This window comes from Ursus americanus, chromosome 15 (genome assembly GCF_024610735.1).
Source record: "Ursus americanus isolate L20-20 chromosome 15, mUrsAme1.1.p, whole genome shotgun sequence".
Classification (NCBI taxonomy): Eukaryota; Metazoa; Chordata; class Mammalia; order Carnivora; family Ursidae; genus Ursus; species Ursus americanus.
In genome coordinates, this window is record NC_142141.1 from 5,595,733 (window position 1) to 5,666,231 (window position 70,499).

Below are 70,499 nucleotides of genomic sequence, written 5' to 3' on the forward strand. Positions count from 1 at the left end.
GCACAGGAGAGTAAGGGACCAGTATCTGCTTTTCCTTCCCACACAGAAGTCTTTTCCAGGCTGGTTCCTTCCACAAATGTTTCTGAGCAAATACATGTTTCTCCCCTGAGGCTCTTGGGATGTTAGCCATCACTCTGATTTCTGTGGGACTTAAAGCACTAGCTCTGTGGGGCAGGTGCTGGCGGTTCAACAACCCCATTTGACAGATGGGGATACTCGTGGTGGCGGAGCGTCCTCTGTGCACACAGCTGGGGAATGGCAAGGGAGGGAATCAAACTGGGTCTCAGTGTCTAGTTGCCCGCAGAGCTTCTCAGGGAGACCACTGCGCTCACGCGGAAGGAGAAGACCCCAGGCGCCCGGCTCCATTCCCTGCGTGGGGCTTAGTGTAGACAGGGTCAGCCTGGCGATTTTTCAGGTTATGGCGCCCTCTAGTGGTCAGCCTGCAAAGGCAAGGCCTAGCGTTGAGAGGCTTGAATAGGAGCTAAGAGAAGGTGGTCCATATATACAATGGAATATTAGCCATCAGAAAGAACGATTACCCAACATTTGCATCAACATGGATGGGACTGGAGGAGATTATGCTAAGTGAAATAAGTCAAGCAGAGAAATACAATTGTCATATGGTTTCACTCATTTATGGAACATAAGAAATAGCAGGGAGATCGGTAGGAGAAGGAAGGAAAGAATGAAGGGGGGGTAAACAGAGGGGGAAATGAACCACGAGAGACTATGGACTCCGGGAAACAAACTGAGGGTTTTAGAGGGGAGGAGAGTGGGCTAGCCCGGTGATGGGTATTAAGGAGGGCACATATTGTATGGAGGACTGGGTGTTATATGCAAACAATGAATCATGGAACACTACTCAAAAACTAAGGATGCATTAACAAATCATAATTTAAAAAAGTAAAAAAATTAAAATTAAAAAAATAAAAAAATAAAGATATGGAAGGAGAAGGGGGTGGGGACGGAAGTGGGAATTTGTCTGAGTTTTAGGCAGTAGGCTCAGCAGGTGCAAAGGCCCTGAGGGGGGAGGAAGTCTGTGAGTGAGCTGGCGGCATCTGGGCTGAGTGGGGCAGATGGGAGGGGGATAATGATGGAAGAAAGGCTCTGGAGGGGGTCAGACCCAACCTCACAGGGCCTTCTGAGCCCCCATGGGAAGTTTGCTTGTCTCCTTGGTGCACCAGGATGGCGTTGTGGTTAAGGTGTGGGCTCTGGCCCCAGGCCATGTGGGTTAGAATCCTGTCTCTGTCTTACGCTGGCTGGGTGACCTCTGGCAAGTTGCTGAAGCTCTTTGTGTCTTGGTGTCTTCACTTGGGCAATTGGGATGTAAACAGAGCTCCCCTCATTGGGCTCCCGTGAGGAATGAGTCTGAAAACAGTGGGAGGCCCTTGGAAGCTCCCCGTGAGCGCTGGTGGTTATTATTGCTGTTGTTCTAGTTATTGGAGGGTTCTGGGTCGGGGCAACAGGATCCGAATCCCAGTGGCAGGAGGACTCTGGCCTCTGAGGAGGGTGGCTTGAAGGGGCATGGAAGCAGGGAGAGCAGGAAGGGGCCGCTGCAGAGCACCTGAGGGGAGATGATGGTCACAGGGGCCGGGTGCTGGTGGGGAGGAGAGGACACATTCCACGCGTAATGAAGGAAGATCAACGGGGCTTGGTTGATGGATTAGATATGGTGAGGTCGGGGGCGTGAGGGAGAGAGCAGGTCCGACATGACTCCCAAGACCCAGGACCACACAACTGGGTAGAACATAAGATGAGCACCGGGGGTTGTTATTGGATTGATTGGTATTAAGTAACTGACTGATGGGGCCAGGGCTGGCGTATGCAGGAAGTCCAGGGCTAGTGCGCAGCTGCGGGGTGGTGGCCTGGAGGGGGTGTCTGGCAGAGGACGGCTGCGAGGCACAGTGCTCCAGGTGAGAGAGGGATTCTGGGGCACCTGCGTCAAGGCCATTATTAAAGCCAAGGTCAAGGGTGCCACCATGACGGAGAGGATGCCGATGTGAAGGAGGCGAGGCCTGGTTCTGGGCACCAAGGAGAGCCCATCAGCAATGGCTGGTTAGGGAAGGGTGAGCTGGAAAAGACCCCTGGGGCTGGGGTTTCTGGACCTAGCAGCAGCTGGCCCAGGAAGGCACATTTCTGTCTGACGGGCCTGAGCCTTCTTCCTCAAAGGGCCTGTTCAGCTCGATTCACCATGTGCATTCTCCCTGTTTCTCTCTCTCTCTCTTTTAAAAGATGTTATTTATTTATTTATTTATTTATTTATTTATTTATTTATTTGAGAGAGAGCACAAGCAGGGGGAGTGGCAGAGGGGGAGGGAGAAGCAGACTCCCCACTGAGCGCAGAGCCCACCATGGGGCTGGATCCCAGGACCCTGAGATTATGACCTGAGCTGAAATCAAGAATCAGACTCGCTTAACAGCTTAACCGACTGGGCCACCCAGGTGCCCCTTCCCTGTTTCTTTTAAACGCCCCTCCCCACGCTGCCTAGCCTTCACCACGAGGTCATTCCTGTAATACTTTCTACTCCTTTGCTTCTCACTCTCCCTCCTCTGTGCGGCCCAATCAGCCCACATAGTAAAGATCTCAACAAATGCCCCACACCCTCAGCTCCTCTCTGTGCTTCCCATTTGTCTGCTTATAAGACTTCCTCTTTGTCTTTGGTTTTCAGTCATTTTTCTATAATGTTCCCTAGGTGAGTTTTTATTTGGGTTTGTTTTGCTTGGAGGTTCTTAGCATTTCTTATAACTGTGGCTTGAGGTCTTTCATAACCTTTGTAAAATTTTAGCCACTATCTCTTTGAATATTGCTTCCACTTTTCTCATCATTCTCTCCTTTGAGAACAGAGTTCATGTATGTGCTCTGGGCTGAATTGTGTCCTTTCCTCACAAATTCATACGATGAAGTCCTAACCCCCAGTACCTCAGAACGGGACTGTATTTGGAGAAAGAGCCTTTAGAGAGCAAACCAAGGTAGAATGAGGTCCGTAAATGGAGATTCTGCTCTCCTGGAGCCCCCAGGCTGGTTCCCAGGTAACTCCCGTGCAGAGGCAAGAACAAGGATGGCACACAGTAGGTGCTCAATAAATGGTTACTGGGCAAGAGGTGGGAGGCCTCAGAGGGAGCATGCAGGGGGGAGCGTGAACAATCACCTTGAAAGGTGAAGTTAGATCTGTACTTCAAGAGTTTAAGCAAAATAAATTCTAGATGACTCCATTACCTAAATGTTTGTTAAAACCATGTAAATGTCCTAGGAGATAATACAGGTGAATATTTATATCATCTTTGGGTTGAAAAGTTAACGATTCACCCCCAAGGCAAAAAGCAAAGGAAAAGATTGATAGCCTTCGCTACATGAATTACCATTTTTTCTCTTTACATATAAAACATCTAGGCAAAATTGAAAGTCAAACAAGAAACTAGGAGAAATACTTTCAACATATCTGGCCAACAAAGGGTTATTGTTTTTGCTAGCATTCTCACTCTTTGGCAATAACACTTTGCCAAAAAATCCGCAAAGAACAGGGAAAAGCAACTCACAAGAAGATAGGCAATACTCAAACAATAAGATGTAGTCGTTGCCAATAATAATAAACAGTGATTGCAACATCAAGGAGAGGCCATATATTTAAAGTGTCTCATTGATTGCGGATGAAAAATGAATCATACCCAGAGTTAGTGAGGTTCTAGGGAAGTAGGTTGTTTCACGTTGCTGGGAAGTTGTGAGTTGTTACAGTGTTTTTGGAGAGCGGTTTGGCAGTAGAGATCTAATTGATGTCTTAGATCTTTGCCTCATTTCTGACCTAACACTTCCTCTTTAAGGAATTCCTCCTATAGAAAGTCCTATAGAGGGGCGCCTGGGTGGCACAGTCGTTAAGCGTCTGCCTTCGGCTCAGGGCGTGATCCCGGCGTTCTGGGATCGAGTCCCACATCAGGCTCCTCCGCTATGAGCCTGCTTCTTCCTCTCCCACTCCCCCTGCTTGTGTTCCCTCTCTCGCTGGCTGTCTCTCTCTCTGTCAAATAAATAAATAAAATCTTAAAAAAAAAAAAAAGAAAGTCCTATAGAAATTTTCCTATGGAAATTGTGAGATGAGCAAAAAGAGCTTCAAGGACCTGGAAGATAGGGCTGAGAACAATCAGAAAATGTTGCATACGACTAAAATGTGTATTGAGAGGGGAACGATGAATACATTATGGATCATCCAATCAACGGCATCCTGTGCAATTCTTAGAATTACTGATGAAAAATATACGGTAGCAATTTGGAAATTGCCAATACATGGCGTGAACCCTGGGGAGCTGCCCTAGAAGCCAGCTCAGCTGAGGAAGCCTCAGGGCCACAGGAGTAGAGCAGGGTGAGAACCCACGTCCCTGGGAGACCCTCAGGGTGACCCCGCCATGCCTCCCAGCCCTCTGGGCCTTCTGCCTTCTTCCAGACTTTCACTCGGGCCTGTAGCCCCTATACAACCCCTCCGCTGGCCGGATCCTGTCCATCCCCCTCTTCTCTCTCCTTCCCTCCCTGCTCTCTCTCTCTTCCACAACACGCACTCCCGCATCCACTCACATCCACTCACACCCTCTCTTGCACATATCCACACTCACATGTACCCGCCCACATTCACACACTTAACCCTCCCAGAAACTCACACCCACCCACCCACACTCACACATATGCCCAGGAACACTCAGCCACCATATATTCAGATGCACTCACACACTAACATACACACTTTCACACCTGCACTCACACTCAACACATCCTTACACCACCCACACACTCACACACACAGCACTCCCACGCACATATTCGCACACTCACTCACCCACCTATTTGCGCATGCTCCCACGAACACACTGTCACATATGCTCCTGCACTCACACTTGACCCAGGCACTCCCAGGCACACTCGAGCACCTCCGGGTAGTCCTTTGTGCAAGTGGAGAGCCGTCTGGGGGTGCCTGCTAAGAGGTGGGCACTGCTCCGAGCACCGGAGATCCAAGAACGAACTAGATCTTATCCCTCCCCTTGAGGAGCCAATGGTTTACCAAGGAGACCGAGAAGTAAGCAAGTTAGTGCAGATGAACCCAGCCTGGTGGTGCAGGGGTGCAGGGAGGCGTCTGCCAGGGAAGGGTTTCTGGAGGAGGTCATGTGCAAACTGTGAGGTTTGAATGGAGAGCAGGTGAGTAGGAGTGACCTGGGCAACCTGTAGTGTATGTACTTGGAGTGGGGGCAGAGAGGGAAGCATGGGCACGACAGGTACGCATCTCAATCCATAAACCCGGACATGCATGAAATGAGCCTATTTTCCTCACAACTTCATTTCTACTTTGAGACCCCATGTCACTGGGGTTCCCTCCCTTTCCCCCACGGTCCAAGTCCCAGGGGCTCGTATCAGGCCAAGATGTTGATGGGGAGCAGCTGCAGAATTCAGGAGCTGATCCTCAATTCTACCCACACGCCGATCCAGCCTGGTCCTAGAACATCAGTACGTGCTGAGCCCTCGTGCCCTTTCTGCTTTCTGCCCTGAGGGGAAGAGACGTCCCACGTCAGGGAGGGAAGTGCCAGGGGTCAAGGAGACTCAGTTAATATTTAAAAACTAAGAGCCTTCCACTCTCATAAAGTTGCCTTACTCTGGCTAGGGCATAACAAAGTGCAGGGTCAGAGTGATGGGACGCGGGAACTCTAGGGAAGCAGGAAGCAAGAGAGGGGAAGGGTTGAGGTGGACCCCACACATCTTCACTCTTTTATCCACGAAGGAGGGGGTGGCCTGAACCTGACAGGGTCACTCTTCTTTCCAGCAGCAGTAGGTGGGCTCTTGAAGGCCATCTGGGGGTCTCACAATTTCACTCTTCCCCAATCCTGCAGTGAGAGGTTTTCTAGGTAGTTTGGGGCTATCGCCTACCTATTGTGTTACTATAGAAACCAAGGGTAACACACAAATGCCCATCACTTTCCTGGGGTCACGGAGCTGGCAGAGCCTACTTCTCAGCCCCCTCCCAGGGCACAATGCCCGTCTCCTTGCAAACAAATGGGGAATGATAAACAGCCCTTGGATACTCACTGTCCTAATTTAATCTGATTTAACTGCTTGCTTAGCATTACCTGGGCAACTTTTCAATTTATCAGGAAAACCACAGCTCTGGGCAGAGGCTTAAATGGTGAATCAGGGCATAAGTGTTTTCTATTTTACGGGAAGGAGGAAGGGAAAATAACAAAGGCTATTTACAAAGAAATATTCAAAAGCTATCTTCAAGGTGCAGTACACATCCTCTCCAAACCAGCTGCTTCTTATACTTTTGTTGTTGTTATTGTTACTGGCCTGATAAATCATCCAGGCTGGAGTGAAGCTGCCTTGGGACTTGTGCACCCACTGCTCCATCTCCCTAGAAAACCCTTCTTCCTCTTCTCCAGCTTGAGACCATCTGCTCCCCCTTCAAGATGCCCCTCGGGAGGCGCCTCCTCCCAGAAGTCTCCCTTGACCCTCTCAGGGTAGACCAGGGCTCTCATCCTCCTGGGTTTACCTTGGCCACTCTGCTGTGCCATCGGCATCCTTCTCTGTCCCGCCCCCTAGTGGTGAGTTTGGTGAGGCGAAGGTGTGCTGTTAGCTTAACCTGCTCCCTGGGCTGGGCTCCCCTTGGCCAACTCTCTCTAGATGGCGGCCTCACCTCGTCAGATCTCTTTTCCCACTGTCCAGACCTTTCTTGCGTTAAACAATGATAATGACATTTCCAGGATTCATATGCTGAAACCCTGATCCCTCAGAACGACTGCCTTTGGAGATGGGGCCTTTGGGGAGGTCAGAAGGGTTAAATGAGGTCATAAGGGTGGGCTTGTCCAGTAGGACTGGTGTCCTCATGAGGAGAGGAAGAGACGCCAGAGATCTCTTGCTCCACATGCGCACAGAGGAAAAGCCATGCCAGGGCCTGATGACAGGAAGAGTCATCAACACACCACCCTGCCAGCACCCTAACCTTGGACTTCCAGCCTCCAGAACTGTGAGAAAATTCTTTTCTGTGGTATTCTGGCAAATTGGGACACGAGTGTAGGGAAGCCCACACCCCCCCCCCCGCCCCCGCCATGGCCAGAGCGGCAATTTTAGCAGCACCGCCATCCCTCATCTATATTTGAGGATTTTTTTTTTCTTTCCAATTAAAAAAATTGTGGTGGGATGCCTGGGTGGCTCAGTTGGTCAAGTGGCTGCCTTTGGCTCAGGTCACCATCTCAGGGTCCTGGGATTCAGCCCCACAGTGGGCTCCCTGCTCAGCAGGAAGCCTGCTGCTCCCTCTCCCTCTGCCTGCTGCTCCCTCTGCTTCTGTGCGCATGTGCTCTCTCTCTCTTTCTCTTTCTCTGTCTCTCTGTCAAATAAATAAATAAAATCTTTTAAAAAATAAGTTAAAAATGTGGTAAAATACATATAACATAAAATTTACCATCTGAACCATTTTTAAAAAATATTTTATTTATTTGAGAGAGAGAGAGAGAGAGAGAGCAAGAGTGAGCAGGGGACGGACAGAGGGAGGGGGGAGAGAGAATCTCAAGCAGACTCGCTGCTGAGCATGGAGCCTGACTCAGTGCTCGATCCCACAACCCTGAGATCATGACCTGAGCAGAAATGAAGAGTCAGCCGCTCAACTGACTGAGCCCCCCAGGCGCCCCCATCTTAACCATTTGTAAGCATATGGTTCAGCGGCATTAAGGACATCTTCATTGTGCAGCCATCACTACCATCCATCTCCAGAACATTTTTCATCTTCCTGGACAGAAACTCTGTGCCCATTAAACACTAACTCCACACGCCCCTCCCCCCATCCCTGGTAGTCTCTCTTCTGCCTTCTGCCTCTATGAATTTGACTACGCTAGAGACTGCATGTAAATGGAATCATACAGTATTTGTCTCTTTGTGACTGGCTTATCTCACTCACCATGTCTTGAAGTTTTCTTTTTATTGCATTTCCTCCTGCTTCTTTAATTTTAATGTGTCTGACACAGGGTTGTATGTGTGGGTTAGACCGAGCCCGTCAGATCAGTGGCCTGAGGTGGGGACCAGAGTTAGGGGCCAGGTAGCATCCTCTTAGTATTGCAGGGTCTGGGCAAGGAAGCTGTCCTGGTCCCAGCCCCAGTCCTTCCCAACCAAAGCTTCAGCCCAGCCCCAGACTCTGATGTAACCTCAGCCCGGCCCCAGTGTCGCTCTAACTTGTCCTCCTCAAGCTTCCCTGGACCCACAAGGCCATTCGCAGGAGCCGGGATTCCGAGGTCATCTGGGGACATCTCGAGGATCTGCTAGGGGTGGGGTGGGGGCAGTAGATTCATCTGGCACCTGGACCCTAACGGCCTGCCCTGCAGTTTTTTTACTCAAGGCATCGCACACTCTCCCAAGACCAAGAGAGGGCGACCGTGCTCCATCTTTGGCAAAGAAACAGCCAGCTCCATCTAAGGAGGAGCCCAGAAAACCCTCTTCTCTGGACCTCAGGACTTCCAGGTTCACGGCCTGGAAGGTGAGAAAAAGGAAGAGCTCGTTGTTCCAAGGGGATGGGGCCCTCCCAAGGCCAAGCTGCTCCCTGACCCCTGCCCAGGCTACCCCATTGCCCTGTGCCCTATCTGGAGCCGTCCTGTCTGGAGCTTGGGAAGCCTGGTCTGTGGGAGGAAGCCTGCCTAGGAGCCAACTAACCAGCAGAGTGCTGGGATCTGCTTGGAGGAAGAGAGGCTGGTTGTAGCAGAAGGAAAATGTCTCCTGGGGACCTCTGTCCGGGCCCTGGTCTGCTCTTCCAGCAGGCTGCCCCGCGTCCTCTGTGCTTGGGTAGTTCCCTTCTGCGCAGTGTGCTTGGGCCTGTCTCTGCTGGCCGTCTGCTGTCCACCCTCCAAGGCCCAGCTCTTGTGTGACTTGCTCAGGGAAACCTCGCCCAATACCCAGGCCTCTGTTAAGAACAACTCCAGCTGAAACCCCCCTCCTCGCCCCTACACCACCCACCCCCCTCGCCTCCAAACCAGGGTGGAAAGACAGGAAGACTGGGTCAGGAGGGATGCCCCTGGTCAAATCTAGACAGTCCTAGAACTACCTGGAACTACCTCTCAGAGGGGGCAGAGGCTGAAGGGAGACTAGAATTGCTCAGAATAATGGAGAGGGTTCTGGTTTTTTTGAAGGTAGGGGTTGGTACCAGAAAAGGGAGAAGAGCATTAGCTAGCAAAGGAGACTAGATGACGAAGGCCAGAGACATCTCTCTGGGAAATTTCTTTCACTTCTGTCCTGTGGTGGCAATGGGTATCTTCTACCTCCCCGCTCCATCCCTCCATGGTGGGGCAGATCTCCCTGGGGGGCGTGGAGGTGGGCATGGCCAGTGCCGAGGCTGTGAGCATGGCCAGGCTGCAGGCAGCTCCCTGCTCAGTTGAGCTGGGGGAAGGCCTGGCCCTTCCCACGCCCCTCCTGGAATGTAGGCTGCTCCTGGGAGTTGAGCACAAGTGTGACTTTCCCTCTGGAGTCTGAGGTCAGTCAGCCTCCCAGGCCTGGTCCAGCATTCTTGATGGGGAGCCAAAGCAAGCAAGGGGCGAGGGGCCGGGGCAAACTCAGAGGCCTGGCAAGCCCCCGCCATCTGATTGCCCCCAGCTTTCATTCCTCATGGGAAGGAGGTGTGCTAATGCCAGAAATTCCACCCTGGGGGGAGCGGGACAGAAATACCAAGGTTCTACCATTTGGTAGACCCTGTGCCAGTCACCTGTAGTGCTGCTAACAGCGTCACTGGGCCAACTCCTGAGGCAGTTCAGGGCCTGTAGGAAGGCCCAGGGGACTGTGGAGGACAGAGGCCCAGCTGGGACAGGGAGATGGGGGCTAGTGGGACGAGGCAGGGAAGTGATATAGCACAGCCTATAACACTGGTAAAAAGAACAACTGCCGTTCCTGAGCACCTCCCAAATGCCAGCCACTTCCTGACTCGGTTCATCTTGACACAATCCACAAGGGGGCTGAGACCTCAAAGATCCAGAAACTGAGGCTTTAAGAGGGTCAGTAACTTGTCCAAGATCCCACAGCTGAGGCCGGCCTGGCCCTCAGGCTCATCTGTCTTCTCTGCTGTGCTCTCCTCACCCCCATCACCTCCGCCACCCCCTCCCTGCTAGGCACCAAAACGCTGGAAACAGCTACTCCAAGCTGAGAAGCCAGGATGCAGCCTCCTCTGGGCACAGGTCCCCAGGAGTCATTTTCTTTCTCCCACAATCAGCCTCCTCTCCTCCCACTTCGGGCTTGAGGGGATGGTTCAGCAGGCGCCACCTGGAGGCAGGGAAGTGAGGCATAGAGAAGGGGGCTTCCCATTGTGCGACTCCAGAGGCCATATCCATGCAAGCCTCCGGATGAACAGCACCCCTAGGGGCTCCTTGGGGACGCCAAGTACCCCTGCTTGTTGGGGCAGAGCGTGGACGTGAACTCAGGTCAGTTCTGCGGACTCCTAAGCAGGCCCTTTGGACCTCTGGAAGGATGGCTCAAGCCTTTCCCCGGGCAGCTGGGGAGAGGCAGGAGAGGGCATTCTGAGTTGCTCTACTCCGGGAGAAAGGTTACACCTGGGCAGGCCAGGCCAGAACGGGAGGGGGCTGAGGAAAGCTGACTGGCCGCCCCAGGCACTTTGTGTGGATGTAGCTGCCCCTGGGCTTCTGGAAGCTTCCCTTGGGTGCGTTTAACAGCCAAGGTCGGGGCTCTGTTCCCACTGTGGATGCCTGGAATATTCATGTTTTCCACATCCCTGTGTGGGAGCCAAAACCAGCTTCCAAGAGCCAAGAGAATTGAGCCTGAAGGGAGAGGGGAAGACTCTCCGGCCCTGGAATTGGACTGATGGCCGTTGTGTAAGTCAGGGACCCAGCTAGGCAGCTTTCTATCTTTGTCCTCCTAGACGAACAGTCTGATTCCCTCCCCACCTCTCCCCACCTTTCTTCTCTTTTCTCCTCCCCTCCTCTTGCTCCTTCCCCCCAGCTCACTTCTGACAATTTACCCACAGACAAGCTGTGATGCTGTGGAAAGAGCCAGACCTAGTTCAAGTTCCGGCTCCACAGCTCACAGCTGTGTGATTTGGGGCAGGTCATTGCCCTCTCTGAGCCTCTCTTCCCTTGTCTGTAGAATGGGACTATAATATCTATCTGACAGACTGTTGGTGGCATCAGTGAAATCACAAGTGCCTATGTTCCGGGACCATTGGCCCTTGAAAAACACTGGGTCTAGATCCTGGGAACTACTTTTGTCTTTGAGAGGCCATATGGAATGTATAAAGTTACTTAATCTGAGTCTTGGTTTTCCCTCGTATAAAATGGAAGTAATGATGGGACCTACTTCAAAGAACTAGAGTGAGGAGTCAGAGATGTCATGGACGTCCTTAGCACATAGTTAGTGTTCGTGAGATGATTTGTTATTATCTTTGCAGAGGATTGTTTGTCCTGCAGGGACCCAGGGAATAAGGGAAAGAGAAGTCTCCATATGGAACTCTTCTGAGGCTAGCTGTGCTTCAGGCAGCGGGGGTGGCGAGGGTTAGGGCACAGACTTCATCCACTGAAGCCTTAGAAGAGAAATATGATGTACAAGGAAGCATGACCCAGGCATTCGTGAAATCCTGAATAGCCAGGAGAAAGAAGGATGTTTAAATCATATCACTAAATGATCGATAGCCTTTATGCCTTGAATTCGACCAGTCCTAGCAACCTCAGGACCACACTGGTCTGAACACGTCTGTTTATGAGTCTGCCTTCCCCTCTAGATTGGTTGGTCCTTGAGGGCAAGGGCCATGTTATCCTTGGTTTTGTGTCAAGTGTGGGTATGTGACAGAAATTGATGTAGGGATTGGGCTTTTGATCCAAGAGGTCAAAAGATAGATGCCCTGGGACTTTTCCTGAAAGATTTCCAAAGGGTTACTAAGCTGGTATGGTATGAGTGAGGAGCCACTGGAGACCATGTTGGTTATCACAAAGGGAGAGCCTGCCTGAGAGTGCTGTCAACCCAGAGGAAAGCAGAACTGAGACAGAGACAGATACCTCATGACATCATGTGAACACCTGGATCCAGCCATTCCTGAAGCGAGGATTGACCAGTTTAGTTGTGTGAGTTGTTGCTTAAGTTGTTTTTCTTGAGTTGGGTTTCAGTCTCCTAAAACCCAAAGAGTCTATATTAGTATAGTCTTCACCTCTCTTTATTAAAAAAAAAAAATCTTGATTATCAGATGGTATCTATGAAAACATCCCCTGGCCTACTAGAAATGAGCGTTATCTTTCAGAGGCATGTTTTGCCTTAGCTCTGGAACAAACACATCTAGGGTCCAGTCCGTCTTCTACCTTGAAGGGACCCTGGTTCCCTCACCTGTAAAAGGAGACCAACATTGTTGTGAAGATTCATTGAGAGAAGTAGGAAAATCATGGTTTCTTCGGCTTTTGGCTTCATAAATGCAACTTCACTTCTTTTACCCCGTTGCTCCCCAAACTCAGTGCACCAAACCAGGCTATTTCAGCAAGCCAGGAAAAGCAGGGCTGAGCAGCTCCACCTTCTCCCTTCCCCTGCTACTCCTGATACCACTGCAGGGCTCCACCCCCAGAAATCTGGGCCCTACAGCCTGGCCTGGAGGAAGCCCAACCAAACTGGTCAGCCTGGCCTGGCCTCCACTGGAAGCTTGCAGGCCTTTATCTCCACTGTGACTAAATTTGGATCTCAAACTCAGACAATCAGCTTGGGAATTCCTGACGAATTCCAGCAAGGGCTAGCTGTTTTCATCGGTTTTTGCAGAGACGGGAGATACTATTTTCCAAATGACAAGTTTAAATTAAAAGTAATAATTTATCATTACAGAAAATTTAGAAAACACAGGGGGAAAAGTCCAATCATACCATTATCCCAACATAGCCCCCATGGAGATTTTTGCTTCCTTCCTGTTGGTCATTCCAACACAAGTCTGGTTTGGGGGGTGTTGTTCGTTCGTTTGCTCGCTTGCTTGCTTGTTTTTACACCCACGAGATCAGAGTGTATGTGCAGTTTTATATCTTGATTTTCCCACCATGTTTTGACATAAACATGTTCCCGTGTTATAAACTCTTTGCTGAGTGCCAGACGGTGCCAAGCACATCACCAGCATGATCTCAATAATGCTCGCATCCATCCTAAAATCAGCAAACTTTTCTATTCTTGCTTTGCAGATGAGCAAACGGAGGCACAAAGAGGTTAAGTGTCTCGTCCAATGTCGTGGTGAGGACCAGGCCGTCTGGCTTCACGGGTCATACTACTAACTAGGTATACATCTGTATCATGGTTCGTTCATCCTTTCTTGGAGAGATAGATGCCTGTTGCTCCTGCCTGCGCAGCACTAGTTCTTCGCTGAGACTGCGATTCCCTACTCTCAGTTCTAGGAGAGCAGCTATTGGGTGGAGTTGAGCGCCTATGCTGGGTCTGGCCAATCAGAGGTCTGTATCTCCCTGGCCTCTGTGATTGGCTCAGGAAGGGGCACGTGATCCAGGTGGGCCCACACAGGGCACAGGGAGGAGGCTGTAGGCTGTGCCTGCGCTGTGCTGTGGCCAGGTGTCTTGAGAAACTGCTCGGGAACTGGCCGCAGGGAAGGAGGGCAGAGCGAGAAGGGGGAGGGGGGGAACAAGTCCTGTTGCAGCATTTAAGATTCTGCATCCAGTTGCACCTGAAGTGGGTTCTTGGGTTCATGATACTGGACTTTGCAGTTAGCTGAGCTTTTCAGTCCCCTTAACCCAGTTTGGGTTTGGTTTCTGTCACTTGCAACCAAGAGTTCTGGCAAGGTCACCCTGATTGTTGGACGTCAGGGTGGCTTATACAGTTTTCTTTTACCATTATAAATAATGCTGCGATGAACATCTTTGCATATAGAGCTTATCCTTGATTAGAGTTATTTCTTGTGATATTTTTGCAAAAGTTACTTGGCAAAAGGATCAAACATTATCAGGACTCTGCGAACATTTTGCAAATTGTTCCCTCAAGGTTGGCAATGCTTTGTATTCCTCACCTTCACTCCCCAACAGTGTGTGCAACTGCGGTTTTTAAAATTGACTTCTGAAGAAGATTTCTTTTTTAACAAGCCAAAGTTGTATTTGTTTTTTAAACAGAAAAATTATGTTAATATAAAACAGATAAAAATAGACAAAAACCAAAACACACAACACACAAAAGCACAACACACAGAACCAGTGCAAACCCTTCCCAACCCACTCCCCCCAAGTTTTAAAACCTTTATTACAATCCCCAAAGATTAGATTGTGTTGGAGAAGTCACAGTATTGAATCAGAAAAATAAGAATAAGAGATATTTTTAAAAAGGTCTGTACACAGGTAGTGAAGGGATGGGATGAGAGACGTACACTTCATCACTCCTACATCAAAAACATAATGCAGAAGGGTTTCGGTGATTAGCACATATTTCTGGAATACTACCATGTATGCTAGTCCCCTGACCACTTGTTAAAGTTGCTTTTAAAAAGGATAAAAAGTGCACAGACACTTTGATAAGGCACAGACAGATTGTTGTACAAGTCATTTCATTAGGGGCTTGGGAAAGACAGTTAAATACCAAGAAATGCCAGGCGGCCACGTGTTCCTGAGCAGGCGTCCCTCTCCCAAAACCGGGGCAGAGATGGGATTGAGCAGGGGGGAGGTTACTGCCTCTCATTCTCCAAGATTTTGCACAAGCCCACTGCCAACTGGAACTGATGGGATTCTCTGGGACCTGGGGATGATTCCAGCGACCAGTGCCAAGCCTGAAAGTAGCAGGTAGCCACCTTCCCATGGGTCTCCCTGGTGAGACTGGAGGGTGATCATCAAGTGGTGGGGCCTTTGAGGGTTCTGCCCAAGACCATTTTGGCAACAGCTCACTGACTACAAGGTGCCTGGCATTTCTAATGCAGAGGAGGCTTCTCGAAGCATGCAGGGGGCTCTGGGTCGGGAAAGCAGTCGTGGGCACTCACCAGGATAGATCCCCAAAGGCAACAGAATGGCCAAGACAGCCCAACGGATTCTGTCCCCAGTGTTTCATCATCCTCTAATGTCTCTATTTCTGAAGGCAGAGCTAGGGCACTGTCCTCTCAGCTCCGAATCCCCAGCACCCACACCTGGTAGGCACGCAGTTTGTCGAATGACTTTGTGTGCACGTGTATGTGGTGTTTTACCAAACCCCTGAGCGCTCGGGACTTGCTTTCTGATTTCTCCCGTAAACCTTTACGGAGTACCTACTATGTGCTGGCACAGGACCCAGTGCCAGAGCGAGCAAAGAAAAGGTGCAAATCTGTCCGGCTCCAGAATGTCAGCTCCCTGTGGGCTCTGTCTTCAGTCCCAGTTCCCAGCACTGTGTCCAGAACACAGGCCATGCTGATGAGTGGGTGTTGAGCAAAGTGTTGCTGCACTTCGGGGAGCAGCTGCCCTGGGTGGCTATAGCCCAGAAGACTCCCACTTCTGGGAATGGACTAGGAAAAGGAGATTGTTCTGACTTGGAAACAGCCCAGTTTCTCTGGTGGTTCAAAATAAACAGGCACAAGACCACAACAACGGAGTATCTTCTGGTCTCCTCCTTCTTAGCCCCGGAGTCCCTGCCCAAGGGGGTGGTGGTGCTGAGGCCCAGGAAGGTGGTGGGGCAACGCTCTCGGCCCCTCCACGAGGTTTGCCCCGTATGTACACCCCTGTGTCACCAAAGGAGGCCTTCAGGTTGGCCTCAGGATATCACATAGCTCAGCTCTGCCAGGAGAATGTGGGCAGTGGGAAGGCGAGCCTGAAAGGAAAGACACTTGTACTTCCATGGTATGGGTGACAGAGGGACGGCAGCCTGGGGCTGGAACCCTCCATACAGGTGCAGGTGCCCAGGCTCTCTCTAGGGGCTGCCCAGAGAAGTTTCAAGAAAGAAAACTCAAGGCAGTCTCAAGCTTTCCAGGGCTTGGGGCCTGGCAGCGGAGAGAGTGGGATTCCGCACCAGACACTCTTGGGTTAGAATCCCAGCCCTGCCACATACTGCATGTGATCCTATCACTTCACCCCCAGGACCTCAGCTCTCTTACCTGTCCCACGGGAATAATACCGTGTTTTATCAGTTCTAAATAGCACAGCTTTTTTTTTTTCTTCCACATTTCCAGTCTCTGATTAGAACGGATTGTGTAGCTGTGCCATCTAGCAGTTAAAATTCGCCTTTTTTCCCCTAGTGGTACATAAAATGGTGTATTTTATAATCGGTGGTGTCTTAGATCTGACTCAGTGGGGTCAGAAGGCCAGCCTCACAGGATCGGTGCGTGGAGAGGCCTCTCCAGCCCAGCACCGAGGCACGTAATGGCGTGAAGTGAGAAAGAGGGGTTCCCTTTCCTCTCTCTCCCGCCATGTGAGGGCCATGGGAGCAGCTCCTCTACAGCTCTGAATAAATCAGTTTAGAGCATCAGGAAATGTCTGGTTTTTAGAAGATAAACACCCCCCTCATTTCTCTTGGAAACAGGGAGGCTATTTATAGCAGCTGCGGAGCAAGTTAAACAGGCCACCAGCTCCTTTTGTTCCAGGTAACAGGTCACCAGGAGCACGGCCTGGTCCACGTGGGTCCAGGCCCTCGGTCACTGGCTTCCTGGTGGTGGCTGTACATGACCGTGGCTGGCACCCAGGGGTGGGGACAGTTAGGAAGGGCAGGGGGCAGGGGAGACCAGCTGCCTCCCGTGGGCTTCTGAGACCACCAGAGCTTGTGACTGGCTCAATCCGGTCAGCAGCACTGCTGCCTGGAGAACCAGCTCTGGTGGGGAGGAGGGCACGAGTCCTCTCCCACAAGGTTTGTGCCCACGCCCCCCATGGGGGAAGTGGAAGGCTCCTGCTGGCCACTGAGTGCTACCGAGCTTCTCCAGCTCTTATCCTGAGGTTCCAGTTGCTCCCCAAAAACCTCTGTCACAAAATTTAAAGGTGGGCATGTTTCCCAGATTCACTAGGGGAAAATAACCAATCAGGGGCCCTTGCAGGGGCAAGGGTGGGGGTTCTGAAGTTGAGATCAGGTCAGAACTCTATGACCACTTTAGGCAGAGAAGAAGCAGGCGGTCCAAGACCTAGAGCATTGCGATGACCAACTGGTCTTACGGGATTTGATTTGATGAGGGCCCAGCTGGGCTGGGCTCTGGGCCTCCAGACATCCAGCAAACATTAGTTCTAGAAACTCTCTGAATGCTCTCCTTTCCCTGCCGTCATCTGTGCAGCAGAGGAACAGATTAGGAATTGGAGTAAAAATGTTATCTGTTCTTTGCAGTGTCTTGGGCTTTTTAGATGTTATGCTGGTCTGGGTTCTGGAGTGGGCAGGTACTGGGCCTCATCTTGGACGGATTAGGAACTGAGAATCAGAGAGGCCCAGGGGCTTCCTTAAAGGTACAGCGCAAGATAGGGCAGAGGGTAGGACCGGAACTGGGGGCAGAAGGAGGAGCGGGCCTGGGCCAGTCTATCAGCCCAGGGGTGGTCTGGGAGCCTGCAGACATGGGCCTCCGCAGGGGTGAGGCAGTCAGGGACAGGGCCACGTCCCAGGAAATGCCTGCAGATGGCCCTGGGAAGGGGGGGGGAGAGTCCCAAGGTCAGCATTTTAATGTCTCAGCTATTAACATCTTAATGATCATTTAACATCTTAGTAATCAGCAGGGAAAGAAGCTGAGAATCAGAACCCGTTGCAAAGTCTTTTCCTCCTCCCGCTTCCCCAGCAGGCTGCCCTGGTGATGCCCACTGCCGCTGGTGAACGCCAGGCCCGGGGTGACAAAACGAAATCTGGAGAGCCGTCTGCGCGATGGGGCGGCCTTTCCAACTGCAGGTGAGTCACCAGCCTCCAGGATTCTTTCCCTCCCTCAGGAAAAGAGAACCTGCTGCTTGCCTTCTTCTTGGGGACAGCAAGGGGTGGGACAGACGAAAAGCATCTAGAGGGACCGAGTCGAGGTGCACTATGCTTATTATTAGGCTGTCGGGGTGGGGGGGAAGGGGTGAAAAGGCTTCTGGGGTTGACACCACCCAGAGCTCTCGGTGGGCCGCAGCACCCATCAAAACTCCTCTCCAAGACTGAGGAAGAAACTAAAAAAGCAAATTGTTCTTTTCTGTTCTCCACCCACCTTCCCCCCAAGGCTTTGCTGCTTTGGAGCTGTAAACAATGAGCTATTTTTTCCTTCCCTTAGAAAATCCGAGTGTCCCTTTTCTATACCATCCAAGGGAGTTCTGTTTAGGTGCAGGCTTCATACATTCAAACCCAGCTGACGTTACAGCCCCAGAAAGTGAACAATTTCTAGTCACGCTACCGTCTGGGCTCTGGATTGCACATTCCTTAGTGTTAAATAACCCTCCCGAGCCAGGCTCCCTGGATAAATACCTATGCGTTCTCTCACTCGTCCTCTCACACACATTCCCTCTCTCTTCTCTGACCACTCCGTCCCCTCACCCTCTCTCACACACTCAACCCCACTCCAGCAAAAAGCATTGCACAGAGAGTGCTGTTTCCCAGCTGAGAGGTCACCGAGGGACAGGGTGGTCTGCTAGGCAGGTCCTGAGCTTGCTGTTGGGACGGCCTTTTGGGGGCAAAGCCCTTTTGAGCCAGAAGCAGGCATTGCCTGGGCTCAGACCCCCAAGGCCTCATCTCCATGACTGTCACGCCTTGCCCACCGTTGGAGAGTGGCAGACAGGATGGCCACTGCCCTTGGACTCCCTGGCGGCCACAGCGGTTGCCTGGCCCTGGGGGCCTTCAGAAAGGTGACCTTGCTCTGGCCAAGGCCCGATGACGGGCCAGGCTACGGCCTGTAAATCTTAATGACATCCTTGATGGGCCGCCGGCAGATGGGGCAGCAGGCGCGGGCCTGCCTCTTGAGCCGCAGGCCGCAGCTGTGGCACAGACACATATGTCCACATGTGTAGATGACGGTGTCCACTTCGCCGTCAAAGCACACCGTGCACTCGCCGTTCTTGCTGCCTGCCGGCTCCGGTGGGGAGAACACAGGGGACACTGGGGGGCTCAGCGGGGAGCTGGGTGCGGTCACTGCAGAAAGGGAGAACAAGACAGTCTTAAGAATGTGGTTTTCCAGTGGGCTTTGCTGGGGCAACCCCAAGAAGGCAGAGCTTCTGTGGCCGAACTTGTGGGGAAACAATTTTGAGAGACACCAACTTGGGGTTTTCTTCTGGGCTCTGTCCCCTTCCCTACCCTCCCTCCCCTGAGCATGTGTGTACTGATTCAAGCACCCTTATCACCCTCTGGGGATACCATACGACGATTCCTCCTCCCCCTAGATGAATGTGCAGCCGAGAAAGGAGAGGATGCAGGGGGGAAAGGTGGCCATCCTAGCTTAGCTTCAGGAAGGCTCTGGCACAGCTGAAGGAGCCAGGCCAGCCACAGCCCCTACCCCCTGGGGTTTATACCTCCTTACCCAGGGATGACTCAGATGCTGAGGAGGACTGGTTGACACTGAAGGCCATATCAGAATCGCTATCATCCTGGGAGCCGCTGAGGGACCCTGACGGGGACGTGGTCGCAGGGCTGGACTGCAGGGTGCCTGAGACCAAAGAGACTCCATCAGGGGCGGTGGGAGGTGGGTCCTGTTCTGCTAGTCCCTGACTCTTCACTCTTTCGCACCTTAGCTCCCCTCTCTGTCTAATGGGGGGATAAGAGTTACCTCCCAGGTTTCTGCTAAGGACTGATGGAATCGCACATGTGTGGTGGACACCTATTTTTTTGCCTGCTCAGCCTGCATTCCTGTTTATTTCAGAAACTGCACCAGGATTTTGTTTTGGGGCACTTACGTCACCCTCACTCACATGACCCAGGCCAGGCCAAGAAGAACTTCCACCTGTTGATCTCAGTGACGGTTTAGGTAAGGCTACATAACCCAGTAAAGGTCAAAGAGGCCTTCATGAGAACACTACAACTGTTGGGAAAGAAAGGGCCCATCCATTGGGAGGTAGGTCCAGCATTGTAGAGCCTGCCTGGGAGTGAAGCCAACACAGGGGAAAGTGAGCTTTGGGATGGGATCCTGATAATATGCTTTCAAAACCTCGGTCCAGCTATTCCTGAATCCATCCGATCTACTCCCAGACTTTTGAGGTATGTGTACTCATACATTTTCCTTTCAGTTTAGGGCACTTCGAATGCGGTTTTGTCACTTACAACTACAAGATTCCTGACTAGTAGTATGCAACACGAATGAGTTTTCTTCCTTGTGTTCACTGCTGGTTCCGATAATAATGGGTTATTTCTTAGGTGAGAGAGATGTTCCTTCCCTTACCCTACTTGAGGATGGATGGACAGATAATACAGTGCTGAGGTTGCTGTCAGGTAGAAATCAGGAGGGCAAGTCCCTGGCCTCTGAAGGAAGTCGCTTCCGTTCTACCTACTCTTCCTGACCACTCAGGGACTCATCCTGGTTCCTCTGGAGGTGTTGGGGAGGAGGGTAAGGAAGACTGATTCTAGGCTTAGTTCTTGCCAAAGCCCCAGTGGGAACTTAGAAAACTCATCTCAGGGTAAATGATGACTACGTTTGGTCATCCCTTACACACACACACACACACACAGCTCCCCAAAAACGATGACCACTGTGTTCCTCCTCTGCCTGCAAACAGCAGTCATTGTTGTTACTGTGTATTAAACACGCTGTAGGAGGCAGGCACCTGCCGAAAGCATTACAGGCACCTCATCACTTCATCCTCATGCCGATGCCAGGATGCAGGTAATTACTCCCTCTCTACACAGAAGGAATCAGAGGCTCAGAGAGGGTCTGTGATTTGCCCAACATCTTCATGGCTAACCAGCTGTGTGACTGGGACAGTCAGTTAATCTCTCTGTGCTTCAGTTTTCTTATCTGTGGGTGGGATAGTGATATTGGTTTCATAGAGGCATCAGGAGTATAAAATTGAACGAGATAACAGGAAATGTTCATCGTTTCTGTTACCATTTGGACTGACTTCTTGAATCATGAAAATGGAGCTGTGCTCTCTGGGAACCTGTCCTGACCACCACATCCCTTCTACCAAATTAGAGAGAAGCCGCTCTTCAGCAGCCCACACCACACGGTGCAGCTCTCTGTTCAGGTGGTCTGTAAGCATCTCCTGTGCATGGCCTGTGTCCTGTCCTCTGTGGTGCCCCATCCTGGAGCCCAGGGCCTGGCCTACAGCTGGTACGTCCTCCGTGTCTATTGGTGGCATGAATGAAGGCAAAATCACGTCAAAATAAGATGGTTCAAGCCTCCATCCCGCTTTCTGTGGACACTGTTATTCTGATGTACTCTTTTACGTGCAGTTGTATTTACTTTTTTTCCTACAACATAATATGCCTCATGTATGTAAAAAATAAATCCGTGATATAATAAGTCATAACAACAGAAATAAAAATTGCACTGCCCATTTACCGACTGCATAAAGCCTTCCAGGCCCTGACCCCAGTGGGAACTTAGGTCGGTGTGGGCAAAATGCAGGCTTGGGAGCAGCAACATGGACATCCCTAGGACACTCCTTAGAACTGCATTTCGGGGCTGCCCCTACTGAATCAGAAACTCTAGGTGGAGGCAAGAGGATGCTAGCACGCGCTCAAGCCTGGGAAACCGGCCCCGGGTTTCAGCCCTGGCTCGAGCTACCCAGCGGCGGCCCGCGCACGCGCGGTGGGGAAACTCACCAAGGAGGCGCAGTTGGCCCGCGGCGCCGCCGCGCACGGCGAAGAAAGCCCAGAGCGCCTGCGTGGTGTCCACGCACAGCAGGCGGCCGCGCGGGCGCCCGTTGATGCCCAGGAGCACGTCGCCTCCCGGCCGCAGCGTGAAGCTGAGTGCGTCGCCGCCGCTCGGCACGGGCCCGGCACGTGCCACCACCCAGTACTCCTTGCGGTCGAGCAGCGCGTCGGGGTCGGCCGGCAGCTCGGCGGGCCGGAGCCCGCCCGGGTCGCACGACGTGATGCCGAAGGCCAGCGCTCCGGGCGCCGCCAGCCCCGGGCGGCCCACCTCCACGAAGAGGCTCTCGCCGGGTCGCAGCGGTCGTTCGGAGAAGACGAGCGTGCGGCCGCCGTCGGGCCGCGGCGCGCAGGCCACTTTGCGGTCGGCGGACAGGCTCACGTCGGGTCCGCGCGTCGCGTGGAAGCGCAGGTCAGCCTCGAGCAGCGCCGGCGACGATGCGGGCCGCGGGCGGTCGCGGGGCCCGCACGGGATGGCGGCGGCCGAGGCGTCGGCGGGCAGCGGGCCCGGGGCACGGCCCAGAGCCAGGTGGCCCAGCTTGGCCACCACCTGGTTGTTCTCGAGCTCATTGTTGTCGAAGTTGGCGGCGTCGTGGCTGCTGGGCGGCAGGCAGGCGCTGAAGCGGGCCTGGGTGAGGCGCGCGGGCGTCAGCGTGTCGGCGAACGCGCTCTCTGCGCCAGGGCAGAAGGGGGGCGGTGAGGGTGCGGGTCCCCGGCGGGGAGCCCCGGCCACCCGCAGGCCTCTGTCCCCCCACGTCTCCCCACAGCCCCTCACTTTTTTCTAGTTCATGTGTGTACTGATTCAAGCACTACAGGTGCACAGAATCTGAGTAAGCACGGCCCGCTGACTTCTCTTTGGAAAGGGCAGATAAGGCCCCTTCTCCGTTTTTCCTTCCTCCTCCCTCCCTCCCTCCTTCCTTCCTTCCTCCCTCCCTTCCCCCACTGCAAAGGTTTTCTCCAACTTTGGAAGATTTGCAAACCCTTTATTCCTGGCCTCCCCAGCTAGAACATAATCTCCAAGAAGTGATTCCTTTTGCTCTTTATTTGTGGCCTTACGTGACAGGTGCTATTTTAAGCTCCCTTCGCGTGTTATCTCACACAACCTGTGAGGTGTGTCTCGTTATTACCAGCCATTTAGCAAAGAAGGGAGATGAGGCACAGAGGGGTTAAGGAATGCGACCAAGGTCGCACAGCAACTGGCAAAGCTACAACAAGAACCCAGGCTCTTCAACATGTGCTGACTCTGAAAGAACGCAGCACAGAGCCTAGTGCCTGGGTGCTGCACACTGAATATGTTAGCCTTCTGCAAGAGGTGGCCTCATGTTATAGGACAGAAAACTAAGGAGAGTTTTAAGTCACCGTCATGAAAATATTACTGAATAATTTTTAGTGGTATGGAAATATGTTCTTGATACTACATGTTACAGTTAAGTAAAAAAACAAAATAGTGTTTCGTTTAGGTAATACAGGTTTTCATACTTTGGCAGATTACTTGTCAATTGCCTCCCCGACTAGAATGTGAGTCCTTGCCTGTCTGTTCACCACCCCCTTCTCAGGGCTTAGCAGGGTGCTGGGCAAAGAACCGTCATTCTTTATTGGATGAATAAATGAATGAATGAGGTTTCTAGAAGACACTGCTACTCTTGAGTAACAAATCAGGGAAAGAAAGAAACAGTCATTAAAGTATTGGGAAGTTTTTTTTTAGTGATAAAAATATTCTTATTAAAGCAAGAAAAACTGTTTTTCAAACTTCTCTAACTAGATCCCTCTAGCTAAGATTTGTCATTCTGTAATTTATATCATGGTAAAAAGTGTTTCTTCCTCTTTAGTTTTCCAAACATAAAATTAAGTCATAATAATGAATATGCTTTTTCAAAAAGCATGCCGTAGCCCCTAGTGAGAGTCTGGTATGTTACTCCCTGCCCCACCTGCAGAAATCTACGGGGCAGATTTTGTAAACTGGCCATCCAAGTTCTGACCCTGGCTCACAGACCTGTTTGTTTGGCCATCCGGTGTGTTATCCAATATTTCTACAATAAATATGTGTATTACAAGTCTTATCAGAACCCCCCAATATTTTAAAAAATCTTTTCCAGGGGCGCCTGGGTGGCGCAGTCGTTAAGCGTCTGCCTTCGGCTCAGGGCGTGATCCTGGCGTTATGGGATCGAGCCCCACATCAGGCTCCTCCGCTGGGAGCCTGCTTCTTCCTCTCCCACTCCCCCTGCTTGTGTTCCCTCTCTCGCTGGCTGTCTCTGTCAAATAAATAAATAAAATCTTAAAAAAAAAAAAAATCTTTTCCAATTAATAGTTAATAATGTGGGAAAACACTGATGATACTACATTAAGTGAACAAAAGAAGATACAAAACTGAATATATTATTTGATTCCAACTGTGTGGGAAATGTATGTATAGGGTGCATAGGAAAAATACAGGAAGGATATACATAACAATCTGAGGGTGGTTGTCTCTGGGTGGAAATTTGCTTCTTTACAGTTTTTAGATTTTCTCACTTTTCTCTAGTGAACATGTATTGGTTTTGTAATCAGAAAAAAAAAAGGCACATATAAAAGACTAAAACAAGTTTGGTTTTGGGTTTGTTTTTGTTTTTGTTTTTTTTTTTTTTTGGAAAAGGCATTTTAGGTAAGCAGGATGTTTCTGGTGTAGCATGCACTTCTAGTGGGGCCTCCTGGTGTGATGCGCTTTCCCAGGGCTCTCTGTCCCGCCCATCCTGCTAGGCCAAGCCTAAAGGCATTGGCCCTGGCTCACCCTGGACCTCTGCCCTTGCCAGCGTCTGCTTCTGTCCCCCATCCCAGTGCTCCTCCCTCTTGCCCCAACAGCTCTACGCAGGAGTCCGTCCTTCAATGCGGCATTCTAATTAGGAGCATGGCCTGTGGAGACGGTTCAGTTCCTGGCTTCAGCCCTTTCTGGCTGTGTGACTTTAGGTAAGTCACTTACTCTCTCAGAGCCTCGGCTTCCTCAGCTTAAAATGGAATAATCCTGGTGTCCCTCCCTCATGTTGTTATAGAGATGAAATTAGATGTTTTTATGAATAATGTAGCACAGAACACGGGACAAAGTAAGTGCTTAAAACATGTTAATTATTATCATTATTCCTTCAATATTTTTTGAACAAAATGTATAGAGCACTTGCCATGTGCCAAACGCTGTGCTGGGCACTGGGTGAAGAGAGGTGAACGAGCAGACTCCTGTTTCCATGGAGCTCCCATTCTAGTGGGAGAGACAGACTTTAATGAAGCATCAGACATAAGTACAAAGTGTGATGAGTGTTACTAAGAGCCACTGTCCTGTGTGGCTCTGTAAAATGAGCATGTTTCAGTGGGGGGGCTCAGACTCTGAAAGGCAAGGTGAGTTACTCCATGTCACACAACCAGGGAGTGACAGAACTGGAGTTCTCTGAGAGTGTGTGAAAGGGGGACTTGGTCAGAAGTGAGGCCAAAACAGGCCTCTGTGACAGTGAAGATGGAGTGAAGACCTGAAGGCCAAGGGAGTAGAGTGGTGCCTGGGAAGTGGGGTATAACCATTCCGGGCAGAAGGCATAGATTGTGTGAAGGAACAGCATTTCTGAGGGGAAAGCTTAGTCTGTGAGGCTGGTGTAACAACATATGAGACAGCATTTAGCCTGATAACCGGCACACAGCAGCCCCTCAGAAAAGGTTGGGTCTCCTCACTTATCTCTGTGAAAGGAGCTTTGTCTCCATCAGGCATTGTCCCTGAGTGAGACAGGCCCAAGACAACACAGTGCTGGCCTAGGCCTGACACTTCAGAATCTCTGTGGAGAACCAGAAATCCCACAATACCAGGAGGCCCCCAAGGGAGCTTATCAGGACTTCCTAACTTCCTAACTTCTAATTTGCCTCCAAACTCACTCGACCTGATGAAAGTATATATAGACATTTTTTTGAGACCCTGCCTACCAGATGCAATTCTGTGCATTATCCCCATCAGTCCTCGCCACTATCTCATGGAGCTCTGTAAAGTGGGCACTTTTCACAGCAGGAGAGCACCCAGGCTCTGAGAAGTGGAGTGAGTTATTTAAGGTCACACAGCCAGGGGTGACAGAAATGGGATTCCATCTCAGGCTAAGTGACTCCAAAACCAGATCCCCTGACGACTAGCAATACTACCTCCAAAGTTCACCTGTCTTTGTTCCACTCTCAGAGCACACGGACTCAGCCTCAGGCCAAGTGGCTCTTGGATTTGCAGTCCCCATGAGCCTAATATCCCCTGAGAGAATGAGTCTGACAGTTCTGCCCCTGCCCCAAACATCTACTGAATAGCAGTCCCGGGCCAGGCATAGGGAGACTGGGTGGCTAGGATTGGCTCCACAACCTCCCACTCTCCCTGGGCCATGTCCAGAGCCTGGCTCTGGATCTGGAGGAAAGCTGGATTCTTTCCTTTCCCTAGCTCTCTCAGGTCAAATATGTCTGGGACTGGAAGTAAAGGAGAATATATGTCTCAAGAGAAACCATCTGTGTGAAGAAGAAGGAAGCCTAGAAGAATTAGAGACAAAGGGTCATCCATCAGTCACTTTGTCTCCAGAGGTGATTCAGGACGCGCACTAGAGGCAGAAGGGGTAGGACATGCTGAGGCAGTGGATGTAAGGCAAGGAAAGAGGGGTCAGGAATGATTCCTGAGATTCTGGACCAGTCAGCCAAATGGGTGGTGCCCTTCGAAGACAGTGGGGATGGATGCCTGAGTGTGCTCAGTGTAGAATGCCTTTTGGATGGCAGGAGGGGATGAGAGTAAGTAGAGGGACGTCTGGACTTCAAGGGAGGCATCAGGTCTGGGAATACGGACTTGGGAGCCAACATCCTAAAGATGGGATTCGAGGCCTGGTGACAGGCTTGGATCATCATCTGGAGAAAGGGTAGATGGAGAAATGGTCCTGCCCTGTGATGGCTCGTTAAACTCCACAGATGTTTTGTACACTTTTCTACATGCATATTGTGTTACATGATAGAGAAGAAAGCTGACAATGGAACCCTGGGGTTCTCAGCATATGGAGACAGGCAGGAAAGGAGCCAGAAAAGAAGCCAAGGAGGAGCAGCCAGGGAGGCAGGAGGAAAACCAGAAGTTGGTGAAGCCAGGAGGCATGAGCAGGTCAGAGAGGCAGGGAGAGACCACCTGTGCCAAAGTGAGAGGCCAGGTAAGAGGACGAGGCTGGGCTCTGGATCTGGCAGCATGGGGCTGAAGGGAGAGCTTGTAGGCTGAGTCCGGTGAACAGTGGGGACAGCTTGGGAGCGGCCAGATTTCAGTGCATGAGGCAGGAACTGGATAAAATCGGTGTGAGGAGGTGCGTGAGCACCGGCTACCCCACGTGTCACTGCTGCAGCTGGGAACAACTGTCTTCAACGTCCCTGGTGGTGAACTTAACCCAGGAGAGGATGAAACTGAAGGACTAAAATGCTGGCAGAGATACTGGTCAAGATCAAGTCCTGCCGGACTGGGTCATTGCTAATTGCATTGGCAACTGGTAAAGACCAAATTTTGAACCTCCTCAGTATCCATTTTTTCCTGTACATGTTACAGAGCCTAAGGAACATACGTTGTTTTTGGTTCACCTTCAAGAGGAAGCCTTGTTTATAGTCCCTAAAAATTACAAGCTGGTAGCTATACCATTGTTTGAATTGTATGACAGTGCACCAGGCCACGGGCCCATCATATCTTGTCTCCTTCAACTTCTGAACAGGTTCAGTTTTATAAACAGCTGAATTCTGTGCTGTGGAGAAATGAGCACACAGCCATACACAGTGTAGAATAAACATGGTAGGAAAGTCTTTTGGGGTTTATCTCTTTCCCACTCCCTAAATTGATACCCACTTTCTACTGTTTGAATAGTAGAGTTAATGTGGAGAACCACTCTATCTGTGGCCATGTATACATTCACACATACACACATATGTGTAAATGGTGTAAACAAATATATAATTTACTACTGTTTCTACTCATACTTTGTACATTAAAGAAAGTGGACTTCTTTCTTTTTGTATTTTCTTTTAAATTTCACATTAAACTTTTTAAATTAAAAAAAAAAACCATATACTGGGATGAGCTAAAGAGGACTGGGACGAGCCGAAGAGGGAGGTGGAGAGGGTGGCAAAGATATTTTTGAGAAAATTTTGCTCTGAAGAAGGGCAGGGAAATGAGAAAGTAGCTGGTGGAGGAGATTGCCAAGGGCATTAAAAGAAGAAAATATTTAGTTATTTGAGAAAAAGCATGAGCCAGAGGGATGGAGGGAGAGAGAATCTCAAGCAGACTCCACGCTTAGCACAGAGCCCAACGTGGGACTCCATCACATGACCCCAAGATCATGACCTGAGCCAAGATCAAAAGTTGGAAGCTTGACAAAATGAGCCACACAAGCGCCCCTAGGGCCATTTTTTTTTTTTTTTAATGGAAACCAGACCTCTTTTGTGTGCTCATGGGAATGACTTTGTGGAGAGGGAGAAAGTGAGGCTGGAGAAAGGGACACATGATAGGAGGAGCAATGTCTCCAAAGAGGCAGGAGGTTACAGGAGCAGATCTCCTTCAGCCATGGGCACAGGAGGGCTCACAGCAGGGCAGGGGTATTGGGGCTTAAGAAGGAAAGATGTGGATGTCAGGTCTGTGGGCCACTGAGCCCATGCTTTTCCAACCGAAGAAGACTGGACCAGGGGAGACAGACGTCCCCTGGACACTGTCTGGTCCTGGATGTGACCTCAGTTTCCTTCTGCAATGTGAGGACCTTCACCCCTATCTCCTAGGTCCGTGGGAAAGGTTAATGGTAGATCTGTGGAATAACAATGTTCTTGGCATTGTGCCTGGCACAGAGTAGGCCTTCGGGAGCCTGGGAAATGACAGTCCTTCAGGCCACTCTGCTGGGCAAATGCCTTACTATCAGGGCAGGGAGTTGGGTGCTGGCCTGGACCGTTTGGAGAGAATACACTAACTGCAAAAACCAGTTACCCTGTACTGCTCCCCACTGAGGCTCTGGATGAAGCCACCTGCAGCCATTCCTCCCTGTGTGATATGGGGTGCTCACAGGTCCCATGCTGAGGTACCTCCCCCCCCGGGTCCTGGGCCCAACACCCTCCCCTGTCATGACCAGTTATCAGCTGGGTGACTTTGGGCAAGTCCCTGCCTCTTTCTGGGCTTCAATTTCCTCACTTGAAGCATGGGGTGGTGCAGTTGACCTCCAGGCCCTGCGTCTGGATCCATAAGTTTAAGTCTTTGTAAAACACTTTGTTCATAATGTTCATAAATAACAAACACCAACTCTAGCACTACCAACTGACAGGTAACCTTGGCCAAGTTATCCGTCCATGCAGGATCTGCAAATGGGGATGATGCTATCTCCTGCCTCAAGTGTTCTAGTGAGGACTGGAAAACGTCACGCAGGTAAAGTTCCTGGCATAGTGCCTGGCGCATAGTAGGTAACTAAATTAACGAAGGGGCTCAAGGCTTTCAGAAAGGGTAAATGACTCCCCTACAAGGCCTATGTAGAGCTGTTTCTGGTTGTATGGCATCCAGTCCCCCTTCTTCAGGTCCCAGCACCCAGCTTTTCTTCTCAGAGAACTGCCCCACACCCACTCCCAATTCCACTGATTACCTTGAGGAGGAGGCCTTAACTTGGCCAGTCACTCTATCCCATCCTCCTGGTAATGGAGAGCAATGAGGCTGAACCTTGAACTTTAGCTAGACCTTGTAGGAAAGCTACATCCTGCTAGATTTGTTAATCTGGTAGGACGAGGGACATGGAGATGGAGCTGCTAGTGGCCTCCCCCCGCCTCCAAAAGGGAGCCCAGCTGAAGATAATGCTAATAAAGATGGCAGCAGGGCAAGAAATAAAGGCAGGCTGATATTTCAGGGGCTGTTCACTGAACTCCTGCATCAAGCCAACCTTACAGGCAACTGTTCCCTTGAATTTTCAGTCACATGAGACATTTTTTTACCCTTGCTTAAGCAAGACTGAACTGGTTTTTGCCACTTAAAAGATTTCTGACAACATAGCCTGCAATGCCATGGCCTTGGACTGGGGTTGCTTATTTGGTCTGACCAGCCTTCCACCACTGGGCAGAGGAAGGACAAAGGGGCTATATGACAGTGACCACTACTGAGTTGTCTATAAGAGGGAAAGAGGGGCCTCAGGACATGGGGCCTGAACTCCAGAGCTCCAGGAAAGAGCTTCTCAGAGGAGCCAAGGAGAGGAGGGGCAAACCTGGCCATACCTGCCTCTCCTGGGTCCAGGAACTACTAAATTCGACAAAATCATATGCCTGGGCTCAGCCCTTTCTCTTTGGCCCAAAGGGGCACCGAGAAAAATCACAGGTTCTCAAGATGGACCACTCCGGGATCCAGCAAGGCCATCGTGGTCTGTGCCCCAGAGGATGGCAAACCCCAGCAGCCACAGCACAGCCTTGTGGGAGAGTGTGCACTGCAATGTGGTTTGCTTGGGGGCTTGGGGGGAACTGGTGGCGCCCCAGTCCATCAGCACAGAAGCTGCTGGGGAACAAGAAACCAGACAGATCTGCAGCAGCACAGACTAATCTAAGAATGGGACAAGTGAAAAAAGAACGGGTAAGATTCTTTGCACAGTCCCATCTTTCTATGCATGTAAAACTCTACATATTTAAAAAAATATACTAAACACCAGAGTGGTGCCTATCTGGGCAGGGGAAGGGGTGGGGTGAATGCGAATTTAGAGTGGGTTTGGGAATGAAGCAGAAAAGTCAAACAGGAGGGGCTTTTGTTGTCCTGGGATGACCCCATGCCTTGAACTGACATGTCTGAAGAACTCAGCTCAGCACCTAGCAGGGAGGAGAGACAGGCACCAGTGCAAAGGGGACTGTTGTGGTCACAAGCCTGGCTACACTCTGGGATCACCTGAAGAGCCTTAAGAGATCTAGATGCCTGGGGGGCCACTCCCTGAAGCTCTGATTGAATTGGTCTGGGTGCAGCCACAGCTGAGAACCACTGAACTAATGACAGACGGATGCCATCTGGGTTCTAATCCTGCCTCTGCCACTCACAAGCTTGGTGGTTTTAGGCAAGTCACTTCCCTTCTCTGAGTCCTGAATTCTTTATCTAAAGGGGCTAAAACCCCCTGTCTTAAGGAGAGAATGAGCAGGTCACAAGAGAAGGCACACCAGACACAGGGGTCTGCTGCTGGACCCCCTTGAAGGAGGAGGCTGGGCTAGGAACATAATTCCATCAACTGAAAGAAATACATGAGGCCTATGAACCTTCTTTTGGAGACTTTAGCTCAAGTTCCAGGGCAAATAAAGGGTCCCCCTGTCCCACAAGATGGGGGATGTTTCCCAGATGAGGGGTGCCAGATAAAATCCAAGATGCCCAGTAACATTCGAATTTCAGAAAAGCAAATGTCTCCAATAAGTATGTCCCCAGTATTGTATGGGACATACTTGTACTAAAATTCTTATTTTTCTGAAATTCACATGTAACGAGGTGTCCTGTATTTTTATTTGTTCAATTTGACAAGCTTACTCGGGTGACACGTGAGCTTGTTGGTTTTCAATCTTTATCTAGTGGCGTCTGAGAGAGGTGAAGGAGGGGTGAGGGGTCTCTATTCTGGAGTTTTCTATTCTGGAGATTCACAGCTGACAATCTCTAAAGGAACTATGTCACCTCCTTTTTCCTTGTGAGGAAAAGGAGATCAGAGGGCTCTGGATTGCACAAGCACTGGCTGCCTTGCATTCATCCACTGGGTACCTTAGACACACCATTAGAAAGCCCAGTTCTAAGAACTGGGAGGGGGAGATCCAATTTAGGGTGGGATTTCTGTGGTTCTCATGTTGCTAGCAACAGTAGGATATCTGTTGCCTGAACTCAAGCCATAAAAAATCATAAAAGCTTAGCTTTCTTATTTTTATTATACTTTTTTTTTTTCCTGACCATGAGTTGTTAGTAACTTTGGTGGTAGTGGTGACAATGGTGGGGATCACCCATAATCCCTTTACCCAGATGTACCCAATGGCAATTTACTCTTCCCCTGGGAAGGAAACATTAAGCTTTGATCACCTGCCAGAAACTTCCCCATCATCTCATATAACCTTCGGGAAGAAAAATAGCTTTATTGCCCTTTCTCGTTGTAAAAGCACTATAAGCTCATCACACTTTTTTTTTTTAATAGCTCATAGAGGTATGAAGAAGTGAAATTCACTTAGAATCCTATCACTCAGAAATGGAATTCCTTCGAATCTCACTTGTAAACAGGGGCTTCCTGTCAACCAGCACATCTCCAGCACTACCTGAAGATAAGGAAACGGGGTCACGTCTACCAGTTGCACCAGTGTTCCAGGGGGCTCGCTCCCTTTCCTCCAGGGGGCTTGGGGTGTTGAAGAGGGCTCAATAAAAGTTTGCTAAGTGAACAGATGAACGGGGGAAGAGTCCATGACTCCTTACAGGTTTATTCAGATTCATTAAGTCATCAAAGGCTGCTTTCAGTTTGTATTTTCAAAAAACCCGAACCCACTTGTGCAGATTACGGGGTGGATATGATTTCTTGGCGGTTACCCCAACACATGGGCTATATGAGGGAGCAGGTGAATGAGGTGTGATTGTTTCCCTGCTCTGAATAGAGAGCTCCAAAAAAGAGCGACAGGAGATCTAGGAGGCTTTAGAAACCTACACCTCCTGGAGGTGAAATGCAGAACCGTCTATGAAAAGGAGTGTGGGGGAACATGGTTAAAATGCCCAAGTAAGGCCCCAGCTTGCAGGGTGGGTAGCTTATTCATGGTCTGGTCTGCCTAAGCCTGGAATTCAGACATGTGCTTAGCCCCACATGCAAATGGGCAGAGATTCTGATTTCTTAGCTGTCATCGAGTACCTTCTATGTGCCAGGCCCTGCGCTGTGTCCCTTTCATATACCCTCTCAGGTGACTTAATGCCAGGAGGTATTATTACCGCGAACCCATTTTACAGATGAAGAAACTGAGGCATATAGAGGTTTAGTCACCTGGCTAACCCCACAGAGCTGCCACGTCGAGAGCCAGGTATAGAACAGAAGTCTGTGTGACTCCCAACCTTCTAGTCTTAACCACTTAGAAGTTCTGCCTTCCTTCTTCTGGGGAAGGAGAACACAGCCAGGAGGCATGCATTTTCCCTCCTTGCCCAATGGTGGTGTGGGTGGTAGTGGCAAGAGAGGAGCCCGGGCCAGAGTTTTTCCTTCAAGGTGCAAGGCAGAAAAACCAGAAACAGCCCAGACATTCAGATACACCAACGATGGTACATCTATATCGTGGACTACTACTCGGCAGTTAAAAAGGAACAAACCGCTGAGTCACACGGCCACAACATGGAGGAATCTCAAAAAGGATGTGCTGCGCTAAAGCCACCAGACGGAAATGCATATATACTGTATGTTTCCATTTACGTGAAGTTCAAGAACAGGTGCAGCGAACCTCTGGTGAAAAATCAGAACACGGGCTGCCTCCAAGAAAGACGGGAACTTTCTTCGGTTACGGCAGGTGTATAAATCCGTCCAAACTCAAACTTAAAACACGGAAACTTTAGATCTGTGTATTTACTGCAGGTAAATGACAGGTAGGCCTGTGTCCAGATCCCCCGAGAAACCTGTTCTCCCTTTCCTTCCTCGGAAATCAAGGCTGGGCTGGCTCACATGTGACCTGTGAGTTCAAGAGCTAAGGTCACAAATACAAAGCAGGTCAGTGGTTGCTAGGGGCTGGAGGTAGGGGAGCATGGGGAGTGACAGCTTAATGGGTATGGGTTTCCCTTTGGGGTGATGAAAATGTTTTCGAACTAGAGGTGACTGTTGCCACCTGAAGGCCACTGAACCGTACATTTAAAATGGTTACTTTGGGGCGCCTGGGTGGCACAGCGGTTAAGCGTCTGCCTTCGGCTCAGGGCGTGATCCCCGGCGCTATGGATCGAGCCCCACATCAGGCTCCTCCGCTATGAGCCTGCTTCTTCCTCTCCCACTTCCCCTGCTTGTGTTCCCTCTCTTGCTGGCTGTCTCTATCTCTGTCAAATAAATAAATAAAATCTTTAATAAAATAAAATGGTTATTTTGACGTTATGTGAATTTTCAATCATTTTAAAAAGTAATAAAAGGAAAAAAGGTCTCAAGACAAGGGCTTCTGCCCACATGGATTCTCCCCACCAGGATTTTAGCATTAGTGACTGCCTCCTCTGTTAGAGCCAAGCTGGCCAGGCTTGTCTGCCTGCGTCCCCAGCAGACCTTGAGCCCCTTAACGGTGGCCACCATAGATACTCGAGGACTGGGGCATCAATTTGATTGTGGAGTAAAGATGTGTGAGTGACTGAATGAATGAGCATACGAATAAGCACCTGTGTGAATGAATACACGAATGAGTGAGCAAACACATGCATTAATGAGTGAATGAGTGAGCAAATGAATAAGAGAGTGAAGGAGGGGCGCCTGGGTGGCTCAGTTGTTAGGTGTCTGCCTTCGGCTCAGGGCGTGATCCCGGTGTTCTGGGATCGAGTCCCACATCAGGCTCCTCCGCTAGGAGCCTGCTTCTTCCTCTCCCGCTCCCCCTGCTTGTGTTCCCTCTCTCACTGGCTGTCTCTATCTCTGTCAAATAAATAAATAAAATCTTAAAAAAAAAAAAAAGAGAGTGAAGGAATTAGCGAAGGAATGGACAAAAGGCTGACGGAGCAAGTACCTGATGTATGAATGAACCTGGGCCATGGCCTGGACTCTGGACCCAACCCTTGTGGCTTCCAGTCCTGGCTTTGCAACACAAGTTATTTAACCTCTCTGTGCCTCAGTTTTCTCACCTGTAAAATGAGTTTGGCCAGTTGTGATTTTTAAAAAAATGAGTTAAAATGCGTAAACTGCTTAGAACAAGGCTGGGCAAAGTGAGTCCTTTGTGTTTGCCAGTATTAAAGAACCACGCACCCACGCGCACAGAGAACCCGGGCCTGGTCCGACCTACCGAGGAGCTGCACCTCATCGGTGATGCCATAGACGTCGATGAGCGCCCAGAGCGGGCCGCCCACGGCCACGCCGCAGTGGAAGAGCACGGGCTCGCCGTCGTTGACGCTGTAGAACACGCGGCCGTGGCGGTCCGCCCAGTAGGCCAGCACGGTGTCGCGCAGCGCCAGGTTCTCGGGCAGCGCCTTGGCCCAGTAGCCAGGCCGCGTGACAAGGTCGGGACAGGCGTACTTGGGGATGTCCTGGGCGCTCATGAGCGACGGGTCGTGCGCCGTGAAGCCGAAGCGGAGCGCGCCGCTCCAGCCCGGGCGCACGGCCACCAGGCGCAGCCGCACCTGCTCGTACAGCCGGATGGGCCGCTGCGTGAACGTGACGCCGTTGCAGAAGCTGTTGCGTCGAGTGGCCCGGCGCGAGTGGCCATCCAGCCGCACGTTCTTGCCTTTGGCCTGTGCGTGGAAGCGCGGCGCTTCGCCCAGGACTGGGCGCCGCTCGGGGCCGGGGCCGCAGCACGGCCGGGTGGCCAGAAGGCGAGCCGGGGGACTCGGGTCTGCGGGGAGAGAGAGGCAGGAGGGTGAGGGCGCCTCAGAACTCCGCGAACACATGAGTTTTTTAACAGTCATTCCCATTTTAAATTCCATCTTAATTAGACCCGTAATCAACTTTGTGAAGGTTCCAGCTCCCGCCAGCCTGCCCTAAGGCTATCATGACAAAGTCACTGTATTCTGTGACTTCCTCTCCCGTTTACCTATAGAAAATGAAAGCATTCTTTATAAGCAAGGTGGGCTTTTCTAGAACATGCACCTTTGAGGATTCATTTCTAAGGGAATTTCGCCCCAAAGGGCCTGGAGAATCTTGGGAGGGTCTCTTTGCAAAGGAGCTGGCCGCTGGCCACAAACTCTGGTGGCTGAGTATTGAGGTAGGGGCTTCATCATTGCCACCTATCCTCCTCCATCCCAGGGGCAGGTCCTGGCTCTGGCAGCCTGGGAGATGGCAGGGTGGGTAATTACTGCACGAGTCTCTGCTGCTCACTCACAACAGCAGCTGAGCACAATTTTCGTGGCAAGTGCTTATAAATCGTAGGCAACCCCCCGCTCCTGGCCCACAATGCTCTGTAGTCAGGGCAGAAGAATAGCCACGCCAGGGACCGAGAGGCCACTGCAGGGACCACTCCTCCCACACCCGGCCATGGGGTTCACTGTGCTCTGGGCACATTGCTGGGCTTCCATTAATACTGAGACTAAGGGGAGCGAGGACAGGGGAAAATGAAGAGAGATGTGATGATGAGGAAGGCAAGCCATGGCTCCCCCCAAGCCTGTGGAGGAGGATCCCCCAGTTAGGAGGTGGAAAGCCATGCTAGGAAGCTGGAGGCCCCTCTCCAAACAGAAGCCAGTGGTCCGCAGAAGACAAAATACAAGGACTGAAGCTAAGGTCCTGCATAAGGAAAAAAAAAATCTTAAGGGACTTTAATCATTCATTCATTTAACAAATGTTTAGTGAGGACTTAGCGTGCGCCAGGCACCATGCTAGGCTCTGGAAATACAGTAGTCACCAAGAGGGATAAGGTTCCCCCTCTGACGGAGTGGACATTCTGGGGCGGGGGGCAAAGTCAGACAACAAGTAAAACATGCTCTACCTGGTGGGACAGAAAAATGCAGTCAGGAAGTGGGGAAGAGAGAAGTACTAGGATTTTCACAGAGGGCTTCTTTAAGTGGTGACTTTTGAGCAGAGGTGAAGGGAGTGAGCCATGAGGGTAGCTGGGGGAAGAACGTTCCAGGCAGAGGTAACGACAAGTGCAAAACCGAGGTGGGAACGAATGGCTGAGAAACAGCAAGGAAGCCAGCTGGGATGGTGTGAGCAGGTGTGGGAGTTGGAAGCAAATGCGAGCAGGGCTGGAGCGGTGAGCGGCGGTGGGTGGGGAGGAGATGCCATGGTTGCTGCTTTCGTTTTCTTGAGCCAATTTACCCTGAGTGAGAGGGACCTTATTGGAGGTTTCGAGCAGAGAAATGGTGAGACTGCTCAGGCTGCTGTGTGGAGAGGGGACTGCTGGCAGGAGGGTGGGGGAGGAAGCTGAGGGCTGGGACAAGGCCGCTGGATTATTCCAGGCACAGATGATGATCACTGAGATTGGGAGGCGGGGAGGTACCTGTGAAGGTGGTGAGAAGGGGTCAGATTCTGGATTGAAGGTAGTAGAGATTTGGAGAATTGAGGTTTTAATGAGAGAAGAAACATTCTGTATACTTGCTTTAGGTGGTTAAAATATAGTCCGTAAATATAGTCCGTAAATATAGTCCGTAAATATAGTCCGTAAATAAGACAAATAATGGACACTTGACAGGGCAGCAGAGAAGTGGTGAGGAGGGATAGGGAGATACTAGGGCTGGATCCGGGAGGGCAGGGGCTTTTCCGTGTCATCTTCGATCCCCCCACGCTCAGCAAAGGCCAGAAACTCACCAAGCACCCTATAAATGCCAGCTGCTGCCTCTATTATCTCAGAGCTAGAGCAGACCTCAGAAATCCTCTCTGATCAGCCCCTTTCACAGGAGGAGAAATGGGCCCAAAGAGGGAGAGGGGCCTGCCAAGTTCAAGGTCAGTAGGGGTCTGGGCAGGCCACCTCTGAGGCAGGAGGCAGAATGGCAGAGGTTAGCTCCACCCAAGGAGGATAGGAGAGCATTCTTTTGCTTATAAGCCAGGTTGAGCTAGGTTTCTGACATTTGCAACCCAAACTGCCTTGATTGATAGGAACCTTGTACGGGGCAGGAGGGAGAGGGAGCCACAGAGGGCTTTCAGCAGAGCGGGCCAGCTCTGTCTGCTAGGGAGGGGCCCCCCCAGGCAGCGAGGAGGGTGGACCGAGAGCCAGACTGCAGGCCATCTCCAGAACTACAAGGATAAGAGCAAGGGCCCACTGGAGAGCTGTTTTGGAGGACACGAATCAAACAAGTCGGAGAAATACAACCCAGGTGTGAACCATCAGGAGAGGCCGCCCAGGGACCACGGAGCCCACGTTCTCCAGGCACGCTGTAGTCTTATGCGAGCCACCCAGCTTCTCTGGGCTGCAGCTTCCTCCGGGGTCCACAGGCTGAAGTCTCCCCAAGGTCCCCACAGCTGGCAAACTCTCCAGGTTACATTAAATATGACCACAGATCAAAAGCCCTTCTGAGCACCAAAGCCCACAAGCCACGGTTCTGTGATTTTTTTTTCCTCTCCCCTGACATCACTGCTGTGTTTCCCATCCTTCTCTCTCAATTGGAGAATGTCTTTACCAAACCGCTTGGGAATCCTAAGTAGATGTTCTTTCAGAGTGACCTGGCGGTTGACATGAACGCTGGCTGGGGAGTCACACTGCTTCGTTCCTACAGGGGGAAGTTCCCTGTAAAACCAGCTATATGTTAGGACAAAATACAGCCAAGTGACCTGTGAAGTTTACATACGTGTTGAATCTTGATTATATGATCCAACTTCCTTCAGGGAGTGAGGGATAAACACTCTCTCTACCGCCTCAGAGGCCAGTGCCCTGACGTGAGGTAAAAAGACCAGCGTGAAAGTGTCTAAGAGGGTGTGTTATTAAATTATACAAATTGAAAATGCTTGTGATGAAAGAACAATGGTAAGCAGTCTCCAAATTGTACACCACCATCTGCTTTTAGCTCAGTGAAAGCGGCTTCCACAAGAAACAGAAACATGAGTGTGGGCCCCAAGGGCCCTGCAGAACACCCTAGTTCGGAGAGGTCAACAGAAAACCTCACGTTTAAACAACACAGCCACATTATAGAAAGCTCGGCAAGGAGGAGAAAAATCCCTCCTTTCTCCCTGCCTTCACACCCTGACTCACGTGGCATTTTGCGTGGTCTCTGCCCGGCCCTCATCCACGTGGGAGCCACTGGCTGTGCCTGCCTGTGTGCTATGCCTCCTGCCGGATGTCTTCGGGGACACGGGGGTGTAGCTACTTCCAAAATCTTCACCTGCAGGATTTTCTAGGCGGGAAACAAAGCTCCAGGCAGCAGGGACACTTCCCCTCGGCTGCGAGAAGCAGTGTTGAGATGTAAGCCCAGAGATGTCTGATCCCAAACCAGCATTCTCTCCTCCGGTCCCAGCTTGCTTCCCTAAGCAGTGCGGGAGTACTGAGTACTAAATAGTCCTGAGCCCCTTTTCCAACTTCGCGGCAGTCAGAACCCACATCCAGTTTTGCTTCCTGCCTTTTCGTTTTCTAACTCAACATTACATAAAAAGCATTCTCCCCACATGGCTTCTGAACACTCACAGTGCTTAGGTTTCATGACTGCAGAATATTCCATCGAGGGCCAGAATGTCCCCCACCATTCCCCTCCTGGGGATCACTTCAGCTGTTCCCCCAAATGGCCGAGTCTGTGGGCACAGAGGTTCCTAGCTGCTGGCACCAGCACCAGATTCCAATAGGCGCGCTGTCACTGGTGAGAAAATTCTGCCAGGAAGAGGCCCCAGGCCCCCTTCCTTCCACGGAAGGCTGAGCACCCTCTGGTCTTGTGAGGGTGCCGCCTACGGCCAGTGAGCCCCCTCCTCTTCTGGCCAGGAATCCGACCCGGGGACTCTAAGGACAAGGCAGGGCGGAGGGGGTCTTGTGAGGTGGGAGCCCAGGAGACCTCTGCAGTTGCCCATCCCATGCGTAGGAGGGAGCAGGAGACATTCCTGGCCCAACCTCACAGTTGACCAAAGGCTGCTCCAGCCCCGCCAAGACCAGAGGGGAGGGTCTTTCCAGCGTTTCGTCAAGGAAGCAATGCCTGGACTCTAAACGTAGGGACAGAGATTGGGGGGGGGGGTGCGCACTGAGTGGCTGTGGACAGTTAGGGAGGACGGGACTCTATTCTAAGTAAATGTTGCCACTGCCCAGCCTTGGACAATCCTTCAGTAAGACATAAGAGCAGCTCGAGTGGTGGCTATGTGGTTTTCCCACATCAGTGCTTTGGAACGCCCCTCACGGGCTCTGGGTTCGAGCCTGTGCTTTGCTGCTCATTTCCCCGGGGGCCTGGGGCAGTCATGTCAACTCCCAGCACTGCAGTTTTTCATCTGGAATGGTACGTGACCTTAGGCCCCTGTCTCGGGCAGCTGAGAGGCTGGGAGAACATAGAGACATCCGGGCAGAAATCCTGGCACACAGTAGATGGTCACTAAACGTTTATTTCCTTCCCTGAGGGAACAGCAGATGCAACTCCTGGGTGAGCCCTTCACCTCCATCTCTCCCAGAGTTTCATTTCCTCAATCTCGGTGTGAGAGGCAGTTAAAAAGAACACAGGCGGGGGGGCACCTGGGTGGCACAGCGGTTAAGCGTCTGCCTTCGGCTCAGGGCATGATCCCAGTGTTCTGGGATCGAGCCCCACGTCAGGCTCCTCCGCTCTGAGCCTGCTTCTTCCTCTCCCACTCCCCCTGCTTGTGTTCCCTCTCGCTGGCTGTTTCTCTCTCTGTCGAATAAATAAATAAAATCTTAAAAAAAAAAAAAAACACAGGCTGGGAGTCAGATCTGTTTAAATTCTGTTTTGTCATTTCAGAGCTGTGTGATATTAAGTTCCATGCTTAAGTTCTCTGGGTCTCCCCACTGGGACCTACAAAACTGGTGGGTGTTCTCACCACCCCGCAAGACCGCTGTGAGGAGTTTTGAATTTGCGAGGTGAATCCATCCGATATGACGCATGGCATGCAGTAGGTGCTCACTAAACACGAGGTCTCCCATTTGCCACCTTCCTTCCTCTGACAAGAAAAGGTTTCTGACATCCTTTGACATCAGAGATATCTACTTGTAGGTCTGGGGAAATACATCTGGACATGTTTCTCCATGAAGGGCTGGTGACCTTGGCCAGGAAAGGCCTCTTGAAAACCCTGGGGTCGCCTTCCCTTAGTGTCCGAGGATGGAAGCCCATTTTTAAGCCATCCCAGCAGTGCCCCATATGTGCCTCGCTCATTGCCCCAGCCCAGCCTCTCCATTGATCTAAAAAGAGCCTGAGCAAATGGCATTTACGGCCAAGAGGATGGCAGGAAGTAACACTCCAGCTTCGCCGGCCGCCGAGATGACAGCTTCCAGCGTGCTGGCACTCGGCAGATGGCATTCTGGCTGAAATTTTCAGCACATTCCGCTCCACAGGGAAAGGGAACCGCCAGCCGGGAGAACGGTCTATTCTGTACCCTCCTTTCACACGCAGCCTTTTACTGAGCCCCTGTTACGGTCCAGTGCGTGCCTCTGTTTATTCGATTTAGTCTTTGGAACCACCCTGCAGGGTAGGTTTTACCACCTTTCGTTTCCACAGGGGGAAACCAAGCCCGCAAAGCTGGGCGGTAGCAGCAGAGGGCCAGGCCTGGGCCCTTCTTCCCATACCCCACCTCTCCTCCAAGGCAGCTCCCTGTAACCCCTGGGAGCAGGGGTCGTGGCCCTTGTTAAGGGTGATGAAAGCTGTATAGGCGTCTCTCCCCCGAAAAATACCCACACTCTGTGCATACAATTTCAGGGGCTTCCTGGACTCACGTGACCTCTAACCTCAGTACACTTCTGGTGAGAAGTCGCTGGTTCAAGTGACATTTGCCCGGGTCCACAATTCAAATCAATGCTGTTGGCAGTAGGAAGCAACATGGAGTGTGTGTGTGTGTGTGTGTGTGTGTGTGTGTGAGAGAGAGAGAGAGAGAGAGAGAGAGAGAGAGCACGTCCTTCAGAGAGGAAACTGCAGGGCTGGTATTGGCAAGGACTCCCCCCACACAAAGCAGGACAAGGGTATCGGTCTTCTCTGGCAACAGGAAGTACCTTTGCCATTGGTGGGTTTGAAAGTGGGCTAGAAAAAAAATAACCAACCTCCCCTCCCCTCTGCCAAATGGGGCAGTGACAGGCACCCAGGAGACAGACGCCAGCGTAATGGGACTTTGTTCTCTGTTTCAGAGGCCTCGTAGGCCAGCACCCAAGATGGAAAGGGGCCAGCCCACGTTGGAAACTGCCACCCAGCTCCTCCCCTCCCTTTTTCTTTGCAAACAAAACCCGGTCACCCCAGTGCAGCCGGGAAGGCCCCACACTCCTGTCAACAGCTACGAGGAGGCTGGGGAGGGAGGCCGGAGGTCACGCGACACTGCTTGTTGGGAGCAAAGCCCACTCCTTCCACGCCTAAGTGGCAGCCCTCTTTGCTCAAGTGGGCTCAGATGCGCCAAGTTCCCAGGGGGTGAGGTCATCCCAACGCCCCCTTGAAGTGTGCTCAGCGGAGTCAAGATTTCCTAGCCCATTCTGACTCTCCGCTGGGCCCCTTTGCTGAGGTCTGTTCCTGATAAACTGCCCAGGAAACTCCAAGCCCCAAAAAATTCCCAGGTGCCAGCTGCCACGGTTAGGGCCCGCTGCTCTAGTGGGGCAGGGTGGGGGGAAATGTGCCCTCGTTCTTTCTCAAGTACCTCACTTCCTCCTTCATCTAACATTTAGGGAGCATGCACTCCATGTCAGGGCCTGCACTGGCTGGTGACAAGCCACACACAGTCCCTGCCCTGTGAGCTGAGACCGGAAGGGGGACGGACACCAACACCAGCACAGCGCAGGGTGGGCGGTGGGGAGGGCCGGGGCCATGGGGACACTTCTCAGAGCAGCTGCTCTACAGGACTGAGGCAGAAGTAGCTGAAGGATGATAGGGAGGGAGAAGTGTGTTTGATGCAGAGGGAATAGTACAGACAAAGGCCTGGAGGTGAGAATGAGTGGAATGCACTTAAGGAACTAGGAGTGTAGGGCAGAAGGGAGAGGGGAAGCTGGAGCCGGAGTCCGGGGCTGCATGATGAAGGGTCTTAAAGGCCATGCAGAGGGGGTTAAGTTCCTCAGGAAGGCTCTGGGGACACAGAAGTGTTTGGAGCAGGGAGGAAGCCCGGAGGATCCACCCTCCAAAGAATGAGAGTCAAGCCCAGTTTCTTCCCGTAGAAACTGTCCCTCTCTCTCTTCTCAGCCTATCAAAATGACCCAGCATAGTGGGAGGAAGAAAACCAGTTCAGGTTTTGAATGTGGCTTCCAACTGCTGGTCAGTCCTGCCCCTCGGCACCTGCTTGTCCTCCAGGCAGCCCCTAGCAGCTGCCTGGTGATAAGCTGGCCGAGTCTGCCAGCTTTCTCCTTCTCTTCGCCTTCAGGGCAGCCTCTCCCCTGGCCTGGGTGGGGCCCAGCAGCCTGACTGCTCGCTAACCTGCAGGGCTCCATCCTGACTTTTTGTAACAATCGATCCACTGGTCCTACTTCTCGGGGCCAAAGCAACGCTGGAGGAGGGAGCTCTCCTTGAACTACGCTGTTCTGGCTCCTGGAGCCGAGGCAATGTTCTTCGCAAGCCCCACTGCTGGGCAACATTTGCTGGCTGCGAGGGGCAGGGAGCCCGCCTCTGTGGCACACCACATGCGCGCCATGTGCCTGCCATGCGGCCCGTTCGCCCCTCACCACCCGCCGCCAGGTGGCTTCCAGATGATGAAACTGAGGCCCCTCTCTGCACGCCCCTACAGAGGCCACCCAGCTTGTGAGGGCAGCGTCTGCTTTCAAATCTGGTCCTGCACCTCTCCTGTTTTATGCCTCACTCCCCCCCAGGGTGTCTCGCTTGCCTCCTGACCTGCCAGAAAAAACTTAGACTATGTCCAAGTAGCTTAAGCCACCTTCTGGGGCAGAGGTGGAGGGACTCCCTGGCTCGGTCCGGGGAGAGGTGGGGGGGGGGTGGATGTCATCAATCAGCTTGTTTTGCGCTGCTCAAAGGCCACAGTTTGGCAGAACTTGAGATGAACAATAAGCAGCATCTAAAAAAGGAAAGTGGGTGACGGATTACAGTGGGGCAGGGATGGAGGCCCCGGGGCCTCATGTCCCAAAGGCCCGGAAAAGGAATGGGGAGTGGGGCTCGGTCCGAGAGACTGAGCCTCCAGGGGGCGATGCAGAGACTACAACTGGCCCTCTGCTCACCAGACCTCCTGTGGTCCTCCTGGGGGAGGTGACTGCTACCAGACCCACCGCCAGTGAGGCAGGGAGGCTCCGAGAGGTGGGGGGAGCGGCCAGAGGCCACACAGCCAGGAAGTGGTGGAGTTACACTGGAACCCAGACCAGCCTGGTTCACAAGGCTAGGGAGAAGAGGCTCTGGCCGCTTCAGGCGAAGTGTGGAAGTCATCCCTGCACGGAAGGATCAGAGCACGGTGACCAGCACACAGTAGGTCCTCAACTAATGTTTCCTTCCCTGCCATGGTTGGCTCTGAGGCCTGCAAAGAAGTGACTCTCAAGGGTGCCTCTCCCACCCTGCTTCCTTCTCTGAAGACCCAGCTTTCTCGTTTCCCTTCAGCTCCTCCATCACGCTGCCCGTCCTCCAAATGAGTGAGGTTTGAGGATGCTCCGGGAAGCCTGCACGGTTCCGGTAAACCGCTGGGTCAGGACTGGACTCCGACGTGAGTCCAAAATCCATGCTCTTGACCATTCTTCAGAATGGTTTCTCTAGCCAACCAGCGGGTATTTTAGTGATCTCCCCCAGGGACCTGAGAGGAACAGGACTATCGGTCCTCCCCATCCCCCACCCCAGCCCATCCATTTCAGGAACACGGATTCCTTGTCTTCAAGGGGACTTACGGAGTCCTCGTCTTGTGTTGGGCTCAGATTTCTCATGGAGTTCCCTATTTATACCTCACTGCCTCCCTGTAAAGGAGGTCCCATCGTTATCCCCATTTTAAAGATGAGGAAGTGGAGGCTCAGAGAGGGACATGACTTGCCCGGGGGGACCCAGCTTAGGTACAGTAGAACTATTTGAACTCAAGACTGCCTCCCAAACCAGCGCTCTTTCCACGACCAAAGACCTCATCTGTAATTGCTATGTGAACTGGTACAACGCTCTGGTCCCCAGTGTCTCCATCTGCCAAATAGGATCTAGGTTCCGAGCACTCTGGTCCTAGGAACAGAGCCCCTGGGGGACTTGTCTGCAGGGATGAGGGTCTGGGCCATCCTCAGAGTCAGGGAAATTCCGCTGTCCCATCTCCTGACCTTCAATTGCCCCGAACCTTGAGGGGAGGGGAAGCTCTTCTGTGGAGTGGAAAGTTACCAAGCAGACCCAGCTTGCGAGACACAGGGTATGCGTGTGCCCACCCATCTCTTAAATCCATCATCTGTAGGGGAAAAAGAAAAGAAAACACGTGCCAAGGGATAGAATTGTAGTATAAACAATGTGTAATGTTGAGGATATAAACAGAACACACTTGTGAATAGCTGTGCCAATACTGCCCCAGACACCCCCACCCCACCCATTTCCCCAAATGGCTTACTCATAAAAGCACTTTCTCCCTGCTGCCCAGAGGTGAGGCAAGAGGCCAGGGACTCTCAGTAATAAGAATGAAGAGAGAAAAAGGGGCAAGGGTGAGCTGGGACTGATGTCCAAGGACGACTGTCCCGGACCCCGGTGAGGGCAGGTGCTTGCGTCTTTCTGTGCCTCAGTGCCTGAGCTGTCAAATGGGCCGAAGGCCTTTGGTTGGAACCTGCAAACTGGCAGGAGGATGTTATAAATGAAAGATTGTCAAGGGGCCTGTGGGTGTTAAGCAGATGAACGCCGGAGAGCACCCCCCGTAAGACCCCAGGGTCAAAAGGCACCTTAATGAGCAATTCATCCCGGATCCATCTGACACTCACTCAGTTGCTGCTTCGATGTCCATGTCAAGCCCCAGCTGGGCTAAACACCAGTGCCACTTCGGCAAAGGGCACTTCCTCCTCATTGCCCTCATTCCACCTGCAGACTGCTTCCACAGTTAGAAAGTTCTTCCTTTGACTGAGCTGCAATCTGCCTCCGCATGACGTCCCTGCACTGGTCATGTCTGTGTTTGGTCCATGGTGCCCTTCCCCATCAGGTCTGCTCTCTGACCTCAGGGATCTGCAGAGAGCTCTCAGGCCATATTGCTAGGGATTCTCCCCTCCCCTGGGGATGACCTGGCCCTCACTTTGCTGTCTAGAAAGCCCCCAGGACATCAGCTATCCCCTGACCTGCTTTGAAAGGGAGTTGGAGAGTTACACATCAGACTTCAGGGAACATCAGCTGGGGTCCCCTCAGTGAGCCCACAGGCCACCTGGAGACCGTCTCCACCCTGCCACGCCTAAAGGCAGGACGTGAGTCAAACACCTAAGGAGTATGTGAGCCACCAAAACCGAATCTGCCAGGAAGCTTGCAGATTTCTGCTTAACACCACGAAGGCTTCGAGTGCACGTGTGAGACAGTTCCCACCTGACCTCCCACCCTGACTTGGCAATCATCCTTGCCAGACCGACATCCTCACCTTCTAGCAGCAATCATGTTGGACTACCCGAGCTGTGTGCCCTTGGGCAAGTTACTTTCCCTCTCTGTGCCTCTCTCTGTTCTCTCAACAGTCGTAAGGGGGTAAAAACAGTAGCTGTATCTCCTGAGGCTTGTCCTGAGGGTCAAGTGTAGGGACCGACTCAGAATAGCGTCTGGCACAGACCGGTGGCGTGATACAAGTTAGTGGCCGTTCTTCTGTGTCTGTCTCCCTCCGGAGCACAGGGCTCAGCGCGGAGCAGGGGCTTGCTTCCCCAGTGAATACGTAATCGTAACAGGCACCCCGGGTGAGCACTTACTATCTGTCAGACGCTCTGCATGCCTGCGAAGTAACATCATTATCCACTTTCTGCAGAAGAGAGAATGGGAGCATTGAGAGGTCAAGTTGCTTGTTGGGCTCCTAAGGGGCAGGACCAAGACCCACGCAGGAAGGGCTGCAGCCTGTGCTGTTAGCAGCCCTGCCGAGAATGACGGCACAGCAGGGAGACAGGATGCATGGGTGGGTGCTGCCTGGTGCTCTGGGCAGGCAAGGCCCGTGAGCAGGTGGGCACAGGGGAGAGGCTGTGGGTGCACCATGACACCTGCAAATGGCAGGTAGCAGGGGCCAACCGCAGGCCAGCGTTTACTGGGCAGCAACATCAGGAGCCTGAGCCCTAGAGAGGCAGCAGGAAGGGGTACAGAGTTCAAGTTCGCTCTTCTCCAGGGCAGGATTCCCGGAGGCCACCTCTACCTTTTGAGTTATAGTCTACAGGCCTGGGGTGAGGTCGGGAGGAGTGAGGGGTGAACCTTTTCCAGGGGCCGCTTCGTTCTGGCTGCTGTGGACGGAAGTAACTCATCTTCCCAGGACAGAGAAGGTGGGAAGAGGCAGGTGCAGGCAGGACATGCTGAGAGGGGTGGGGCTCAGGAGGGGGACAAGGGGCAGCAGCCCTCATGCCCCTTGGCGATGGAGGAGAAGGAGCTTTGGAGCTGGGCGGGCCGGGGGTCAGATTCCACTCTGCCACTTCCTGGCTGCCTAGCTCAGGGCACGTCTCCTTTCCCCTCGGAGCTCAGTTTCCTTATCTGCGGAATGGGAGACTACTTCTGGAAGGCTGATCCTGACAGTTAAAGAGGACAAGCTAGATACAGGGCCTGGTATGCGGGAGCATGCGGAAGCTCTGAGCGCTCTGCCCTCTGCGGCAGCCCAGGTGAGCGCTCACTACCTACAGGCCTGCACCCAGGCCTCCTTCCTTCTCCCTCCCCGCTTGAAGCGCACACCTGGCTTCTGGGCTTCTATTTTAAGCCCTCATAGAGCACCGAGAAGTACAGAAAGCCCTTTGGTCCAAAAGAGGGCAGAGCTGACTCTTCTTGTCCGTAGGGAAGATTAAACAGTTCTCACAGCCAAGCCCAGTGAAAATGCTAGGCCCCTGCTGGCAACTTCCGCACATCATCCCGGCAGGGAGCGCGGCAGCTAAGAAATCTAAGCCTCCTGACTGTGGGCTGGCCTGCAAGAAACCATCCCCTCCTCTGCCATGGCCTCTGCCCACCACTCTAACCCCACGGACCACCCCCGCTTGCACTGGGAGCCCCAGAATGCCACAGCTCCCCACATATGCCCTGCTCTCCCTCTGCTCAGGCCTCTGCACATGTAGCCCGTCTGTCTTGAACAGCTTTTCTCATTCCCTTCTCTTGACTAATTTATCTGCTTTCTGGTCTCACCAGACAGCACCTCCTCCAGGAAGCCTTCCTGCATCCTGCTCTGGGCTCTCATGGCTCCCAGCGCCCCCCCTGCCCCACTTCCGGTAACTGCCCTGTCCTTGTTGGTCTTTCCCACTAGACCTTGAGTCCCTAAACCCAGGCTGTGACCCCGGCTCAGCACAGAGCCCAGCCTGAAGGTCTGGTGAAGAAATGGAAATGGCAAAATGCAACCTGCCAAGAAGAGTCTTCTCATCAGAAATCTGTGTCCCAGACAAAGCTGGAGAAGCCTTGGGAATTGCGGGTATCAGTACACTTGAAAGGGATGCCTCCCAATCCAGCCCTGGATTCAAGGCTCACGATCACCTGGGACCGGGCTTTCGAGGCAGGAAGTGAAGGGCACCTGTCATTCGTCCCCATCCGGGGACCCCAGGGGCAGACTCAAGTCCTCTCTTTCCACAGTGGCAACAATAACCATGACTGTGAAAGGCCCAGGCATTGTGCTAAGATTACCTGCCCTATTCCATTTCATTCTTGCCACCCCAACCACCAGGGAGCTCCCCTTATCGTCCCCACTTCACCGTGAGGAAACTGAGGCACACAGAGGGAAGTACCTTGCCCAGGGTCACTCTACTGAGCAATGGCTCAGCTGAGATTTGAAGCCCAGCAACTGGACTCCAGGATCTGTATTCTGACCCAAACAGCAGACCGCTCGCTGCTGTGGACCAGTGAGTGGTCTCACTACAACTCTTCACCCCTGGGGCCCAGAGAGCCCAACACACTCACGTGCACGCACAACTGAAACAAAGTCTACGTAGCAAAAAGTCTCCTTACTACCTCAACACACTTGATAATTTTTTAATTCTATTCTATGTCATTAAAGATTTTTTTTAAAAGCTGGTCACGCATGACCCACAGTAGACAGACCAGTTGGTCTGGTGGCCAGGCCTTGTTTGGGGCCCTGGGCCCCCACCCCCCCTCCCTGAGGCACAGGGCAGCAGCACCTTGTTCCCTCCAGGCATATAACCAGCTGTGTGTCCATTCTATCCGTGCATCTCATCCCTCTTCCACTAGAGGCCAGCTCCACGGGGGCTTCCAGTGGCTTCCATCCCATTCACAGCTGAACCCCCAGGGTCTGGCACATGACAGGTGCCCCAAAGATGTCAGTTAAATGAATGAAGGTACACACTCAGGAAAATGCAGGGCAGGACAGACCTCGGAGTCACTCGAGCCTGGGCACAGATGTTGCCTGCCTGGAAAACGGGGCTAAATATAGCCCCTCTAAATGATGGTTACAAGGATTTAAAATAAATAATGTAGGTAAAGCCCCTGACTCAGAACTTGGCACAGACCAAGGTCAGCATACTGCCCTCACTCAAAGTTCCAGGATGCCTGACTACTGAACTAACACTAAAAAGGGCCATTGACTTGGTCAAGCATGGACCAACTTAATGATTAAACCCAACTGCCAGTTTGAATTCAGTCTCTTCTCCAACCAGAACTGTGGGTGAGCCCCAGAGGCGCGCTGAGGGAAGGGTTGCAATGCCCTCGTGAGAGAAGAAGGGGCAAGAGCCCCACCGCCCTGGAATTCCATCCTCCCCCGGCCCCACTTGTTTACACTTTTATTTTTTTTCCTTACAAACCCCAGATTAAGGGAAAGGGAGTCCAGAGAAATGGACTGTGTGGTATTAGGAATAAGACAGACCACGGTCTTCTAAACCCATTTTTGCCACTGCCTACCTGTGTGAATTGAGTCAAGTATTTTAACCTCTCTGTGCCTCATTCTCCTCCTCCGTAAAACGGAGAAGAATGGCACCGTACTTTGCAGAATTGAACTGCAACTAGAAAGAGAATAGTAGGAGCTTGGCAAAGGTGAGTTTCCACGCTGGCTCCTGGACACTTCTGTTTATAGGGCATTCGTCTGAAGTTGCTGATGTCCTTTGTGCAGACTTCCAAGGGGCTTCCCAATTCAATCATAAAGGACCCTCCCTTTCTTTGACATGTCATTGTTGCACATGATACCATGACATATTTACTTGGGGCACCCAACACATGTTATCTGAACCACGGACTGGGAGGATACTGCCTGTTGGAGGAAGAACGGAGAACTTTGGAGCTCAATCAACCTGGATTCCAATCCTGGTTCTACCAACTGGATGAGCCATATGAGCTGGGATGAGTCATTTTCTCTCTCTGAGCCTTGGTTTCCTTATCTGTAAATGGAGATGATGCTCCTTACCTTTGCAGGGCTGTTGCGAGCATTCAATTCATTCATTCATTCAACAAATATTTACTGAACATCTGTGTACTAGTCACTGCCCCAGGTGCTGAATATACAGCCGTGAATAAAAAGACAAAGTCCTCCCCGGAGGGACAGGTGATTAAACAGCTAACTACACATACCATGGTGTATGTGTGATCATGCTAAGAAAAAACACCAAGTGGGGGAGAGCAAGTGGGGCATGCCAGGGGGCAGGGGTGATGGCGGCATCCGCACTGGAGCAGGGAGCTAAAGGAAGCAAGGGGGAAACCATGTGGAGGTCTGGGGGAAGAATGTTCCAGGCAGAAGGATCAGCAAGTGCAGGAGCCTTAAGGAGAAGCATGCTTGGCATGTAAATGAAGCCACATATGCAGGAAGCCTGGCATGGAATCCAGGTGCTCAGCAAATGCCAGCTCTCTATTTCAAGTCCCATAGAAGGAACCCCACGCATGTGTCCTTTTCCTGAGAACGAAAGCACAAGGATTTCTACAGGGCAAGGCTGAGCCAAGTGCTCTCTCAGCCTAAGATGCAGGCAACATGTGAGCTCTACCCCTGGTTTCGGAGCCCCTGCCAGCCACTAGGCTCTGGGTTGGGCAACCTGGGATACAAGATCTTCATGACACGGTTTCTGTCCTCAGGCAGCCCCGAGGCAAGTTGTGGAGAGTGGTGACGACAACGCAATGTGGTCAGATGAACAAACAGAGCCTTAAGAAGGTGTCTAGGTAGCATAGCGAAAGGTGGGATTGGTGCGGGTGGTCAAGGAAGGCTTCCTGGAGGAGGTGACAACTAAGCTGAATTTTAAGAACCGGACTAGACAAGGAAGGATATATCGAGTGTGGGGAGAATGATGTGCTAGTCACAGAGTTGTAAAAAACGGCATAGCGTGTGTGAGAAACTAATTATACACCGGTTGGAAACAATAAAAGGCCCTTCCTAGTCTCAGCACAGCAACCTGATGTGTCTCAGGAATTCCAGCTCTGTCCCCTTCCTCAAACTCAGGGCAAGCTTCGGCCCCAGTGGAGAGTTTAAATTTTTCACACTTAGCTACTGCAGTGGGTAACAACCTTAACCCCCGGCTCCTAGCCCAGGTGGCCCAGTCCACAGAGCCAGAGCCCCGTGGGATGGAGCATATATAAAGCTCCAGCTATTTTTAGCCTCCCTGGCTGTGTCTGTCCCTTCACCACCCTAAGGCTGACCCACAGGTGGCAGGATGGCTTTTTTTTTTTTTTTTACTAGAACAGCATAAATATTTTTAATTAAGAAATCCTACAAAGGGGCCCAGGCTGCCACCAGGTGTCTGTGGCTGGGAGAGTATCTGCTGCCATATTCGCCAACAGCCCTAGACACTTCTAGACCAGGTGGGTGGGTCCTTCCATCCCCATCCAGCCAATATCCCTGCTAATAGGAGGTGGAGGCCACCGGCCGGTAAATGGACCCGGGTTCAAATCCCACCTCTGCCTCTGACTACCTGATGACCCTCTGCTGGGGTCACCTGTCTGAGAATATGGGGGTTTTCAATGCAGTGGCCCTAAAGCTGCCCAGAAGCTTATCAAGCAGGAGCTGGCTCCTCTTCCACAGGCCAGGCTTGGGAACCCCGGGCACAGCATCATCCATTTTAATCCCCTCCAGAGGAAAAAACAATGATTTTTTTGTTATAAAGCCTACAAGTGGGGGCTATATGGGAGTGTCAGAGCACAGACCAGTGATCTGTCTCTCTCCTAAAACCTCACACTAGACGTGCACGGCAGTGGACTCGCTTCCCTGCTGAGCTGGGCCTTTGTACTTTAAAAATACACACATCTCTCACTTTCTGCCTAAAAGATGCTACCAATGCCTAGCCTTAAGCCAAAATAAAGACTTTTTCTAAAGACTTGGGATGTGGGCGACGGCTGGGCAGGCAGACAGGGGGCCCAACCCAGACTGACCCTCTATTAGCAGTATGACCTTGGGTGAGTCATTTCTCCTCCTCTGAGCCTCAATTTCTTTATTTGTAAAATTGGGATAAACATCTTTACAAGGAAGCGCTGCTTTTGCATTCCGCCCTAGCCCTGGGGTATGCAAAGTGCCCGACACAGAGCCCCCAACACAGTGATCAGTGATCGGTTACCAAAATCACCAGGTATTCTCTAGTAAGTCCGCCTCTGCCCCCTCATTCCCACCTTCCCACCTCACCCCCATCCCCTTACTCTGGCCCCGGAAATTCTAGGGTGATGTTAACTAGGGGGCGATGCGCTCTGCAGCGGTGACTCCGAGGGACTAGAGAGCCCCCAATTGAGCGGACACCAGAGGGGGGCGCAGCCGGGGTGCGCGTGGGAACATGGCCAAACCAAGGCAGCATGTGCCGCGGGGGCGCTGGCGGCTGGAAATTGGGGTACCCCTGCAAGCGCCCCCCACTTTCAGCAGCTGCAGTCTCGGCACAACGGGTGGTTCTGGCCGTCGGAAGCCCTGGGGAGCCCGACTCCAGTCACCCCCCAGGGCGCCCCGGGCTCCCTCCTCAGCGCCCTCGGGCTGAAACAAAGGCGAGGGGGCGAGCGGCATCGCCCCAGAGGCCCCTTCGCGCATCTGGCCAAGCAGGGAGAAGGAGGACTGGGGTCCCCAAGGTAACCAGGACGCGGTACCCGTCCTCCCGGAGCGCAAAGCCCAGCCAAGGGGCGCGCGCGGAGCCGGGGTCCAGGAGGCACCGATGACTCCAGCCGGCTGCGCGCCGAGGGCTCCAAAGGGGTGGGGTGGCTCTCCGGAAGTCACCCAGCGGGTCCCCTGGGGAGAGGAGAACCCCAGCGCCCGCCTCCCGGGCAGGGCTCCCCGGCGTACCTGGCAGGGTCCTGTGCACGGTGTTGCCCATCGCTGGGTCGGGGCGCGGCGTTGGCGGCGGCGCGCTCGGGGTGCACGGAGGCTAATAACGCGGTGGGCCGCGGACCCGGGCCAGGGTCGGGCTCCGGGGCATCGCGGCTGCACGGGCGAGCCGGCGGGCGGCAGCTGGGGCGGGCGCCTGGAGGGAGGCGGTGGCAGCGGGAGGAGGAGGAGGCGGAGCCAACGGGCCTGAGCCCGCCGGCTCTGCCTCCGCCTCCCGCCGCCTCCAACCGTGCAGGGAGAGGCGGGGCGGCGGCCGCCGCATCTTTTGAAAGTTTGGACCGGGCGGCGGGAGCAGAACCGCCGAGCCTCCCGCTCTTGGCGCTCCCGCGCCAGGGGCAGGAAGACGCGCCGGCAGTTGGGTGCCTTCGGGGTGCCAGGTCTTTCACTCATTTCTCCCAGCACTTCGATAAGGCGTGGTGTGTGCCGGGCCCTCTTCCAGGCGCTGGGCCACCGGGGGCCAAGCCCTCACCTTGGCGCTGCACTTAGCCGGGTGCGGGCGGGGCGGGGGGGGATGTACACGCAGGCAGAAGGTCCCCTACGGCAGTGTAAAGGGCTTGAGGACAATCCAGTCGGGGTGACCGTGGTGTGGGGGTGCGATCGCGGACCTACAAATAGAAACCCAGGCGGTCTCCAAAGGTTGGGAGGAGGGAACGTATTAGAATATTTATTAAGCGCATGCCAGGCACCGTGTTGGACGCCGTAGCCACAGGCAAGGCATGCAAGTGGTGAAAGCAGCAATAACAAGCACTTTATTTTTTTGGTTTTAATTTTATTTATTTATTTTTAGAGTTTCGGGTTTTTTTTTTTTTATAAGACTTATTATTTTGACAGAAAGAGAGCGGGGGAGAGAGTGAACCGGGAGAGGGCAAGCAGGGGGAGGGGGAGAGGGAAAGAATCTCAAGCAGACTCCCCACCCAGCAGGAGCCCCAGTGGGGGCTCCATCTCAGAACCCAGAGATCATGACCTGAGGCAAAACCTAGAGTCGGAAGCTCAACGGACTGAGCCACCCAGGCGCCCCAAAATAACAAGCAATTTAGATCACTCAATATAATGATCAAAGCCAACAAGAAAATAAGATAACTGTGAAATAGTAACTTTGTCTGGGGGGGCTCAGGGAGAACCTGGGGGCGTGCCAGCTCCATCTGAAGAAACAGCAAGGAATCAGCCATGGGAAGAGCTGGGGGCATATTCCTGGATGTATTCTTCATTCATCCATTTATTCATTCACCCCACACGTATTCCGAGCAGCTCTCCTGTACAAGAACCCAGACCAAACTCAACGCAAAGTAAAGTCTGCTAGTTCCTGCCTTCACTGGGCTCCATTTTGCAGATTGGAACACTGAGGCTCAGAAAGTGCAATGACTTATCCAGGAAGATCCAATTCTAAACTAGTTTTTTTTTCCAACTCTACTTTCCATGTTCTTGTATCCTTTATGAAATGCGTGTTATTACCCCCACTTCACAGATAGGGAAATTGAGGGTCAGGGAACGGAAAAGAGGTGCCCAAGATCTCTCAGCTGATAAGGGGCAGAGCTGGCCTGGAGCTATGTGAATGAAAGAGGGGTATCTAGGACAGAACTCCCAGCTCTGTCTCTCCAGTGTCTTCTGCCTAGGATTCCTGACCCAACCCAAAGGGTTTTCATTCTTCAAGGTTAGCTCAAAGCCTCTGGGAAGGCTTTTCTCTCCCCCACCCACCCTGACTCGTGTATGTCTGCACATAAGGTTGCCTTGTATTTGAGTTACTAATTTCTCTTGTTACAGGTGCTCTCTCAGTTACTGGATTTTTGAAACACAAGTCCTGTTCGGGAAAGCTACATTGGTTCAAAACACCCTCGATCCATATGAGCTTGGGATGCATATAGAGGTCAGAATTATTACCAAAGAAGCCAAGGACATTTTCCTCATGCAAAGCAATGTGGGGCAAATGGGACTTTGTGACTACAAGGGTCACAAAGAGAGGGTCACAAAGGGTGACTGCAAGGGAGGTTGGGATAAACAGACCTTTTAAAGGTCACTTGCAGAGCATGCGAGGAAGCAGCTGTGTTGTGCAGACCACAAATGCACAGCTGCAGCAAATAAAGCCCCAACTGTCCCAGGGTCACTCGCGTGGTGCCTGCAGAGGAGACAATGTCCTGTGGCCAACGGACATCATATCTAAAAGCGCCATGTTTGAGCATCTTGGTCCCTGTGACTAAGATCTGCTGTGCAGGGGCACCCGGGGGGCTCAGCGGGTTAAGCATCTGCCTTTGGCTCAGGACATGATCCCCGGGTCGTGGGATCAAGCCCCACATTGGGCTCCGTCTTCCTCTGCCCCTCCCCCCTGCTCATGCTCTCTCTCGCTCGCTCTCTCTTTCTCTCTGTCTCTCTGTCAAATAAATAAATAAAATCTCTAAAAAAAAAAATCTGTGGCAACTAAAAAAGCACCCCCCCACACACCAGATGATGGGGACACTGGCATCAAAGCCACCCATGAAGAGTTCGCACCAAACCTTTCTTGAAATTTGAAAGCAGACAAACGCAGTCTCTCCAAATTAATATTTTATGTAAAAATTATTAGAAATCTGCATGTCTTGCTAAAGAAATAAACATTAAGTAGATGTCTATTTTATCTCCACCCTTTAAAGTTTGTATTATTCAACCTTATTGTGCATCTTCTCATTGGGACAATAGGGATTGCCCTTAACCTTTACTTGGGTTGCCTTATATTTATGCATTTGTGGTCGTTGCTCACCCCTGTGAGGGGCGTCTGCACTGTGTCCTGTCCCTCAATTACAGCCTCAGGGCACATGCCATAGCCGTTACCCTTCCAGCCACTCCACTGGCCGATGGCAAGCCTCTTGTGGGCAGGACCCAAGGAGTACTGATTTCTAAATCTCAGGGCGCAGAGCAGGACTGGCATACACAGATTTTCGGTACGCCATTGAATAAACTGACTGCAGAGATGCATGGCTCTGAACTGGAAAAAGAAAGGGAAGAAGAGAAGGAAAGGAGGGAGGGAGGAGGAGAAAAGAGCTGTGAAGGAATGAGAATTAGTTGATAGTAGCCCTGGACTCTGGTGTGATCCATAGTGATGTGTGTGGGGAGAAACAGACAAGCAGAATAGGGGTGCTTTCACAGAAGTACTCTCTAGAACACAGCAGGGCTTGCTGCTCCACGGCACGCTGATTAGCTCATTTGAGAAGAAGATGCTTTGGCTCTGGGCACCATACTTGAGAAGCAAGGCAAAGCTGGTCCACAAAGGTAGGGAAGGAGGCTTTGGGAGAGAGAGATCCCCGTCACAGGGGGCGTGCAAACAGAAGCAGGGGACAGAGGAAGCATCCTTGGACCTGGGCAGCAGCCTCCTGTCATAACCTCTCCCGGCTTTGAATTCCGTGCTCCCCTACCCTTTCCCTTAACTACACCCAGAACCCCACAGACTCCGCTACCCTCCCTTAGCACCAGGACCCATGCTGGGGTTGCAGGGACCCCTGGGTGGGGCTGGCTCTCTTGATCGTGCAGTGTTGGCACAGCCTCCCAGGGCAGTGGGTATAGAGGGGAGGCCCTGGCCAGGCTTACTGGTGTTACTCTCACTGGGCATGCCCTGGCAGGTGCTCCCCCGCCCCCACCCCGTGCAATAGCAAGCAGTCAGGTGCACCTGGTAAAAAGGGCACACACTGAGCTCGGGGGAGCATGTGTGAAAAGACCCCTTCTTCCGGGGAACCGAAGGGTGTTTACCTACACTCCTCCCTGCAATGCACTCCAGAACACAAAATTCAGGTTGCAATCAAACCAGAAACCTGGGTTTTTAAATTGCTACAGGAAGGCTCTACCTTTCAGTAAACTCTGCCTATTAAACCCTCAGTTCCCAGCCCCAGCAGGTCTTCGCCCACAAAAGCAACATTTTTTAGTTCCTGGTTACAAAGTGCCAACAGGGGAGCGGGCACCAGGCTGTACCCTGTGAGTGACCCTCCTTGCAATCTAACAGCGTGGTAGTTGATACAATTCCCACCTTGCAGGAGAGGAGAGAGGAAGGAACTGCCCGGTTCACACAACCAGGAGGAGGCAGAACTCAGAGGATTCTCTGTCCTCTCTTTTTACAGAGGAGGAAACAGGCTCAGAGCAATGAAGCCACTCAGCGAACCAGTCATGTTTGTGTGGAACAGAATCTGCTGCGCATTCCCTGGCAGCCAAGGCAAAAAAGGAAAGAGGCTCATTCCATGCTCTCCTTGTCCTGTTCCCTGGTAGACGTACACTTGGTGCTGGAGCAGGTGCCAGAAGGGAGCTCTTCCTTGGCGCGTGGGAAGGCTGATGGGCAGAACCTTCCTCCTGAGTTTGCCCAAAGACACATCAGCAACGTTCCGTTGGATGGCTCCCGTGCTGACCGTCAGAAAAGATCAAGGGCTGGCCATTTCCTGGAATCCAACAGAGGCCGCTCTGGTAGAGGCTTGGGTCATAGGTGCCTGGAACTCAGCTTTGTCATAACACAGACAGAGCTTAGACACTCTGAAACCCGTGATCATTTTGGGTATGTCACTGGAGCGAGGCAGGTGCTGAAGGGAAATTAACTTATGATTCCAATGACTTGCACTGGGCAGTTACAGTGATCATTATGACACAAGAATAGCTAATATTTACTGAGTGCCAGATGCTGTTCTAAGTCCTTTCGATGTATGAAGCTCACAACAGCCCTGGGCAGGAGTGGTATTAATATGCCCACTTTACGGAGGGGAAAGTCAAAGCCCATAGCGTGTAGGTAGCTTGGCCACCAGCACACACGCAGAGAGCAGTCTGCCTGTTTTACGTCATCCTCACAACAACCCTACCAGGTAGGAAGGGAGCTAAGGGGTAAGGGGTTGCATCCCAGCCCTTGTATTGGTTGCTTTTTAAAATCTTCATCTCCATTCTCTGGGGCCTGCGGGGAAGCTCAGAGAGGTGGTGATTTGCCCAGGCCTCGCACCCAGGATGGGGACCCAGCCCACTCTGACCTCAGAGTCCGTGCGCCCCTCCTCTTGGCCCCTCAGGTAGCTGAGAGTTTGCAGAGCTCAGCCCAGCCCACCTAGAGCAACCTGCAGGCCCGTTTCCAGCGCCCAGCCCTGGTCTGACCCCATGAGAGCCCACCACTCCCTGCTGACTTCCTACACCTGTGGCAAACCCACCCAGGGGAGCATGGACTTTCAAAGAAAAACTGGAATATTGGATTGTGAAGGGCTTAAGAGTCCAGGTTCAGATCCTAGCCTGGCTGCTTACTACCTGGGCAACCTTGGACAGGTTACATCTCTTCTCTGTGCCTCAGTTTCTGCATCCGTAAAATGGAGCTGATAGGAGCCCATATTTCATAGGGTATTTGGAAGAGTAGATGTGTCCATCGAAGTGGCCTGGAGTATAGTAAATGATCGGGATAGGTGAGCTTGGGAAGGGCTCGTCTTTCTCTCTGCTCTCCCACTCCTGAACTCACCCCTGTAGACCCACAAGCTGGTTGCGGCCCTTCTCTGCCCCAAACCCTTTCCACCGCAGAGAGGGTCCAGATGGGGCCAGAGTGGGCTGGGTTCAAGCCCTGGTTCTGCCTCTTCCTGGCTGGGTGACTTTAGGCAGGTCATTTCACCCCTCTGAAGCTTCACCTCCTTCTCTATAGAATGGAGACACCATCTGCAAGCAGGCCAGACCTGGCCGGGCACACGAGGCCCACTGCCTCCCGGCCTATGCTACCTGCTCACACCAGGCGTCAGCGTCCTCGAGTTCCACTGACCCACCTATCTTGTCAGCTGTGTGTCTTTATTTTTTTAAAGATTTTATATATTTATTTTAGAGAGAGAGCGCACAAGCAGGACTGAGAGGCAGAGGGAGAAACCAACTCCCCACTGAGCAGGGAACCTGATGCAGGGCTCGATCCCAGGACCCTGAGATCGTGACCTGAGTTGAAGGCAGACCCTTAACCAGCTGAGCCGGCCAGGAGTCTGACTATGTGTCTTTGTAGTTCCTGAACCTCGCTGCACATCAGTTGCCTGATCTCTCAAGTGGGGATGGCAATTATGCCGACCTACTGGCTGATACAAACTTTCAGCGAGACTGTCTTTGGAATGTGCTTAGTGCGGAGCAGGTGCTCAATAAATGTTCAACGAATGAACTGGCAGGCGAATCCCAGGGTAGGAACTGGGTCTCACTCACGGATCACAAGGTGTTGGCCAAGGGTTCAGGCCCTGGAATCAGGGTGCTGGGCGCATTGTCTGGCTTCCCTCGTATCTAGAGGTGTGTCACCTTGAGCGTCTTACTCGACTTCTCTGTGCCTCACTTTGCTTGTGCATAAAATGGGCTAATAGCACTAGCCTTATAAAATGGTTTTGAGGATTAAATCCTTATATGTCAGTGTTTAGAACAGTGCCTGGCATGTGGTCAATACTCAATGAAAGTAAGCCACCATTATTATTCATTATTGATTATCATTATTCCTGAGGTCAGTTGCTCAGCAAAGAGGCATATTCTCCTGGAGGAGGGGAACAGAGTAGGGGACTCGGGTCGGCCCAATGGGGCAAGCCGCCTCTCTCAGCCCCGAACACTGTAGTGTCTCCATGTCTCGGGCAGCTCCTCCGGGCCAGGCCAGGTTTGGGGAACATGAGCAGGGGACCGGAGGGGTTGTGCCAGCCTGGGGTTGACACGGGGAGTGGGTCCCACCTGGGGCACTGGAACGCTTGGGTGCCTGTTGTCCTGCGGTCTTTCTGGCAGTCCCAGTTGCCCTGAGCCAGCCCTGCCCTGGCCCAAAGCATCAAAGGAGACACAAAGGCCCCAGGGCTATGTGAGCCGCAACAGGAACCTGGGCTGGGGAGCCCAGGCTGGCAAGGATTTGAAGCAGACGGGTCGTGGGCAGCTGGGACATACGTGTCCTCCTAGACCACACCTTAATGTGCTGGGTCCTGTTTGTTCAGAACGCAGGGTGCCTTGCACCACTGATGGGTTCAGGTGGGCTCCGGAGGTGGGGGGCAGACACAGGGCTTCCTCCAGCTCCAGCAGGGGCTGCTACAGAGGGAAAAGTCCTGCTCTGGGCCCCTGGCTTAGTGCCTACCCAGCCTGCTAGTGCCCAGCTAGGGGGTCCCTGAACATGTCACGTGCCCACTCTGAGCCTCAGGTTCCTCGTTTCCCCAGCTGCCTAAGGTTAGAATAGGCTCATATTTAGCATAAGAGCCAGTGGAAAGCACCCCTTTCCTCCAAAACGCTCGTGTTTTGGAGGAAAAGCAAGATTCGGCGGCATTTCGCGGGGCGTTGCCAGGGGCTGGTGACGCCGTTACAAGGCCGGAGATCAGAGGCAGACCTCAGAGGGCCAAGATGAGTGGGGGGAAGGACGTAAGCCAGGGGGCCACAGCGGGAGCAGCAGGCTATGCTTTCGGGCCCTGGGGCTAGCTGGCTTGTGTTCAAAACCCCCACTCTGCCCTTCCTTGGCCATGTGGGCCTCTGGCAAGATTCTTCCCCTGAAAAATGAGAAGGGTGGCAGGGTCTGTGTCCCTGGTTAATAGGAAAAGTAAATGAGGCCAGGTGGCCCTTCTGTTGCCTCAGCGCCTGGCAGGGAGCCTGGCACAGAGCGGCCCTTCAGCTTCAGGAACGGCCGCTACTGTCCCAGGAGGAGAAGGAGAAGGGGCCAGGGCCTCTGCTTTCTGTGCTGAGAGACTATGCTTCTATTTAGGGATCCACAAAACGACCCCTGCCCGGGCTGGAACCTTCTCAGTGTGGCCGGCTTATGCTCCGAGGTTTCTGTCGTTCATCGCTGCCTGTGCAGCTCGAGGGGAGATGTCTGTGTGCTAGAGGGGCTCAGGCACTGACTGGGACTCAAAGAGCCCCCGATCAGCTCGGGGCTGCAGGGGCCTCAGGCAAGCCTCCGTTTCCTTATCTGTAAAATGGCCAAGATAAATCAGAGTTGTAGGGTTGTCATGGGGATCAGACGAGATTCGAGTGGGACTGTGACATCCAGGCTATGGGTATCTCAACCCCACAGTCGAATGCACAGGGCCAGGCTGGCAGCCCGGGATTTGGCGACATAGACCTGGGTTCAAATCCTGCCTTTCCTTCTTACTTACCATGTGACTTGTGCCTTACTTGTCTCTACGTCTCAGAGCAATGGGGACTCGGGGACAGGCCAAATCTGGGGAACAAGGACCCTGTATGAATAAGGGCCATCAGTGCTCACAGAGGTGTAGAAAGAGCCCTGCCCTCTTCTCCCCCACCTCTGCCTGACAAGTCCTAGTCCCTGCTTGCTCTGCCGCCCCGGGTGGAAATCTCGGGAGGGCCCTTTAAAACTCCATCCCACCAGCATTGCGGGACACCTGTTCTGTGCCAGGCCTAGTGTCAGATTCTGGGGACCCCAGGATGCACAGCCACTCCCGCTGAGCCACCACCAAGGATTGCCCATCGCACTCTAGCTTGTTCCAGAGAATTGGTCAGTCAAGGTGAGGTGGCAAGAGCTGGGGTCCTGGGCCAGTGGGGGTAGTAACTGGGAGGGAACCTCCTTTTTCCTTCAGCCCCCAGAGCTCATGCAGATGAATCCTCTGTGGACACCCAACACTGGGGACACTTTCCAGTTCACAGAGCCATTTCCCTGTCATGGCCTTTTTGCCCATTTCAAGACGAAGAAATGGAAGGTCAGAGGAGTGAAAGATGTGCAGAGGTCGCATAGCTGGGGGACTTGGGCCCATCCTGGGGACCTTACGGCTGGGTCCCTCCATCGCACTGACCCTCACTTGCAGAAAGAAGAGGTTCCTTCAGTTTAAAAGAAGAAGCCGACCAGAGGAGATTTGAGTATCTCCAAGAGCCAACAGTATTCCCCAGCTTGGGCGTTCGCTGACTATGACCTTGGGCTGGTCACGTGACTTCTCTCTGCCTCTGGTTCTATATCTGTAAAATGAGGTAAATAATACAAACTCCCTAAGAGGGTTGTGAGAATACATGAGCTAACGGCCTGAGGCATTTACCCCAGTGTCTGGCGATCATTAGCCCTCAAGAAACACATGCCGAGCAGCTAGTCACAGGTTCCCACTCCTGCTTTAAACTCCTCAAATGCTCCTTTTCTCACTCTTTGAGTCTGGACCCCACTTCTAAGAATCTATCCTGAAGATGTAATTCCAGCTAGATAGGGGCAACGCTAATAAATGCCCAGCAACGTTCACTTCCCACTACATATACCAGCGTAAAGTCACAAATATCTCCTACCATAGCGAGTGTTAGTAACTAGGTGCCACTAACAGAACCTTACCGAGCTCCTGGCTGTGATGTTTCCAAAGAGCTTATAGAGTCACAGGAGAGCAGGCTGGTGTTTTCATGTTAAGTAAGAAAGGCTGAACACAGAACCGCAAACTCAGAATGATGTCAAGCTTGTAAAAACAAAATAAGCAAATACAAAATGTGTATAGAAATAAGATGAAAGGAAATGCACCAAAATATGACCAGCGATTATCTTTAAGTAATAGGAATACAGGGGGTATGTTTTCGTTTTGTCTACCTGCTGGCGATTTCTAAATGTTCCCTAATGAGCATGTATGAAACTTCTTTAACAGGAGAGAATTCAATAAATTACTTTTCAAGAACAGAGTTTTATCTGGGAGCTGAAACACTGCCTGCTCTGTTCTTGGCATGTTGGCCTTGATTGGATTATCAATTTTCCAGCAATGAGTTGCATGCTGTGGGATGAGAGTGTGACAGGTAGCGTTCAGTCCATCCATATTCACGAGGCCTGGGCGTTGGGCCCTCTCTGGAGTGTGCATGGGACGTGGGTGTGGGGGCAGGGCCCAGACACAGGTGCAGCTCCAAGTACTTTTGATACCAAGCCGGCTGGGGGTACAAAGAAAATATTCTGGGAACATTGCTATCTTCATGATTTTGCCATATCCAAATGTTGTCTGCACTTCCACTCCCTTCCTAGTTTTTAAAAAATTGGTTCACCTAAAAATACTCAGTAAAGTATAAAACATTATTGAGAGGAATCCAAGAAGGCTAAATTAAATGGAGGGACATATATTCATGGACAGGACTCAATATGGTACAGAATTCCATTCTCTGCAAACTGATTTATAGATTCAATGCATATAACCCAAATCACAATGTTCATAGGTGTGTGCCTGTGTGTGTGTGTGTGTGTGTGTGTGTGTGAGTGTGTGTGATTGAATATAACTTGGAAAACAGCTTGTAAAATCTATGTGCAAACACAAAGGGTGAAGGATAGTCATTTTTTGAAAAAGGAGCAAAGTGGGAAGATTTGCTTTACTGGATACCAATACCTATTATAAAGCTTGGTAGGCAAGACAGTGTGATATTTTTTGCAAGGATAGATGAATAGACCAAGGGGCTGGAAGAGAGATGCCAGACGTACATGGACACAGGTTTTATGACAAATGTGACATTTCTAAGCAGTGAAGGAGGGATGACCTTTTCAGTGACTAATGCTGGGTCAATTGGAAATTTATATAGAGTGGAAATGAAACTTGATCCCTACCTCACACCATTCACAGTATCAATTTTTTTTTTAAAGATTTTATTTATTTATTTGACAGAGATAGAGACAGCCAGCGAGAGAGGGAACACAAGCACGGGGAGTGGGAGAGGAAGAAGCAGGCCCACAGCAGAGGAGCCTGATGTGGGGCTCGATCCCATAACACCGGGATCACGCCCTGAGCCGAAGGCAGACGCTTAACCGCTGTGCCACCCAGGCGCCCCCACAGTATCAATTTTAGGGGGATTATAAATCTAAATGTTAAAGGCAAAATATTAAACTCCTGGAAAGTAAGCTAGGAGAGTATCTTCCCAACCTCCAAGTGGTAGAAAGAGTCTCAAATAAGACACACAAAGTGCTGACCATAAAAAAGGATTGATAAAATAACTACATTAGAAGTTTTTCAAAACACACTAAGAGGACAATAAAAAAGGAAGGTACAGAGTGGCAAAAGATAGATCACATGCATATACCAACAAAGGGTTTACTTGTTTCCAGAGTAAACACAACTACAAACTGATATGAGAAAAGAGTAACAACTCAATATAAAAATGGGGAAGAACAGGCACTTCACAACAAGAATGTTCCAATGACCCCGGTGCCTGGGTGGCTTGGTCGATGAAGCGTCTACCTTCAGCTCAGGTCATGGTCCCAGGGCCCTGTGATTAAGTCCCGCATCGGGCTCCCTGCTCAGCTGGGGTGCCTGCTTCTCCCCCTCCCTCTGCTGCTCCCCCTGCTCGTACTCTCTCTCTCTGTGTCGAATAAATAAATACAATCTTAAAAAAAAATAATGTTCCAATGACCAATACATTTATAAAATGGTACTGAATCTCATCAATCATCAAAGAAATAAAAAATTAAAATCACAATGAGACAACATGGCACCCCGGCCAGATTAGCTAACATTAAAAATTTTGACAATGCCAAGAAATAGCGAGGCTCTGGAACCGGCGGTACTGATGGGAATGCAGTGTCCTACAGCCACTTTGGAAAAGTATTTGGCAAAATCGTATAGTTCAGCATGTATCTAGTCCACGGTCCAGCTGAAGCTCTCCTAGATAAACACCCAAAGAAATGCCTATTTGCACGACCCCGGAGACTGTGGTTGCTCGGAGCGGTTTTCTTCACCATAGCCCCAAACGGAGAACAACCCGCGCGTGCCCCAACAGTAGGACGGTCAGTGAGCTGGGATACACTCACACCGAGGAATGCCACACAGTGGCGGGAATGGCCAGAGCAGGGCGGCACACGCCCCCGGGGCGACTCACCCACAGAGTGCTCTGGAAGGGTCCCTACAATAGGACTCCACTCGTACGCTGTTCCAGCGCAGCGAGAAACCCGTGGAGAAAAGCAAGGAACGGCCATCCTACGATTCGGGAGAGTGGCCACCTTTGAACAGGAGGGAGGAGGTAGCGATTAGGACGGGCCCAGGGCTTCTGAGGGGCTAGAAATGTTCTATTTCTTTACGTAGGTGTTTGCTTTTTGGTAAATTCTTGAACTGCACGTTTTAGTTTTGCTGAGAGCTTTGGCTGCGCACGATGCCTTCTCTCCCTGTGTTATGTTTCACAATGAAAAGCCTGAAAGAAAGAAAGAAAGAAAGAAAAAAGCCTTGCAGGGCCCCAAAGGGAAGGCAATCTGAAAGAGTCCAGCTCCTAAGGGAGCCCCTCTGGGGCAGGGAAGCAAGGTAGTGTTAGTCGGACACGCAGGAGCTACCAAAGCCTCTATCCGTCCAGGAGTCCCTGCCTTCCCCACCTTAGAATAGAAAGAGAACTTAAAAGCGAGGGTTCACATGTCCATTAGCATGTTTCTTAATTGAAAAATAAACTCGGATAGTCTTCGGACTAGAAGTCAGTCCGACCTGGTTTCGTGGTTTGGCCAGGAAGGTTGGCTTTGCCATTGGGTTTGCATGATGGAGTTTTCCGGAAGATGAAGAAGCAGAATCTACAGCTCCGAGGTTTTGATGAGGTTTTATTTAAAGCTCTGGTTCAGTGTACAGTGTGCTGGAAATTACATCCTTTGCAACTGTTTACATTTGCAATGAAAACATTTCGATGCCAATTAAAAATGCCTGTGTGTTGCATGTAGTTTTCAAAATTCTTATAAGAGCCACGTGAGCCCCAAATTTGAAGACCTCTGTTTTCGTAAGTGTTCTGAGTGGCCTGTCAGGTGGAGAGAGGCAGGAAGGGCCCTCTGGGGGAGGAAGAGCTCAGGCAAGGCCTGGAAGCCAATCTATGCTGGGAAGGGTGGGGGAAGAAAGGAGAGTGGGGATCTGGCCTGCCAGGGAGCCTTGAAGTGTTCCCCCAGAGGCCTGGAAAGGGGAGCAGGAGCAGGAAAAGGCCCCTAGGGACTGGCGAGGCAGAGCCCAGTGGGGCTGGCAGGAGGAAAAGACGAAGGGCTGGGAGCCTTCTGAGGAACAGGTGGCATGGCAGGTGTAAAAGAAGAAAGCAGAGAAAGGGGGCATCCCCGGCCCCCCATTGTGTGTGGCCACAGCTCCTGAAAAGACCCAACAAAGCAGGCCCCCTCCTCTGGCAGCTGCCTTGAAAAGGCCTTGTGCCCACCCATCTGCCACCAGTTCCCATCCCCCACCATTGCCAGGGTCTCCTGGCAACATTGGCCCTGTCCTCACCAGATGGGGGGCAGGGAGGGAGGTGGAAGGCCACCCTCCACCTAGCCCCCAGCCTGGGGACTGAGACTGCTGGGGGCCACCCTGTCCTTTACATCTCTCTTCGGGACATTGTCAATATAAAAGATAGTAGCTATAATAAAGATAAAAGTTTCAAATAGTGCCAGAGTGGCAGGGAGATCAGAGCGAAATTGCCCTCTCTATACGTCTCCACCGTAGGCAGCTGGCCGTGGATTCTGGTTATCTTGTTACCTCTTGGCAAATACTTCCCAAGAGAAAATAGCCAGGGCTTCGGAGTCAGCCAGCGTGGGTGTGCATCCCAGATCCATCACTGCTGTGTGACCTCACACAAGCTCTTTACTTCTCTGAGCCTTATTTCTTCATCTGCTCAATAGGGCTAGCAATGCTACCAATTCCAGAATACTGATGCCGGGACTCAGGGTTCTCCACAGAGTGAATTTCCTTCCCCGATCCCTCCTCCACCGAACGTGAAGGTAACGGGTAGGTCCCCAGCTTGGGGAGGAGAGTAGGACACTCTTAGCACTGTCCCCCCGACACCCACATACACACTCAGAGGTTGCTGAGGGCCCTGCCCTAAGGAAGGTCCGGTCTGGTGGGCGAGACAGACAGGAAACCAGATGTCTCGTATAATGTCAGGGTGATGCGTGGAATGAGGGAAAACAAATGAGCAGGGTGTGTGGGTGAGGGTAGCCTCTCTAGCCAGGCAGACAGGGAAGGCCTTTCTGAGGAGGGATCTGTGAGGGGGGCAGGAAGGTAGCCAGGTGGCCGGTTGGGGCAGGGCGCACCAGGCAAAGGGTCTGCACGGCATGAGCTGGGAGGCCGCTCCGTGTCCTGCAGATGACAAAGGTCTTACCCGAGGAAAGGGCAGCTCCGAGGAAGAACACCAAGACACTCATTCAAGGCTCCGTAGTTAGTGAGTGGCGGAGTTGAGAGATTTCAACCCTGTCTTTCTGTCCCCAAAGTTCTTGACCCTGGGGTCTCCATAGCTAAACGCGGCAGCTCGGTCCTCCCCACGATAACGAAAGGTAAGAGTGCTCCTCTCCTCCCTGGAAGCCTGGGGATGGCGTGGGGGCAGTCAGTGCAGCAGGACCTGAGCTCAGCCTACCCCGGCAGGGCCCAGGGAGCCTCCCCTGCCTCCGGACTCCGGTCTGTCCAGTCTCTAGCTGCCTCTGAGGGGCACGCCAGGGGAGAGGCTCCGGGCCCAGGCATCCCTCTGACCTATCCCAGCCACCCTGGGCCACTCTGTCAGAGAGTCACGTTCCTGCCCAGCCCAGCTGGGGTCCTTGCCCCCTCCTAGGACTCAGACAGCTGGGAGGGGGGTGAAGCCCTCCCCAGCCTGGGCCTCCCGCCAGTGCAGGCACTGCGACTGAGGACTTGAACCAGGGCCCGAAATGGTCCAAGAGCAGTCGCTGGGTACTAATGAGTGCAGGACGGAAGACGAACGGAAGGAAGGGAGGAAAGAGAGTGGCTGACTGAACGGAAGGGATGCCCAAGCAGACAGGTGGCATGGAGAGTGTGGGAGGCCAGGGTCTGGGAGGAGGTCGGAGGGGATGCCGTGAAGGCCCGGACGCAGGTGGGCCTCCTTTACCCCTGCCTCTCAGGCTGCTGTGCCCTCAGGGGAATGGACCTGTTATGGACTCTGCGGTCGGTGAACACCTCTCCTGCCCTGTGGTTCAGTTCTGGCCTCTGGCCAAAGGAAGTCAGGCTCAGAGAGCTGCTGCCCCCACCTGAACCCCTGCACACACAAGAGGGGACCCCCTCAGAGGAGCAGCTCCTGCTTATAGTACAGAGCCTGGCCCCATGGGACTGCTTCACCAGCCTTTCACCAGCCCCCTCAGTGGGTGTCACTGTCCCAGTCTTTCAGGGGCAGGCAGAAGCAGCCGCTTGGACATGGCTCCCAGCACAAGGTTACACAGGGGCCCGGAACGAGAGTCAAGTCCAGAATTTGGACTCCAGAGACCCTAGGCATGCGCTTGTCCCCTGGGGCAGGGCCCCTGTGGCAGGAGCTCCTTTCCCAGGCAAAGCCCATCCATGGCCCGGTCTCTGGGAGTCCACTCTGATCCTCAGGCTGAGTGGGGTGGGAAAGGCAGTGGGGGAGCAATGTTTCAGGACAGATCACATGAAAACAGGCTGAGGATCCCCCTATTTTTAGCAACCAAGCCGCACGTACCTGTTTCCCCCCCACTGGGAACAAAATCTCAGATAAACATCCGTTCACACCAGCCAAATAATTCCTTAAATAAAATAGCTACATTTTGGCATCCCCTGAGCTTGAAATATATGCTCCTTGGATTTTTAATATCGCATGTGGTCTGTATAATTTTAACCCAAGTGCCTCAGCTGTTGACTGCCTTTGTACGTGAGTCACTGTTTGGGGTGTCAGGATAACAAGAACAGATTGGCAGGCTCGGTGGGTGTGGGAGGACCTGGTGCTCAATCCTGGTGGTCTGCGTGAGGGATCTGGGCTCTCCTGATCCTGGAGGAAAGGGCCAATCATCCTAGTGAGGTCTACCAGCTACTGAGCCGGGCTTCCTATATCCAATCTGCTCACAGCAGCTGGAGTCCTCACTCTGTGACATGATCCTGGCTGAACCCCTCCAGTGATGCCCCCTCCCCGTGTCCCCTTGGACATAGGGAAGTCCAAGCCCACTTCCCAATGCCCACAAAGCCTACCTTGCTGTGGCTCTTATGGACCTTTCCCACCGACCTTCCCACCAGTCACCTGCACTTACTATGGTTCCCGTCACATTAACCTTCTTCTGTGTTTTAGGTGCGCTGAGCTTCATCTAGCCTCAGGGCCTTTGCACCTTCTGTTTACCCTGCTGGGAATGTTTTTTTCCTTTAGATCTCTTAAGTGGCTCCATCCCATCACTCAGGTCTCAGCTCAAGTGTCCTATCCTCAAAGAGACCCCCTCGATTCTGCCCACGCTGACTAGTTGGACTTAACTTTCCCCTTCCTCCTCACTCAGGGATGGGTTATCTTCGCCTTCTGTTTTACTTTCTTCAAAGACTTTCTGAAAGTATCATGATAGGGTTACTCATTTATTGTCTTCCTTCCCGCTGAAAAGCCTGCAACACGAAGGCAAGAACCTCGTCTGCCTCGTTCACTGCTGTATCTTCAGAGTCTACGAGCACATAGTAGGTGCTCAGGAAACAGCTGCTAAGTGAATGAATGGATGATTTCTCACAACAACCCCCAGCAATGTTACTGCTATTTCTCCAATTTTCCAGGTGAGAAAACTGAGACCCAGAGCAGTTAAGTGACTTGCCCAAGGTCACACAACCTGTATGTGGGGAATCTTCCTAATGGGTCTGGGATTGGGAGCCCAGCACTGAGCCCAAACTTTCCTTCACTCCTCAAGGGCATGTGGTGAAAGGCTGAGCAACATTTGCATACATTAACCAGTGCCGGGCCACCATGCAGAGAGGACAGGCCTTTGACCGCAGCCCACAGGTGACTGGACAAGACCTGCACCCACAAGATGATTGTGTCATTCAGGCCAGCGCCTCTGACAAGCAGCTCCCCTGAGCCTGTCATCGAGTCAGGTTATTAAAGGACATTACTGTCGGCAGAAAGGGCCTTGGGATGAAGGTGAGAGGGGAGGAGGCTTTTTAGAAACTTTCATGCCGACTCCCCACATCACCAGTTCAGAGAGAAGGGAACTCACACTTCCCAGGCTTCCAGTGTGTGTAACACACACTAGGTGCTTTCCTTACACTCTTGCTTCCAATCCCCCCAGTGACTGTGGGAGCAGGGGCTGTTGCTGCGTCTGTCAAACCTGACTTGCCATCCATCATAAAATGCATTCTGATTTCAGACACACCAAAACGTGAACGGATATGCCTCGTAGAATTGATGAAACCTGGAATTTTCTTCATCTTACAAAGATTCTCGAGCTTAGGGAGGAGCCATGGTGATTGTGATCCCTCCAAACTGCCTTGTCTAGTTCCCACCCTCTCCATGGGGCTTCGGGCCTCGCAGCTGTGCCGCGTGCTCTTTCTTCTGCCTGGAGTGACCTTCCCAGTCACCGGGCTCACTTCCACCTGCTGAGCTACTGCCCGCCCTGACCCTGCCCAACCTAAACTGGACTCCCTCTTTGGTGCTCCCTGGCCTCTGCGCTCTGCGGACCAGTCTCTGGCTGGCAGCTTGGCCTGAACAGGGGTTCCTCGGTTCTTTGTGGGCTGTGACTGGGTCCTGTTCCCTCCCGTCTGTCAGCAGCGAGTTAGAATCTCCTGAGGGCCTCTTTCCTCCTCCATGTCAGGAACTCAGACCTCAACGGGGCCTCAGAATGGCAGAGGGCAGCGTGTCTCAAATGCTGTCCTGTGCCTCGCCCTCAGAATGCCTGATCTGATAGGTCTGGGCGAGACCCCGGAATCTGCGTCTCCACAACCCCACCCCGTGACTCCGCTTGGGACACTTTGCAAACCACTGCTCTAAGCTTTAGTCCGAGGTCAGCTTGACCAGCAGCATGGTCCCAAGGGAGTCTCTGCCCCGCGAAACACGTAATCCGTGCCCTCCGGCTTATAAGGTGGGAAAGCAATACAGTCATGAACACCCAAGGTTTTATTATGATTTATTCGTTTTATTTTATTATACAGTTTTATTATTATTTATTATCACCCCAAAAGTTTATTACTATGTTGTGCAGTCCCATCCAGGCTGACCTGCCTGTTTATTCCCACTTGAGTCCAAACTTAACCCTCCTATTCCTTTATCCCTTAGAGTTACGCGTGTTGTTGGCTGAGGGGCAGCTCCCTGATGCCCCAGCCGTCTGTGGG

The 70,499-nt window shown here is 52.1% G+C and overlaps 1 protein-coding gene and 1 pseudogene across 1 annotated transcript; one reads left to right on the forward strand and one right to left on the reverse strand.

The window, feature by feature from the left end:
- Positions 1-14,036: 14,036 nt before the first annotated feature.
- NEURL1B (neuralized E3 ubiquitin protein ligase 1B) lies at positions 14,037-52,797 on the reverse strand. The gene is made up of 5 exons (XM_045792114.2): positions 52,588-52,797; positions 34,586-35,131; positions 21,599-22,318; positions 19,362-19,487; positions 14,037-18,976 (listed from the first exon to the last, which is right to left on the reverse strand). The coding sequence occupies exons 1-5, from the start codon at positions 52,616-52,618 to the stop codon at positions 18,732-18,734; spliced, it is 1,668 nt and encodes a 555-aa protein (XP_045648070.1). The 5' UTR covers positions 52,619-52,797; the 3' UTR covers positions 14,037-18,731.
- On the forward strand, positions 26,644-27,379 carry LOC123788608 (cleavage and polyadenylation specificity factor subunit 5 pseudogene; annotated as a pseudogene).
- Positions 52,798-70,499: the final 17,702 nt, after the last annotated feature.

Coding starts and splice junctions, on each gene's coding strand:
- NEURL1B (XM_045792114.2), bottom strand. CDS start 52,618: ATGGGCAACACCGTGCACAGGACCCTGCCAG. Junction 19,488..21,598: donor GGGCCAACTGCGCCTCCTTG/GTGAGTTTCCCC, acceptor CTTTGGTCTCAG/GCACCCTGCAGTCCAGCCCT. Junction 18,977..19,361: donor AGCATCTGAGTCATCCCTGG/GTAAGGAGGTAT, acceptor CCCTTTCTGCAG/TGACCGCACCCAGCTCCCCG.